The sequence below is a fragment of the Cannabis sativa genome, chromosome 7 (assembly GCF_029168945.1).
Source record: "Cannabis sativa cultivar Pink pepper isolate KNU-18-1 chromosome 7, ASM2916894v1, whole genome shotgun sequence".
Classification (NCBI taxonomy): Eukaryota; Viridiplantae; Streptophyta; class Magnoliopsida; order Rosales; family Cannabaceae; genus Cannabis; species Cannabis sativa.
The window spans coordinates 54,358,277-54,429,528 of NC_083607.1; the positions used below are offsets into that span (position 1 = coordinate 54,358,277).

General features: G+C 32.8%; 8 protein-coding genes, 1 long non-coding RNA gene, 1 other non-coding gene and 1 pseudogene across 11 annotated transcripts; 6 read left to right on the top strand and 5 right to left on the bottom strand.

Annotated features, from left to right (window-relative positions):
* The first annotated feature begins 10,907 nt into the window (after positions 1–10,907).
* Positions 10,908–10,981, top strand: TRNAT-AGU (transfer RNA threonine (anticodon AGU)). Its single transcript has one exon. It is a non-coding gene; the product is annotated as a tRNA-Thr (tRNA).
* Positions 10,982–11,579: 598 nt separating this feature from the next.
* On the top strand, positions 11,580–12,703 carry LOC115697952 (putative germin-like protein 2-1). Its single transcript, XM_030625132.2, has 2 exons — positions 11,580–11,800; positions 11,982–12,703. The coding sequence occupies exons 1-2, from the start codon at positions 11,683–11,685 to the stop codon at positions 12,515–12,517; spliced, it is 654 nt and encodes a 217-aa protein (XP_030480992.1). The 5' UTR covers positions 11,580–11,682; the 3' UTR covers positions 12,518–12,703.
* Positions 12,704–16,140: 3,437 nt separating this feature from the next.
* LOC115698036 (putative germin-like protein 2-1) lies at positions 16,141–17,608 on the top strand. The gene is made up of 2 exons (XM_030625220.2): positions 16,141–16,731; positions 16,840–17,608. Exons 1-2 carry the CDS (start codon positions 16,614–16,616, stop codon positions 17,373–17,375), a joined length of 654 nt encoding a protein of 217 aa, XP_030481080.1. The 5' UTR covers positions 16,141–16,613; the 3' UTR covers positions 17,376–17,608.
* A 7,717-nt stretch (positions 17,609–25,325) lies between these two features.
* Positions 25,326–27,328, top strand: LOC115697527 (probable receptor-like protein kinase At1g11050). Its single transcript, XM_030624571.2, has one exon. The coding sequence runs from the start codon at positions 25,326–25,328 to the stop codon at positions 27,165–27,167; it is 1,842 nt and encodes a 613-aa protein (XP_030480431.1). The 3' UTR covers positions 27,168–27,328.
* On the bottom strand, positions 27,143–31,782 carry LOC115697528 (uncharacterized). 2 transcript variants are annotated; one of them, XM_030624573.2, is made up of 5 exons: positions 31,522–31,782; positions 30,047–30,218; positions 28,799–28,850; positions 27,860–27,926; positions 27,143–27,504 (listed from the first exon to the last, which is right to left on the bottom strand). In XM_030624573.2, exons 2-5 carry the CDS (start codon positions 30,200–30,202, stop codon positions 27,414–27,416), a joined length of 366 nt encoding a protein of 121 aa, XP_030480433.1. In that variant the 5' UTR covers positions 30,203–30,218; positions 31,522–31,782; the 3' UTR covers positions 27,143–27,413. The 2 variants fall into 2 exon arrangements, with proteins under 2 accessions (XP_030480433.1, XP_030480432.1); XM_030624572.2 differs by having other exon boundaries at positions 30,047–30,223; positions 31,522–31,705.
* A 2,764-nt stretch (positions 31,783–34,546) lies between these two features.
* On the top strand, positions 34,547–35,453 carry LOC133039886 (uncharacterized). The gene is made up of 2 exons (XR_009688830.1): positions 34,547–35,117; positions 35,248–35,453. It is a non-coding gene; the product is annotated as an uncharacterized LOC133039886 (long non-coding RNA).
* An 81-nt stretch (positions 35,454–35,534) lies between these two features.
* On the top strand, positions 35,535–50,602 carry LOC115696703 (phosphoinositide phosphatase SAC3-like; annotated as a pseudogene).
* A 936-nt stretch (positions 50,603–51,538) lies between these two features.
* On the bottom strand, positions 51,539–53,339 carry LOC115697019 (cannabidiolic acid synthase-like 1). Its single transcript, XM_030623918.2, has one exon. The coding sequence runs from the start codon at positions 53,309–53,311 to the stop codon at positions 51,695–51,697; it is 1,617 nt and encodes a 538-aa protein (XP_030479778.1). The 5' UTR covers positions 53,312–53,339; the 3' UTR covers positions 51,539–51,694.
* Positions 53,340–59,563: 6,224 nt separating this feature from the next.
* On the bottom strand, positions 59,564–60,852 carry LOC133029234 (uncharacterized). Its single transcript, XM_061101714.1, has 3 exons — positions 60,625–60,852; positions 60,371–60,545; positions 59,564–60,271 (listed from the first exon to the last, which is right to left on the bottom strand). The coding sequence occupies exons 1-3, from the start codon at positions 60,723–60,725 to the stop codon at positions 60,173–60,175; spliced, it is 375 nt and encodes a 124-aa protein (XP_060957697.1). The 5' UTR covers positions 60,726–60,852; the 3' UTR covers positions 59,564–60,172.
* Positions 60,853–62,397: 1,545 nt separating this feature from the next.
* LOC133039887 (uncharacterized) lies at positions 62,398–64,148 on the bottom strand. Its single transcript, XM_061118960.1, has 2 exons — positions 63,148–64,148; positions 62,398–63,061 (listed from the first exon to the last, which is right to left on the bottom strand). The coding sequence occupies exons 1-2, from the start codon at positions 63,427–63,429 to the stop codon at positions 62,834–62,836; spliced, it is 510 nt and encodes a 169-aa protein (XP_060974943.1). The 5' UTR covers positions 63,430–64,148; the 3' UTR covers positions 62,398–62,833.
* A 4,328-nt stretch (positions 64,149–68,476) lies between these two features.
* On the bottom strand, positions 68,477–69,646 carry LOC115697838 (putative germin-like protein 2-1). The gene is made up of 2 exons (XM_030624980.2): positions 69,405–69,646; positions 68,477–69,190 (listed from the first exon to the last, which is right to left on the bottom strand). Exons 1-2 carry the CDS (start codon positions 69,520–69,522, stop codon positions 68,655–68,657), a joined length of 654 nt encoding a protein of 217 aa, XP_030480840.1. The 5' UTR covers positions 69,523–69,646; the 3' UTR covers positions 68,477–68,654.
* Between the last annotated feature and the right edge of the window lie 1,606 nt (positions 69,647–71,252).

Genomic DNA, 71,252 nt, shown 5'->3' on the forward strand with positions numbered 1-71,252 from the left:
GCCGTTTTTATAGAAACAGCCTGTCATTTTTTAGGCAGTTTCTCTGTTTAGTTGATTTTCTCGTGTGTCCTCGATATTTAGGGCTTTGACATGCTAATTATTGATAGGAAAACTTTTAGTTTCGAGTTTAGATCCCCAAAAAGGTTTAGAAAGTTGTTTACATATTTTACGTGATTGTGACATAGGGCCTCTGTTCAATGTGTAATTTTCCATTCAAGTCGACCGACACGCTTGTATTTGAAAATGAGGTAAGACTAGCATAAAATGTATATGTATATGTATATGTGTATGTATTTTATATGCATGTTGTTATATGATTCATATGCTACCAACACTCGTACGGTAGCAGTACTGAGTGCATGTGGTACAACACATGATGTTTAAGAGTATAATTCGGTGTTACCAACACTAGTACAGTTGGGTACGTAGTGCATGTGGTAGAACACTTAGCAGTAATCGAGCTAAAGTTCAAACCCTACCAACATTAGTATAGTAGCAGTACGTAGTGTATATGGTACAAAGGTCGTACCTTTATTGAGAATGTTCTTAATCATCTGTTAAGCCTTGTGGATAGGCGTATGGGCACCTAAATAAAAGTTTGTAGTATATTGTATGTTATATGATTTTCTTACCGAGGTTGTCGACTCATAGTTATTGCTTGCATGTGTAGATAAAGGAAAAGCTAAGGTTGAGCAGCAATGAGTCCAAAGCTCTGGGATGATTGTACATGTCTAGACAGAACGACCTGGAGAGTTCAGTCTTGGGACAACTTAGGCTTCTTTTTGTAGTCATTGCGCGACATGTTTATAAAGTTCATTTTGGTTGTATAAATAAGTTAAAAAACGGGTTCCCGCCTCTTAAAAGTATATATATATAACTACGATTATAAAAGTATAATGTTTTCAAAAGTTTATATTTATAAGAATTTTTCGATAAAAACCCCTTGATTAGCAAATGTGTGCACTGTAATTGAAAAGTCACTGTAGCGTGCCTAATCATTAGGGCGTTACAATTTTGGTGTCAAAGTTGCCAAGTTGTCTACCGAAGATCATCAAGACATGTACAATCATTGTCAGAGATAAGCTAGACTCACTGTGCAGTAAGCCTTTACTTATTTAGTAAGTTATGTGATTAGAAAAGCAATCTAGGAAGCATGATAACCATATGTTATTTATTAGAATGGATTGCCTTAAAATCTATAAGTGCGGTACTTAAAAACATATATAATCATTGTCTGACCTACCTGACTTATGGGTTCACAGGCTAACTCCTATAATATGGATGCCCAGCAAAACATGAGAAGTCATGGTAACATGGTCGAGATCGGGGGCAATCGGGGTGGTCAAAATCCTCTGAATCCTTGTGGACGCGGCAGAGGCCATTGAAGATTTCAAGGACGTGGACATGAAAATCCACCACAAGCTCCTCAAGATTGGGAGCAAAGGTTTGTAGAGATGCAAGCTCAAATCCACCAACAAGACGAAGAAATTTAGAGGCTAAGACAGCAGGGTCCCTCAGCAGTGCCTCCACTCCAAATGCCTGCCACATTGGTTCCAATTATGCCAGCAGATAACCTATTGTTGGCAATCGTATGGAACCTTTGTATGAGAGGTTTCCCTTACAGGCGCCTCCAGTTTTTTTCGGAGGTCTGGACATAAAGAAAGTCGAACAGTGGCTAACAATAATTGAGAGGATCTTGAACTTTATGCGTGTCACTGGGAATGATCGGGTAACCTGCGCTACGTTTCAATTCTAGGAAGATGATCTTGTGTGGTGGGAGTCAGTATCCTTCACCTGAGATGTCACCATAATGACCTTGGAAGAGTTTCAGGATCTCTTCAATGCCAAATATTATAATAAGGTAGTCCACATTGCTAATCGAAAAGAGTTTATTAAACTAGTTCAGGGAGATACCATGTTATTAACAGAATATACAATGAAGTTTGATCTACTTGCTAAGTTGGCTTTGGGAATTGTGTCCGCAGACTTCACTAAGAAAAAAATACTTGATGAGTCTAAAATGCCAAGATTAGGCACGATCTAGTGATTCCAACCAATGACACAACTAGTTATGCTGAGATGGTTCAAAAGGCTCTCCAAGATAAGAGCATAGTGGAATTCCTTTAAGAGCCCCGAGAGACTCCAAATATTGGTGGAACCACCACCTTTCCTACTTCAGGTTATAGTAGGGATGGTGCTGTACCAACATTGATCAAAAGAGGAAGAATGTTCCAACCCATGGTGGTTTAGGACATAGCAAGAGGTTCCGTGGGAACTAAGGTAGAGGTGGGGGTCAAGTTTATTCCTATCCTGAGTGCCCACATTGCAAGAAACATCATCCTGGAGAATGTACACGAAAGGCATGCTTTCAGTGTGCCATGGATGGGCATTTCAAGAAAGACCGCCCTTAGATGAAAAAGGAAGAGTAGAAATAATAGGCAAAATCCATACCTGCTCAGGTGTTTGCCATTACACAAGCATATGCTGCAGCCCGTCCTTCAGTGGTAACATGTCAAATTCTTGTCAACGACTCCTACTATACTGTACTGTTTGACTCTGGGGCTACACATTCATATGGGGCATCAAGAGTAATTAATAAATTGGGTAGGCATTGTGATTTTATAAAATTATGGTTTGGAACCCTACTACCTAGCGGAGAGTTAGTTATCTCAAAAAGGTAGATTAGATCTGTGCCAATTAGAATTGAAAATAGGGAGTTGAATGTTGATTTAGTGGAATTTGAATTGACAGAGTTTGATATTATACTTGGAATGGATTTTTTTGTCCAAGTATTTGACCAGTATTGATTGTAAACATAAAAAGGTAGCTTTTTAGCCAGAGGGTGAAGAGCCATTTGCTTATGTTGGGACAGTTCAGGGTTCTCACATCCCAATCATTTTAGTTCTAAAAGCTAAAGATTCATTACACAGTGGATGTGTAGGATTTTTAGCGTTGCAATTGACTCTAGTAGACCTAAAATAGTTGGGCCTGAGAATGTCAGGGTAGTAAGATAATTTCTTGATGTTTTTACTGAGGAGTTACCGGGATTGTCGTTACAGCAAGAGATAGATTTTATCATTGACTTGGCACCTGGGGCAGAGCCTGTTTTAAAGGCACCATATAGGATGGCTCCAACTGAACATAAGGTGCTAAAGATATAACTTCAAAGGATGCTAGATCTAGGGTTTACCCAACCTAAAGTATCGCCATGGGGAGCTCCGGTGTTGTTCGTAAAGAAGAAAGATGGATCTTTACGAATGTGTATTGATTATCGGGAATTGAATAAGCTTACAATCAAAAACAAGTATCCATTGCCTAGAATTGATGACTTCTTCGATCAGCTTGAGAATAAAACAGTGTTCTCTAAGATCGACCTGTGTTTGGGTTATCATTAGCTGAGAACTCAGGAGGAAGACTTCCCAAAGATTGCACTTCGGACCAGGTACGACCACTATGAATTTTGGTGATGTCATTCGAATTGACAAATGCTCTAGCGGCCTTTATGGATCTAATGAATCGAGTGTTCAAGGATTTCCCTGATAAATGTGTTATAGTGATTATCAATGACATCCTTGTATACTGTTAGATGGAAGCAGAGCATGAGCAACATCTCTATATGGTTTTACAATGACTCAAAGATCATAAATTGTATGTAAAGTTTAAAAAGTGTGAATTCTGGTAATGAGAAGTATCTTTCCTAGGGCATATTATCGGGAAAGATAGAATTATGGTCGATTTGGGAAAGATTGAGTTAATAAAGAATTGGTAGAGGTCAAGAACAGTTACTGAGGTTTGAAGTTTTCTCAGGTTGGCAGGGTATAATTGATGTTTCGTAGAAGGTTTCTCTTATATTTTAATGCCATTGACGAAATTGACTAAAAAGAACCAACGGTTTACATGGTCCAAAAAGTGTGAAATGAGCTTCCAAGAGCTGAAGCAACAATTGATCACATCACCAGTGTTAGCTTTACAATCAGACCAAGAGAAGTTTGTTGTTTATTGCGATACATCTAGACAGGGTTTGGGATGTGTTCTGATGCAAGCTGATAGAGTCATAGCTTATGCTTTAAAGGATTATGAAAAGCATTATCTGACACATGATTTAGAACTTTTTGCTGTTGTGTTTGCCTTAAAGATATGGCAACATTATTTGTACGAGGAGAGGTGTGAGATTTATACAGACCACAAGAGACTCAAGTATTTCTTTACCTAAAAATATTTAAATACGAGACAAAGACGGTAGTTAGATTTAGTCAAGGATTATGACTATGAGATTCTATATCATCCTGGAAAAGCCAATGTAGTGGCGGACGCTTTGAGCAGAGAAGGTCCTAGGCAAGTTTTTAGTATCGTAATGATATCACCTCAGTTGGCTTCAGATATGGTTAAAGGTGGAATTGAGTTTTTGTTGGGAAACTACATAACCTGACACTTTGATCTGACTTGTTAGAAAGGACCATAAAAGTGAAATTGGAAGACTCTGATCTAATTAAGATTCGAGAGGAAGTATTTGTTGGATTATATTTTACTAGGACCTAGATTTACTAACAAGTATGTTTTTAACATCCTAAATATGAATTTCTAAAACGATGAAATTTATACACATATAAAGTATTAGAGACCTTACATTAGTTGCAGCAGAATTTAATGACTCATTCCGCTCAGATATCTAACCCTTGTTCCTTTCTGTTGCAAAGTATAATCAAGATCTGAGCCCGATTCTCCTCCAGATATTTGGATTCTTCACAGTCTTATACACTATGATTGAGGACTAACTTGCTATGGGTGGGCATGCACTCAATCACTAAAGCTCGAAATTGTTTGTGAAGAAGACTATAGGATTTCGAAATAGAAGAAGAAGAAGAAGAAGAAGTCTCAAACTCTCTAGTTGTCTGACAAGATAAAAATTAGATTTAGAGTCATTAGTTGGATAATAAGACCATTCTTTTCTTTTTATACTAATTCACTTAGGTGGCGTTTGGTTGGGAGGAATGAAAATATAGGAATAGGAATGAAAATTGGAATAGGAATAGGAATGGAATGGAATAAAATTTAAAATGCATAAAAAAATTGATAAAAAATCATTTATCTTTTTTCCTTGTTACTTTGGAATTGTTTTTCCTTCCTTTTTAAAATAGAATAGGCATTCTACCAAAATGGTGGAAAGAGTATTCCATTAGAATGTCATTCTAATACTTTAAAAGGCAACCAAACAAAGGAATGGAATGAAAATTGTTTCCTTTCCATTCCATTAATTACTTCCAACCAAATATCACGGTTAGGATTGAATTATATGGAATAAAAAATGATAAAATAATAGCAAAAAAGGGACTAAGTGGTCGGCCATGAAGTGAGCCCAACACTAGTTATATTTTTACCATTTTTCTTAACAAATGTCAAATTTAGTGATAATATTTAAAATTAGGTACAAATATATCCCTAAAATATGTATTACAAAAATAGAATAGATCAATAATTTAAATTTGAGCCTATATTGGGTGTTTATAAACTAATTGGACGTTTTAAATTAATATTTTATTATGAAATTTAAATTATATATCATAGATATTTTTAATTAATATTTATCAATTTAATTACTATATTTAAAGTCGTTGTTATTACTATTTCTTATTTATATTTTATATATAGTCTCTACTACATTTAAGTTATTGTCATAATCGTATCTCATTAAAAGTAGTCACTACATTTAAAATTGTTATCAACTCATAATGTATTGTAATAGTGTCATTATTTATAATAACTAGGTAACATAGCCGCTCTTTATGCGGCTATTTTAATTTTCTTAGTATTATAATAAAAAAAGTAATTAGTTATTTAACAAATGTCATATTTTCTAATTTCAATCCTATAAATGCTAAAACTATTTATTTAACAATTATAATTAATTATCAAATTAAATTATCACTTATATTATTTATTAATTAGACTCCACAAAATCTTTTAATTATTAAATAAACTCTAAAATCCTATTTCTTAACAATTAAGCTATAACTTAGTGAAAATTCATAAATAAGACATAGTCTAATTTAGAATTATGATTGATTAATTAAAATTAATTAACTGAGTCTTACAAGTAGCTTTTCTCAACTAGTATGGGGACCATAGGCTTATATAACCAAGCTTCCAATAAGTAGATCTAGAATTTACAAATAAATTCTCTAACTTATTAATTCCTCCTTGCACCACTATAGATTTGGAATTGTACTCTCAATTATATAGGACGCTCTATATGTTTCACGATAAAGATACGCTGTAAATTATCCATTTGTTACAATCCTAATAATCAATGATCCTCTATAGATGATTTACATTGAGTAGGGATAAATTTACTGTTACACCCTTCAATTTATTCTATCCTTAAAACACTTAGCTACCAATAAATGATATTTCAGTGAACTAGTATAATCACTGAAATGAGCGCTCAATTATTTATCTCTATTAAGCCAAGCTCAAAGGAAATCATCGTTTCACTTCTATGTCCAGATAGAAGCTATAGATTCCGTATCTATGATTAGCACTCTCACTCAATTGAACTATCATGTCCTTAATCTATATGTCACGAGAAGAACCATTGGTTGACTTTAATGAACAGATTGAAGAACACAAATAATATAACTGAAGTAGAAACTATCTCATGATTAAGATCATTTGATCTAAGATCAACTAGGTGATATTGAAGTAAATAGATATTACGGTAAATTTATTATATCTTATCCAAGTTCAATATCGGTCCCTTCTGATGTATACTCTATACATCCAACGCAAGCTTACTTTAACCAATGCCCTGGAAAGGACATAGCACTTATCCAAGGTGCAAGTAAACTACATTATAGATTATCCTATCAGTTAAACCCTGTGTTCTAATAAATCATAGGAATATATTTACTCACACAATCTTGATTACTTTTCACTATGTTGACAACACAATAAACAAGAATATCAATGTGATAAGGATTTGGATGAATTTATAAACCAAATAAACAAATAAATGATCACATGAACCAAATAACACATTGAAATAGAATTTTATTTAGGGCACAAAGCCTAATAGTATTAACAGGTCAACTTAAGGACTTCTCAATCTCGAATAATAGAATGTTACTTTACAAGGCTCAGGTTTGTGTTCTGAGCAGTGATGAGATCAGAAAGGAAATACTTGTTGAGGCTCATACTACACCTTATTCATTGCATATGGGACTCACCAAAATGTATCAGGACTTAAAACCCTATTTTTGGTGGTGTGGAATGAAGAAAGATGTATTTTAATACGTATCAAAGTGCCTAACTTATCAATAGATCAAAGCAAATCATCAGAAATCGGCAGGGTTATTACAACCATTAACACTTCCTGAGTGGAGTGAGAAGATATTACTATGAAACTTTTGGTTGGTTTACCTAGAACCATGGGAATGTATTAGTATGGGTCACAATGGATCGTTTGAGAAAGCCATCACACTTTTTGCCAATGAAAAGAACTTATACCGTGGATCAGTATGCGAAGCTATATGCAAAAGAGATAGTGCATTTTCATGGGGCTCCGAAATCCATCGTTTCAAACAGAGATCAAAAATTTACATCAAAATTTGGGTGAGTCATGGGAAAGCTATGGGTACGAACCCCTTAGACTGATGGAAAGTTTCAGAGGACAATACAGATATTAAAAGATTTACTGTGAGCCTGTATTATGGACTTTGAGGGTTCATGGAGCAAATACTTGCCTTTGATAGAGTTTTCCTACACCAATAGCTATCAGACTACAATAGGGATATCTCCCTATGAAACGTTGTACAGTAGGAAATATTGTTCCCCAATTCACTGGGATGAGACTGGGGAAAGAAAGTAGTTGGGTCTTGAGTTAGTTCAGTGGACCAATGAAGTAATAGGGAAAATTAAGGCTTGGATGCTTGCTTTACAAAAAAGGCAAAAAAGTTATTTAGATCCTTAGTAGAGAGATATTGAATTTTAGGTAGGAGACCATATTTTCCTACAAATTTCACCAATGATAGGTTTAAGGCGCTTTGGAAAGAAGGGAAAGTTGAACCCTAGGTTCATAGGGCTATTCGAGATACTTGAGAAGGTCGGGCAGGTAGCGTATCGGCTAACCTTACCACCAGCGTTATCAGCGGTACATAATGTATTTCATATTTCAATGCTGAGGCAATATGTGTCAAACCCGAGTCATGTCTTTAGTTACACAGCCCTAGAACTACAATCAGATCTATCATTTGAGTAGCAGCCAATTCAAATCCTCGATAGGAAAGAAAAGTTTCTTTGGAACAAGACCATAGCATTGGTCAAAGTACTCTAGAGGAATAGCGAGGTGGAGGAAGCCACCTAGGAATTAGAGTCCAGCAGGAGGACTCAATATCTAGAGTTATTCAGGTTAGATTTCGATGACAAAATCCTTTTAACGGGAGATAACTGTAATGACTGCATGATTAGATTATGGATATTAGTAAAGGTAATTAGCATTAATTATTGATATTTTATAATTATACATGACTTTTATATTTATTGTGGGTTCCATTTTCATAAATGGGCATTAGAGTTGTAATTTCTCAATTCTGGAAATTTTATTAAACTCTAAGCATATTATATGTATCATATGCAAAATTTATAGTTTTTATAATTTTTGCTCAGTGACGTTGGAAAATGCGACGGATGGTCGTTTAGTCACATGGGTTAGCTTAGAAACTTTTTATTTAGCAGGGTATTCATAAGTTGATATTTCGTAAATCGAAGTTAGGTGGGGATATAGTTTTTGACCATTTTACCATTTAAGCTTTTAAGTGAGGGCATTTTGGATATTTTAATTAGGGGTTTAGGTGGCTCATTTATTAGTTGACAGCTGGCCACTAAGTGTTACTTCAGCCTAATCTAGTTATTGATTAATTATATTAATCAATTAGAAGAAAAAAGAAAGAAAACTAAAATTTTTCTTCTCTTCCCTCACCTTCGAAAAGAACCAACAGCAGCTTGGAATTTTTTTTGAGTGATATTGAGGAGTTCTAAATAAAATCAAGTAGAGTAATCCAAGGTAAGAGCCCTAGAACTTACTTCCTTAAGTTTTTGTTGATTTTCTTTTTAGTTTTGAGCATGCAATTGTAAAATTTGTTGTTTTTAGAATTAGGGTTTGTTCTTGATTGCTTTTTGTTGTTTAGTCAAGTTGTTTTAAGCTGGATTCTTATGGTTTTGAATGATTAATCTTGTGTTGAGCAAGTTTGAGTTCAAGAACTCAAACTTAGTCCATTAATGGTGGATTGTGTATTTTTTTTTTTTTTTTTTTTTTGTAATACTTCGTTTTACCACTTGGAAATTCATTATGTTGTTATTAGGTATTTTGGAGCTTAAATTCATGTTTGGGTTGGTTTTAGGCCAAATTGGAGGTTCTTCATTTTTCTGCAGTGAAAAACGGCAGACCATTTCTACAAAAATGGACTACCATTTTTATTGGGAAAGACTCGAAAAAATGGCTTGCCATTTTCACAAAACAGTCTACTGTTTTCCAGGCAGTTTCTCCATTTAGTTGATTTTCTCATGCTTCCTCGATATTTAGGATTTTTCCATGCTAATTATCGATAGGAAAATTTTTACTTTTGTGTTTAGATCCCCGAAAAGGTTTAGAAAGTTGTTTACCCATTTTACGTGATTGTGACATGGGGCCTCCGTTCAGTGCGTGATTTTCCATTCAGGTTGTACTTTATATGCTACCAACACTAGTACGGTATATGTATATGTGTATGTATTTTATATGCATTCTATTATATGATTCATATGCTACCAACACTAGTACGGTAGAGGTATTATGTGCATGTGCTACAGCTTATGATGTTTAATAGTATAATCCAATGTTACCAACATTAGTATAGTTGGGTACGTAGTACATGTGGTACAACACTTAGTGGTACTTGGAGTACAGTTCAACCCTACCAACACTATTACAGTAGCAGTACATAGTGCATGTGGTACAGAGGTCATACCTTTATTGAGAACGTTCTTAATCATCTATTAAGCCTTGTGGATAGGTGTATGGGTGCCTAAATACAAGTCAGTAGTATATTATATGTTATATGTTCTTCTTACGTAGTCTGTCGATTCATAGTTATTACTTGCATGTGTAGGTAAAAGAAAGGCTAAGGATGAGCAGCAATGAGTCCAGAGCTCAGGGATGATTGTACATGTTTGGACGAAACGACCTGGAGAGTTTGATCTCGGGACGACTTGGGCTTCTTTTTGTATTCAATGTGCAACATGTTTATAAAGTTCATTTTGGTTGTATAAATATGTTAAAAAATGGGATCCTGATTCTTTTATAAAAGTTTATATATAATTATAAATATAAAAGTATAATGTTTTCGAATGTTTAAATTTATCATGATTTTCGATACAACATTTTGATTAGCAAAGGTTTAGACCGTAGCGTGCCTAATCATTAGGACGTTACAGAGATAGTGTAAGATAATGAATAAATCCTATAAGTTGACAGTATGAAGAAGGATTGTCTAGCAATCTCCTTGTTGATCATCTAACTGTGTGTGAGGATCCATTGGTGCTTTGGCTAGTTTGTTGCCAGTGTAACTCGTATGTTTGAGAAATGTAGGGTATATTTTCATTGTGAAAGAAATAGACTGTCTTTGGCATGTCCTATTTCAAAGAACGATCCATTCATCATGGCTAGCCCAATAATAGAGATTTTTTACATTTTTAATCTGGTTAATGCTAAATGATTTATTGTTTTAATCGACACCAAAAAGAAAGTTCTTAGAAAATGTGTTAAACTCATCGTGTTAACATAACAAACAGTGAATGTAGTTATTATATAAATATATAAGTAGATAAATATATATAAATTTGAGACAGAAATAAAAGCATAAAGAGCTTATAAAGCTTTCATAGCTCAGTTGGTTAGAGCACCCGTTTAGTAAGCGGGAGGTCTTGAGTTCAACTCTCAATGAAAGCATATTTTTATAATATATGTTCTGAACAAATAAAATAAAATGATTTCTCAAGCAACTTTTTGGTATTTTGGACAAATAATATAAGAAATAATTATGTATACAACTAACGTCCATTATAATTGTTATTAATACAGAAGAATTTAGAATGAGCTGTTGGCCGTCTTACCACAAACAACTTGAACATCCGTCTTTTGTGTTGTCCATGATTGACATACATTAAAAATATATATACGTTCATCAAATGTATTAGCCAAACAAATAATGTACAACATCATTAAGCTCATCTTAATTAACATGCCAGGTGGACAATAGTAAGTCCATAATAGTATATTCAAAACAATATTGTATAACAAAATTTAAGTATAATTAATGTGCAGTAATATCCAGTTTTATTTGGCATTATATTGTACCTAAGGAATATATTCACTTAATTATGCATAGGCGCCGGCCAAAAACAAAGAAAATATTGAATATATAATATATCAACTCAATGTCTTAATTAATTTGACTTAGACTAGACTACTTCAATTGATATCTTAATCTCCATATTATGTCTCTCATGTTCTTTCTATAAAAACCACCTCGTTTTGCTTCTCAAATACCAACTCAAAATTAAACAATTTACATACATAGCTAGTTCTCTCGTCTATACTCTCTATTAAGTACTTCTTATAAATTACAAAGATTAATTAGGGCACAACAAATGGGCTCTCGAGTGTTGCTATTATTGGTGGCATTGTTTGCCATTGTTTCTTCTATTGCCTTGGCATCTGATCCTAGTTCTCTTCAGGATTTTTGTGTTGCAGCCTCCAACTCTCCAGGTAAATATTTAATAATTTCAAGATTTTCAGTTCTAAACTTATTTTTGTATAGCACATTTACTGTATTTATTTTCGAGTTTAGTAGGTATAAAACATATTGTCTTTTGTAATAATGACAAAAAGTAATTAATACAATGTAGTTTTAACTTGTTCTTTTTTTCTTATATTATCAACATGACAGTTCTAGTGAATGGAATTGTATGTAAAGATCCAAAGATGGTGGGGGCCCAAGACTTCTTCTTTAGCGGGCTACAAAAACCTGGAAACACATCAAACGCACTGGGTTCTAGAGTGACTCCAGTCGGTGTAACTCAAATTCCTGGGCTCAACACACTGGGAATTTCCCTAGCTAGAATTGACTATGCCCCATGGGGAATCAACCCACCACACACACATCCAAGGGCTAGTGAGATTTTGACTGTTATAGAAGGAAGTCTAGAAGTGGGCTTTGTCACATCTAACCCAGACAATCGTCTCGTTACAAAAATTCTTCACAAGGGTGATGTGTTCGTGTTCCCAGTCGGGCTCATTCATTACCAAAAAAATGTTGCTCATGGGAATACAATAGCCATTGCTGCCTTGAGTAGCCAAAATGCAGGGGTTATTACCATTGCTAATGCTGTATTTGGATCTAAGCCTGACATCCCCATTGATATTCTTGCCAGGGCTTTTCAATTGGACAAGACTGTGGTTGCGAATCTTCAGTCTAAGTTTTAAATAGAACATATCTCTTTTAGATTTTATGCTGAGTGTTAAAATCAGTACTTAGAAAAGTGATTGTGTGTATCTGTTTGAGGGTTAAGATGTTTGTGATGTATGTTTTCTTTATTTAGTTTAACATATCCAATATGGTTGTGTATGTCCTGGTTAATTAATTGAATTGTTAGTTTTATTTCGTTTGAAAGATATGGTAGAAAAAAAGTCCAAATTATTCATGCATACAAAAAAAATTTAGATTATTTAGGGAAACGTATTAAAGACTATTACGGAAGGAAGAAAATATTATTGATGGAATGAAAGATCCCAAGAGTGTTGTTTATATAGTGTACAACTCATTGAGACAAATAAAGAATTAAGCTAACAAAATTCGGTTAGCTCCAACTAATCGAACAATCATAACAAACTAACCATATAACTAACTATGAATAACTACTAAAACACATTAAATCTATTACCCCCTCAAGATGGATTGTATGTATCATGTACAAACATCTTGGCTAAGTGAGTAACTAAAGTGGTTGAAGCTAAAGGTTTAGTAAAAATGTCTAGGAGTTGGAAAGTGTTGTTGACGGGTATGAGCCGAATGGTGGAGTTCTTGATATCTTTTCTCGAATGAAATGATAATCTATTTTGATGTGTTTTGTCCTTTCATGATAAGTTGGATTGTTAGCAATATGAATAGTCGAATTATTGTCGCACTATATGAAAGCTAGAGTTGGTTGTTAAATTGAGAAATCATTGAGCAAATATCTAAGCCAGGTGAGCTCACTAGTTGTGGCAGCCCATGCGCAATACTCTGCTTCAGTAAAACTTTTCAAGATGGTTGTTTGTTTCTTTATTTTTCAGGATATGAAGCTATCTCCAAGGAAGATACAAAATCTAGTAACTGATCTCCAAGTGATTAGACAAGATTCCCAATCTGAGTCTAAAAAACCTCTTAAGTGTATAGAAGTGGAAGCAGAATAAAGAAGCCCTGGCTTGGGGATTCTTTTAGATAACATAGCAAATGATGCAAGGTTTGCTTGTGTGTAATGTGTGGCATGGACATAAATTTGCTAAGGGTGTTAACAACAAAGGTGATATCTGGTCGAGATAACGTGAGATAAATAAGTCATCCAATAAGTTGACATTATGTAAAAGGATTGTCTAGCAATTCTCCTTGTTGTTCATCTAACTTGGTGCAAGGATCCATTGGTGCTTTGGCTGGTTTGTTGCCAGTGTAACTCGTATGTTTGAGAAGTTGCAGGGTACATTTTCATTGTGAAAGAAATAGATTTTCCTTGGTCCAATAATCATGATATCATTCACATATACTAGCAAAGTAATGAATGTGTCTTTGGAACATCTAGTGAATAGCGTGTTGTTTGCTTGTGAATAATAAAATCACTCATTAAGCAATGCGTCTGAGTATTTTTTGTACCATTGGCGTGAGGATTGTCAAAGGCCATAAATTAATTTATGGAGTTTGCAAACTAAATTGGTTTATGCACAAGAATAAGAAGACTTTCTCATGGAGATCTCGTTTGAAGAAGGCATTGTTTATATGCAAGTTGCAAAATATGCCAATGTTTTCTAGTAGAAATTTAGCAAGATGTAATTTGAGTTGTACTATATCTTGTTATCTTCCATTGATATATAAAATCTCTAGCTAACAAAGTATCCAGTCCCATATAATTTAAGAAAATAGCTTTTAGAGAATATCGCTTACAAATCGTAGGGTGCCACCTATAGAGCGTACTGGACACCACTGGTGCCCAATAGCAATGCTTTATATGAGAATTGCTAAAAGGCATCACTGGTGCCTAGCATCCTTCATGGTGTTATACCGCTATTGGTGTAATTAAGTATCAAGTCCCATATAATTTAAAAATAAAAAATAGCTTTTAGAGAATATCTCTAACAAAACGTAGGGTGCCACCTATAAACAGTACAGGGCACTAGTGGTGCTTAATAGCAATGATCTATATGAGAATTGCTAAAAGGCACTACTGGTGCCTAGCACCCTCCTTGGTGTCATACCGCTATTGGTGTAATTAAGTATCAGGTCCCATATCACTTAAGAAAATAGCTTTTAGAGAATATCACTAATCAATCGTAAGGTGCCACCTATAAAGGGTATTGGGCACCACTGGTTCCCAATAGCAATGCTCTTATATATAGAGAGAGAGCATTGCTATTGAGCACTAGTAGTGTCTAGCACCTTCTAGACGTATAGCCTTACGATCGGTTAGCAATACTCTCAAGTTCTTATATCAAAATATATGAGACCCGATACTTAATTTACACCAATAGTGATATTGACACGTAGGAGTGTGCTAGACACTATTAGTGTCTTTTAACATTTCTTATATATTTATATAAATTTTATAGTGGGAATTTTTGAAATTACCCTACCTATGAGAATTATATTTTAGTTATATTATTGGTTGGAAATACCAACTATAATTAGTGTCGACTGCACTACAATATTTTCATCTATTGCTATTGGGAACAAGTGGTGCCCAGTACTCTCTATATGTAGCACTTTACGATTGATTAGCGATATTCTCTAAAGTTATTTTCTTAAGTTATAAGAAACCGGATACTTAATTACACTAATAGCGGTAGTATGCTAATTAAGGAGTGTTAGGCACCAATAGTACCTTTTAACAATTCTAATATATATATATATTTATAATTATATATATGCTTTAAATGTATTAGCCAAACAAAAAATTGTATGGCATTATTAAGCTCAACTTAATTAAGTTGTCAGCTCAACGATATTATTTCATAATAGTATATTTCAAAACAAAAGGGGGATATGTAGGGATATTTTGATATATTAGTGGACATGAGAACTATACCTTAGGGGGCTAACTAAAGGAGTCTCTATTTTGATTAGATATTAACATTTGTTTAAAATGTCTTTCAATAATTAGATAGAGGTTATGAAAATATGGAATCTCGTACCATGTTATTTGTGTACAAAAATATATATTCTGGTCTAATATTTTGTGTTACAGGTGGACTTTCGGCATTCCAAGCAGAAGTGTTAGCTTTGTAGATGGGATTGAATTGGGTTGCATGTTAATGCTATTTTTTCTAATTTTTTAATGCTGGTTAAGGTTTTGCATAATTTCAATGTATTTAATAATAAGTTAGGAGTCATTTTTTGTAAGACATTGACGTTTGTTTAAATTTTATAAAGCATCTCTTTCTTATGTTAGTCGTAATTTAAATAAGCGGCTTATTGAATGGCTAATATACTTTTTGGTTAGACGATAAGCTTTTTCAATTAGAAGAAACTCCTTCTTCCATTTGTAACTGGCTTCAAAGACATGTTTAATGCAAATATTGTATTTTTCACAAAATAAAAATAAATAAAAGTAATAGCAAAATTTTCATAAAATTATAAGTACACCATATTTTAATAATTTTTATTTTATATACAATATATCTCTTTAAATTTTATATTAGTTTTTTTAATTTTTTTCATCCATCTCATATTCTTAAAAATATACATATAAAATAAAAAATATATTTTTAAATTATTAAAACAAAAATGTTAAAACAAAAAAAATTTAAAAAACTATTTATATGATTTAAAATTATCTAAGACAAATAATTTGAAAAAGAAAATTTCAAATAATATTAGAAGTGATTTTTAAACATTAATTTATGATTTCTTTTTAAATAATAGGATGTCCTTATATGGTGTACATATAAAATTCCCCAAATTAATATTGTAAAATAATATTTAAGTTATTATTATTAATGTGTAGTTAATAGTTATCTTGTTTGATTTGGCATTATATTGTACCTAAGGAATATATTCACTTAATTATGCATAGCCGGCGAGGAACTAAGAAAACATCTCAACTTTTGTGTTTAACATACACAGTTTAATGTCTTAATTAATTTGACTTAGACTAGACTACTTCAATAGATATATCTTAATCTCCATATTATGTCTCTCATGTTCTTTCTATAAAACCCAGCTCGTTTTGCTTCTCAAATCCCAACTCAAAAACTTAAACAATTTAGATCTACATAGTTCGTTCTCTACTCTCTATTAAGTACTTATAAGGTAAAAAGACTAATTAGTGCATTAATGGGCTGTCGAGTGTTGCTATTATTGGTGGCATTATTTGCCATCGTTTCTTCCATTGCCTTGGCATCTGACCCTAGTTCTCTTCAGGATTTCTGTGTTGCAACCTCCAACTCTCCAGGTATACATATATAATTTCAACAGTTTAAGTTCTCTACTTATTTTGTAGCACATTAGTATGTTTTACTAAAATTTTCCTTATATTATCTTGTATTGTAAACATTGGCAGTTCTAGTGAATGGGTTTGTATGTAAGGATCCAAAGATGGTGGGAGTCCAAGACTTCTTCTTTAGTGGGCTGGAAAAACCCGGAAACACATCAAACGCACTTGGCTCTAGAGTAACTCCAGTTGGTGTAACCCAAATTCAAGGGCTCAACACACTGGGAATATCCCTAGCTAGAATTGACTATGCTCCACGGGGAATCAACCCACCACACACACATCCAAGGGGTAGTGAGATTTTGACTGTTATTGAAGGAAGCTTAGAAGTGGGCTTTGTCACATCCAACCCTGACAACCGTCTTATTACAAAAATTCTTCACAAGGGTGATGTGTTTGTGTTTCCAGTTGGGCTCATTCATTACCAGAGAAATGTTGCTTATGGCAATACAATAGCCATTGCTGCTTTGAGTAGCCAAAATGCAGGGGTTATTACCATTGCCAATGCTGTGTTTGGATCCAAGCCTGACATCCCAGTTGATATTCTCGCCAAAGCTTTTCAATTAGACAAGACTGTGGTTGGGAATCTTCAATCTAAGTTTTAAATAGAACATGTACGTCACTTTTAGATTATATTTTAAGAGTGTTTGAAATCAGTACTTAGAAAAATGATTGTCTGCATCAGTTTGAGGTTTAAGAGCTTTGAGATGTGTGTGTGTGTTTTTTTTTTTTTACTTAGTTTGGCATTACCAATATGGTTGTGTTTCCTTGCTAATTCATTAAATTATTTGGTTTATTTCATTTGAAAGATATGGTGAACTTTAAGTTGTTTCTCTATTAAATTGATTTTTACTAGTAAGTTACACTAATCATAAGGTTACAACCAGGTCTGCCTAGGTGGGCTAAGGCCATAGGGCTCCCACTTATCAAGGGCCTATTTTTTTTAAAAAAAAAAGCTAATTTACGGTATAAATAGGTAAATTTAATTTTTAGCTACAAATAAATATTTAAATTTAATTTTTAACGATAATATTTAAGTTATATTTTTAGAATTTCAATAGGTACTTGATCGTTAAGTGTTAATTATCCACGAGTGATTTTCTTAATAGTATATTTAAATTAATTTTTAAATAAAAAATAAAAAATTAATATCCTCGCTCAATACAGAATTGTAATGTGACAATTTACTCACACTTTAAAAAGTACTTATAAAAAGTTATAAAATTATGACTTAGTAGTATTGTTTTTAAAAATTAAACTTGAATATAATTTATTTACAACTGAGATTGAATTTAAATATTTATACTCATTTAAAAATCAAAACTGCCATCATTTTTATTTAACGTTCATGAAAAATATATACATAAATCTTTTCTAATTTGGATGATGGAGTTCCGTACCACAAATTTGTTGTTTGTTTTTTTTTCATAACAACAAATTTCTTGTTTGTTGGTTTGAATCTTTCCTTACATCCTTTTAAGCTGTTTCTTTTTTGGTAAATATCTATTTAGTACTTTATATTTTATAAAATACAAATTTATTACCTTATATTCTTAATAATGATCACTTGATACCATTTATTTACAAATATTATAATTTGGGTACCCTCTCTTCAAATTTAGCGAACTTATATTTTTAGTATGACTAGGTCATCTCTTATTTTAATATTTCTAGTTATTTGATTTTGATTTTATAGACCCATTTACTACCAATTACATGTTGATCAGCAGACAGAGATACAATAATTCAAGTATGGTTCTTCTCCAAAGCCTCTATTTCAGTATCCATCGCATTGTCCCATTCAAGAATTCCTTGGGCTTAACTGAAAAATTCTAGTTCAAAATGGCTTGATATAGCTAGAACAGTAGCTCTGAAGACAGGAGACAACCGGTGGTACCCAAGAACCTAAGATAAAGGATGAGCAGTAACAAAAGAGGCCTGAGAAGAAATAGCAGTGTCATTAGTGGCCAAATAACAATTATATTCATTTAGGTATGAGGGCTTTGTCACTTGTCTCCATGATCTAATATGTGGAGAGACATCATGAGACTCATGTGGAGTAAACACATCAGAAGAACTAGACATGACAGGTTCATTAAGATATTGTGAAGTACCTGCACGCATTCTGAGAATTATGGGATCTTGTTGTGTGAGGAAAATCAGGAAAAAAAAAAGATTCATGTGTAGGAGGAAGCCCACCAAAATGAACAAAAGGAAAGATATGTTCATAAAAATAGACATCTCTAGAATTAAAAGTCATGTTGGTGTTCAAATCAAGCTTTTTCATGCTTTCATGACAGCAAGATATCCAAAAAAAAATATATAGGGAATAGACCTAGGAGCAAACTTAGATATAGATTGGCTTAAAGTTGAAGCATATGCAAGGCATCCAAAAGCTATTAGGTGCTCATAGGTTGGTGGTTTAGAGTAAAGAACATCAAATGGTGACTTGTTCTTTAGGTTTGGTGAAGGTGTTCTATTAATAAGATATAGGTTGCAGTAGTAATACAATCTCCTCAATTAACCAGTGGAACATAGGATTGTAATAGCAAAGCTCTAGCAACATTAAATAAATGTTTGTATTTTCTCTCAACAACAGAGTTCTGTTGAGGTCTTTGAACACAAGAATGGTAATGTATAATCCCAAGGTCACTGAATAATTCTATGAATTACAATTCCTTCGCATTATCTGACCTAACAGCTTTGATATAGTTTTGTTGAACTGGTTTTGAACAAGTTTTATGAACTGAGGAATAGAAATTTGAGCATCAAATTTTTATTTAATTAGATTGATCTAACAATCATCAACAATTGTGATAAAATACTTGTATCCCTCAGTTGTCATGGTGTTGTATGCTCCCCAAATGTGAACATGGATTAGATCAAAATAGTTTTCAACAATATTGTGATTAGATATGAATGGAAATTTTCTTTGCTTAGCATAGTGGCAAATAGAACAATGAAATAGAGAATTAGAATTGGCATGAAACTTGAAAGCTTTATTCAAGGGATGAGTCTTTACACAAGAAGGATGGCCTAATCTATAGTGTCATACAGTTTTATTTGTCACTTTGGAATAAAAAAATAGAAGAAAAAATAGAAACAAATTGTTTATTACTGATCTGATTACAATTCAGGTAGTATAAGTTGCCAAATTTTCTACCCATCCCAATCACCTTGGTCTTCAAAGTGTCCTGGATGACAATTTCCATGCAGAAACAAGAAAGTGTAATTAGTTGTAGCAGTTAAAGAATTGACAAATAACAAATTGCACTTGAAAGAGGGAATATAAAGGACATTTTCAAGAACAAGGTCAGGAGTCAAAGTAATTGTTCCACGACAAGATATTTCAGTGTGCAAACCATTAGACAAAAGAACGGTTTTTAGGTTAGGATTAGTGTAGGTATTTTTGAACAAAGAAATGACAAGGCACACATGATGTATAGCTCTTGTATCTATGATCCAACTATTATTATGAACAAAAGAAATTCTTACCAAAAAAAAATGGGAAACCACAGGTTGTTCATCAGAAGTATTGAGAGCACTATTATTATTTGCCTCAGTGGTTTTCTGAGCAAGTAGGCATTGCGCACTAGACAAGCTAGCAACAAGATCTCTCTCAATTGGCATCTCCTCTGGTTTTCCTTCATCTATCCCTGAAAAGTTCACACCAGCAGACTTTCCTGGAGGTCGCTTAGCATCTCGTTTAGGAAACCTTCCATGAAGCTTGTGACCAGGGGATATCCATTGAGCTTATAACATCTGCCAATTGTGTGTCCATTCATGCCACAGTGAGTACAATTGTACTTTGATCGAAAGGGTTGAACAACTCCAACAAACTGTCCAGCATTACTCGACGATGACTTGTCCAAATCAAATGAATTATTATATCCACTAGTCAATCCTCTTTGCCTCTCTTCTTGAACAATAGTAGCATAGGCCTTGTTCACACTTGGAAGAGGATCATGTATTAAGATCTGAGATCTTGCAAAGCTGTAAGAGTCATTCAATCCAGCCAAAAATTCCAGCAGTCTATCTTCCTTCTAATATTCTTGAATAATTTTCATTGCACCACATGTACAAACAGGTTATGTTCTATACTCTCTAATCTAATCCCATAGAGCCTACAATCGAGTGTAATAGGTCGTTACAATGTTCGATCCTTGAGTAAGACTCTGCATAGTCTTTTTAGCCTGAAAGATTCAAGGAGCATTCTTCTCATTGAATCGCTCGTGTAACTCTATCGAAATTTCAGTAGCATTACCATGATACATTATGCTATCTGCGATTTTATCAGAGATAGCATGTAGAATCCAAGAAATGATTGTGATATTGCATCTACACCAACTATCATAGTCTTCATGATCTTCATCGGGCTAAGGAAGCTTTCCACTAACAAATTTGACCTTATTTCTAGCAATCAGAGCAATCAACATTGCTCTTCTCCAGGTACTGTAATTCTCACTACTTTTGAGAATTTTTAGAACAAGAACAACACTTGAATTATTGCCATAGGAAAGGAAGTACGAATTCGAGAGATCATTAGCATTAGATGATCGAGAATTTTCACCAAGAACAGAGAACATGTTCGAATCATTAGAAGTATTTTCATATTCTTAATTTCCTCGAATATGAACTCCTCCTCGAGCTCGAGTTCCACCACCTCGTGCCATTAATCAACAAACAAACAAGGAAGAGGAGCTTATAGAGTAGGCTCTAATACCATATTAGCTCGAGAGAGCTAAAACAAAGTACGAGAAAAGGAGAGATAGAGAGAGAATGAGCAAAACAAAATTGTATTGAATCAAATCATTACAGTTACAATGTAATGACCGCTTTAGTAATTTAGATTAGTAAAGGAAATTAGCACTAATTTTTATTATTTTTTGTGAATTTATTTAATTATGGATCCCAATATTTAGAAATAAATATTAAATTTATAATTTCTCAATTCCGGAGATTTTATTAAACTCTAGGGGTATTATTTAGCTTATATGTGAAATATGTTATTTTTGTAATTTTTGCTTGGCGACAACGAAAAATGCGATGGATGGCTAGATTGATCACATGGGTAAGTTTAGAACCTTATTTCTTAGTGGGAAATACTTTAGAGAAAATAAATTATCGGGATTGAGCGGTATGGATTTTGACCATTTTACCCCTAGCTTTAGAAAAACCTTAGTATTGGGTTAAAGGGCATTTTAGTCTTTTGGTTAAGGGGAGAGTGAGGTGGCTGCCTAATTATTTGACACTTGGCAATTTAACTTTCAGCATAAGGATTAATTAAAATCCTTTTTCTCATTTGAAGAAAATCAAGAAAAGAGGAAAATTGGAAATTAGAGTTTTTCTTGAACTCTCTTTCTCTTTCTTTCGGCTGGGGAAAAGCAAGGGCAAGGATTAGTTTTTCCCTTCCATTTTTCTGGGATTTAGCTAGAATTTAAGGAGGATTCAACAAAAGGTAAAGCCCTAGAACTCTTGAAAATGTGATTTTAAGCTTTTTCTTTGGTTTGAGCTTGTGTTTTTGAGTAATAAGGGCTGTTAGGTTTAGTTAGGCTTAGGGTTCAAATTTTAGGGTTTATTTGAGCTGGTTTTAGTCCCTTGTAGCAGGTTTTGATGAATGGTTTAAGTTTTATGCAACTTTGAACATTGAGTTCAAAGCTTTGAGCTTTAATGGCAATTTGATTTTAAATGGTTTGTTCTGTGAAATACTGGCTGGGTTTTATTGTTTATACATTGAATAGGAGCTCTGGAAGGTTTCATTGCATTTGGAGGAGAATTGAGCAAGAAATGAACGGTTTTGGGAAACCTGGTGCAAACCGGCTAGCCGGTTTGCAGTGCCACAAAAACTGGCTAGTCGGTTTTGGCAGGGTTCCCCGGGCCTTTCATTTTCTCAATGTTTGCCATTTCGATGCGTTGGGTGTTTCCCCATTTCCAGAGTTAGAATAACCAATTAAGAGCATAGCAGAACCTAGGGTTTTGGTTTTGGGTTTCCCGGGATTAGGGTTTTAATCATGTGACTTACCCGGTTTCAAAATGTGATTAGGGCATCCATCTAGCACAAGATTTCCGTTCAGGTCGGCCAGCACACTTGAATTCAGAAAACAGGTAAGAACTGGATATAATATGTGATGTGGTAAGGTGTATGATGTTTGGAAGTACATCATGGTGTTACCAGCACTTACGGGAAGGTACAAGGTGTCTGTGGTACAACACTTAATAGTACTCAAGGTGCGGTCCATACCCTACCTACACTAGTACGATGGTATACTGAGTGCATGTGGTACATGGTACAGGGTCGTATCCTAGTTAGAACGTTTATACTCATCTGTTAAGCTCTGTAAATAGGTGTATGGGCGCCTATTTACAGGTCGAAAATTATATGATATGTTATATGCATTTCTTACTAAGTCTGTCGACTCACAGTTCTGCTTCCATGTGTAGGTAAAGGAAAGGCGAAGGCTGAACAGGAGTGAACCTGAGCTCAGATGGGATTGTACATGTCAAGCAGCGCGACCTGGAGTGTTCGGTCTCGGGACAACTGGTAGTTGTATTTTGATAGTCGCTCTGCGACCTGTAATTTGTGTATTTTGGAATATTAACTTTAAAAAGTTTGAAAACAGGATCCCGGCACTTGTAAATATTTTATTATATTACAAAGTTTAATATTTAATGCAAAAGTTTTAATTTGACACGTTTTTCGAAAAAAAATTCTTTGATTAGCAAAGATTACACTATAATTGAAAAAGTACTGCAGCGTGCCTTAGTATTAGGGCGTTACATACAATAAGGATGATTAGCTACTTATAGTAGCTATGATTACAAGGAAAACAAACACAATAACTCAATAGCTAACTGTGACAACACTAACCTCTTAACTAATTTTCTAACTAACTAATCAATACTACTAAATAATCTTAATAAAAATCTCACAATTTATATTGTTTACATTAATAACAAGGGGCGGATCCACAGCCAAAAGAAGGGTGGCCATGGCCTCCCAAATATTTCAAAATCCCATTCTACATATATATAATAAATATTTATAAAATAAAGTACATTTATAAATAAAAAATTTATAATAAATAAACATATACAATATATATAGTTTAAATTAAGTGTTTAATTTACTAAAAATAATATATAATAAATTTTAATAAAAATAAAATAAAAATTGATTATTTTTTTGAAGTGAATTGACTTTTTAAATTAAATTTATATGAGTAGAAGATAAATATAATAAGACAATTGCTTATTACTTATTTTTTTTTTTTCTTTTCTTCTTCAACTACTTCTTTCATTTCTTTTACCAATAAGACAGTACACCTATTATAGTTGTATTTTACACATTTAACTCAAAATCACTCACTAATTGATCATTTTCATCACTAAAATAGAAGTTGAGATTTAAGAGCTCCTCTAATTAAGTGTTAGATTATGTTAAAATTATTTTATTCATATAAATTTTTGTTTTATAAAATATATACTAAAGTTAAATTTAATGTGTGCCTTAATTAGAAGTGTAGTAATATTTTCAATTTGGATAATATAGAGTAAAATTTGAATAATATAGTGCTTTTCGTTTTATTTTAACATTTTATTATAGATAATTTACGACATAAGAAACCGTTTTTTTAGTATGTACTATAAAAAATTTATTTGATACTAAATTAAACTTTGTCCCCCCTACCATTCAAGTCCTGGCTCTGCCCTGTTAATAACTAATTTATGACATAAGTGTACATATTGTCAACAAATAATTAATAGTTATATTTTAAAATAAATTAAAAAAAAAAAAGGTTAGGATGAAAAGAAAAACTATGTACTAATTTGGTGTAAATTAAAAATTCATCACTATTAATAGTATAAAATTTAGTGCATACTTATTTAGTGTATAATTTGGTGTATTCTTAAAGTGAAATACTATGAAGATTTCATAATAATTTGGTAGAATAGTGTACTATTGGAGATACTTGTGAAGATTCTATAACAATTTGATAGAATAGTATACTATTGGAAATGTTCTAATAGTGTAAAATTTGGTGTACCATTAGTGTGAAATTTTCAAAGTAAAATAATGTAAAAACTTCAGACCAATTTAGCAAAATAATATAACTTTAGAGATGCTACAACAAATTTTCTCCTTTTATATTTAAGATACACAGATTGGTCTTCCCCGTCTACCATAGTTGACACTAAAGAGCCTACAAGACACATTAAAAAAGCAACACAAAAATGTATATAAAATAAAACCCTTGAAAATGAAATCCCCAAACATCATCAAAAGTTAGCCTACCTAATTGATTAGTATAAACAAAGATGTTAATATATATAATATAAGCAGCTATAATCTATATTGGCATCTGTTTGACTTTGACCACAAACAAAAAACGTGCCCTTTTTTACTTTTAAGTATCAGTCAACGTTGATGACTGGTGGTTTTTGAACCAAACTCCTCAAATTGAATCATTATCTAATATCTACTCTCTTAATCAAAACCAGATATGAATACAATTCTAAAACAACACAAAGAGTAATCTTTGGCGATATCAACAGCAATGGACAAGTCCCTCCTATTGCTTTCTTTACTATTCTTTCAGCTATTTCTCTCAGCTTCTTCTTCTTCCTCCTCTAAATGCCCCATGGATCTCAGCTACGTCAATACATTTCCATGGGACACTTCTTTATGCCGAGGAACCGTTCACAAAGATTGCTGTCAGACTCTTTTGAGTCTTTTCGGTATGGGAATGGCACAACACCTTAGAGACACTTCCAACTTTCAACTTTCAGATGCAAACACTTCATCTTCTTGCTTATCAGATTTTGAGTCTCGCCTCTCTGATTTATCAGTTAGTCCATCTTTAGTTAATCAGTGCTTTAAGAACTCGACCCAGTTCGTGGTCAACCCTTTGGGCTGCGCTGGAATCACCACAGCTAAAGATTGGATCGAGAAGGCCGGTGAAACGACGCCGTTGGACCAATCTTGCAAAAGGGACCTAACGGGTTTAACTAGATGTAGTTCCTGTGTTGATGCCGGAATGAAGGTGAATTCAAAGCTTACAGCTTTGGACCCAAATGGAACCAAGTGTTTTTACTTGACTGTGTTATATGCAGCTGGAATTGTCAGTGAGTTGGGTCCTAAGGATCCCAGTACAGCTACTTGTATTCTGGGCTTGCCCTTATCAAGCTCAGCTACTAGAAATTCATCTGACCAAATAAGCAAGAAAAGCTTATCGAAAATCATTGGAGGGTGTTTGGGAGTTATCATTGGTGTCTTACTTGCTGGTGTGTTAATCATCTTGTACAGAAGATGGGATGGGAAGAGAAAGAAAAATGCCCATCATGAAGAATTTGTCAGCAGTTTCAGGGAAACTGTTTTGCCTAACTCGGGAGCTAAATGGTTTCGATTATCTGAACTTGAAAAGGCCACAAATGGGTTTTCTCAACGGAACATGATCGGCCAAGGTTCGTACGGTATTGTATACAAAGGAACAATATCAGATACCACTCCAGTTGCTGTAAAGCAAATTTTGGATTTGGAATCGAAAGGAGACGAAGAGTTTTGTAACGAAGTAGAGATCATTAGCAAAATACGACACAGAAATCTTCTTTCACTTCGAGGTTGTTGTGTCACAAGCGATGATGTAAACGGTAGAAGAAGGTACTTGGTTTACGACTTCATGCCTAATGGTAGTCTAAGTGACCATTTATCGAGCACGTGGGGATCAACAAACAAAGAGAGCAAACTAACTTGGCCTCAGCGGAAGAGTATAATCCTCGACGTGGCTAAAGGGCTTGCTTATTTACATTACGGAATCAAACCAGCAATTTATCACAGAGACATAAAGGCCACAAACATTCTTTTAGACTCAAATATGAAAGCAAAAGTTGCAGATTTCGGGTTAGCGAGGCAGAACAAAGAAGGCCAATCTCACCTCACCACAAGGGTTGCTGGCACACATGGCTACTTAGCCCCAGAATACGCTCTCTACGGTCAATTGACAGAGAAAAGCGACGTTTACAGCTTTGGAATAGTGATTCTTGAAGTTATGAGCGGAAAGAAAGCTATAGACACATCAAACCCATCAGTGATTTTGATTACAGACTGGGCTTGGTCGATTTTAAAATCAGGGAATGTGGAGGAAGTTTTCGAGGAATCGATAAGGACGAATGGCCCTAAAGGGATTATGGAGAGGTTTGTTCGTGTTGGAATTCTCTGTTCTCATGTTATGGTGGCCCTTAGACCCACCATTAACGAAGCTCTGAGGATGTTGGAAGGTGATATTGATATTCCTAAACTACCAGAAAGGCCATTGCCACTCAGTCACGAGTCTTATAGATCTTCTTTTGGGTTTACTTCAATAACGTCAACTGCTTCGAGCACCAGATCGGCTATATAAAAAAGTTCGGATCTAGTTGACATAGCTCTTTAAAATTTCTGATATGTTACTAACTATTTTTTTGTAACTGTTCAAAGAGATAGAGAAATCGATTACATATATATAGGTCAATTCTTTAGTCTGCTTTCTATAAATCAATAAAACTAGTAATCATCTTCTAATCTTGTTACATTTTTGGCGACCATCTGATTCAATCTCCAAATAGTAACTTTTCAAGTGAACTTAGTCTAGATAGAAAATGCACATTCAGTGCCTTTTTGCTTTGGATTCAACTTTGGAAAGAGCCATCCCAGAAAGCTTGTTAATTTCGTACAGTAATCCAACTGAAAACAAGAAGCTGCATTGAAGAAAAAAAAAACAAAGGTTACATAATTAAAAAGTGGTAAACAGTTAAAAATGGATTGTTTTACAATAGCTGTCATGAGTCGCGAGTGGAAAGTTTGGGTGCTATATGGAAGTAGGGATAAGAAAGAAGTATCAAATGTGGGAGCAAATTGTGGTAAGGTTTGAGCTGTTGAGAGGGTTCCAGGTCCCTTGAAGAACCTGAGTTATCATTTCAATTTCAGCAATAGAATCGTAACTTTGGCTTATTCTTTTCCTGTTTCGGTTGTTTCTCTAGTTTTGGTTCCTATCACAAACAGTTGGGAACATATGCACATATTAAAGTATGAATACCAAGCTATAAACATTACCATGTTGTTATACAAACTCGATGGACAGTGCCAGCAGCAATAAGAGCAACGAGTTCAGCTATAATTACTACAGAAGGAAAGAAAAATAAGCATTTGCATGAGTTCCACATTATACAATATAAAGTCATAAAGAATTTATCCACAGAAAAACTAATTAAGAAAATGTTTTTTGTCCTTAAAATCTAAAAACTGTTTTCTGAACACAAATATATTGGTGCTTGGAGTTATTTTGAGAAAATAATTTTAAAAATGAAGTTACAAAAAACAAAAATTGAGAACAACAAAAGGTGATGTATTGAAGTTTTATTCCTTTTTTCTTTCAAATTACATTATATAATTATTTCTTATAAACTTTTAAATATTTTTCTTTGTTAATTTTTTATTGAAACATTTTTTTTTCAAACAAACAATCTGAAAACTGATTTTAGAATCTCATTTTTGAAAACACATCTTGAAAACAAAAAACAAAAAATAACGTCAAAACAAAAAATATACATAAAATTTCTAAGTTATTAATATACATATCGGATTAAAGTTTTATGTATATTCATATACATATCAGTTACAGGAAGCAAGATAGGATGGACAATCTTCACAAGCATATTTTCATGTATTTAGTCAAAGAAATGCCAAGTATCAAAGATTATCATGAGCATTAAAAAATATATTACTAATATTTTAATAATTAACTGTACTGCTCCTGTTATTTCTATTAAATTTAAATGTAATTTTGAAATGGACTGCAAGAAGAATCCATGAAGACTGAAGACAGCCTACTACTCCCATAAAAAAAATTACATTCAACAGACTAGCAACAGTAATTCACGAATGTTAAAACGGATATCCATTCGATGTTTAAAAATATCACACCTGGTCTATTGTTTGATAAGAGTATATTATTAATACTAAAAGAAAACAGAAAAAGAAACTTATACTCACCAGCACCCCAGCCGGTCTTTGCACCACAAGTTTCCTGAAAATTACCAATGAACTGCAAAAGCAACAACCATGTAAATGTTAAATACCCTATCGGTCCATAATACTATTGCAACAGTCAATTACAATTTCCAGTCACCTCGTGGTAATACGGAAAAATAATAATCAATCACCATAATTTTAAAAATCAGTTGAGGCGTACACCTCGAGCCGCATCCTCAAGGCGAGGCAGTGAAAAAACTTAGCTAAGGCTATGCCTCAGCTGCTGTCATTGAGGCGAACGCCTCACACTGATGAGGTGAACTTGTGGAACACGCCTTTGAGGCGATGCGTACTGAGGCACATGAGGCACACGCCTCAAGAATCGGCTTTTTTCTTTTTTTTTGTGTGTATTAGGGCTATTTTTTGGTGAGTTGACTTGGGCTATTTTTTAAAGCTTTTCTAATAGCTATTTTCATACTTTTAATGACTCTAATGGGCTTCAATTGGGTCTTTTTTAACATATTTTGATTAGAAAAGATAGAAAAATATAGCCGTACAAACCCCAACCCTCTCCTATGGAATTTCTCATCTCTCTCCTTCTAAGCTAAGTCCCTCCCCTCCCTCCTCAGTCCTCATCAACCTTCCACATATATGTCTTCTTTATATGTTTAGAACTTTCACAATTTTTCAATTGAATTTTAAACCTTTTATGAATTTAGAGCATGATTTTAAGACTTAGCTAATAATTTTTATGAATTTTATGACTGTTATGGTATTATGTGTTGTTTGTTATGAATTTTATAAGTTTTATGATTTTATGAAGTTTTTCTTCTTATCGTTGAGGTGTATGCCTCGATACGCCTCTTGGGACTAAGGAAAACCGTTTTTCAAAACCTTGCCAACCACAGAGGTCTTGAAAAGAGATTAAGGAGACTTTTATGTCCAGTTTCACATGTGATTTCACACTCTCCCCTACCCAATAGTTTCTTTCATCATGGGAAATAGCAACCATGTTTAAATTTAAGAATGTTGCTTAAATGAAATAGCACGAAAAAGGGGCAAAAAAAAAAAAACTCAAAGCAATATGACACCAAATTTTGTCCGGCCTTAGCCCTGAACATAGATCTTAGACAGCTACAAATCATCAAAAGAAAAATTGGAAGCAATTTGGTTTATTTATGATTTGTGATCATTGAATATTACTTCAAGTATAAGAGCAACAACATGACCACTGATAATACAATTAAAAAAGAACAATGTAGAACATACCGTCAGCAAAGAAAGGAACAGCAGAGAGCTAGTAAACCCCCCAAGGATGGTATATAACTCTGTTGATGCTAATTTTCCTCTATACATTTCTTGAAGCGAGAGAATGACAATAAACAGAAGAAAAGAATAGAGCATTGAATTCCCAGGTGTAGCCATGGACTTCTTCAAAAATCTTGTCTAAAACAATAAAAGATTCATTAGAAATGGTGCCAAGAACTACCATGTACAAATATAAATTATTGGGATGGAGCTTTTAATAACATGAGCTATTAAAAAGAAAAATATTAGGCTAATCTTTTCGTTCTCCAATCAATAGAAATCTTCAATCTCCAATCAAAAGACAGCAAAATATTCAGCTATCCAAAGCAAAAAAAATAAGTACTATTTTGGACCATGTGTTTTGCAAAAGTTACAGATTGGACCCTCTGTTTTGTTAAATGAAAAAATAGACCTTATATTTTCCAAAATAATTAAAATAAGACTGAGTTTAATTTTCGACAACTTTTTCTTTTAATATAACCAATTTGAAGATAATTCCTAACACGAACAGATACAGAAAATATAAATAATTTTTTCTTAACACATTTAGATCGGATTATTATTAAATTTTATTTTGACAAAAAATTAATTCAGGATCTTATTTATACTATTTTGACAAAACAAATAGTCTAATTGGTAATTTTTGCAAAAGGATCTAAAATAGTATTTACCCAAGCAAAAATTATGTACAAATAAATGACTATTCTTTTAAGTTAAGTTGATTTTGGGGAGAACTTAGAAACCCATAAATAAATGAAAAGAACATAATCTCAATACAATTTTACTCACATGTGACATACATTTCAAACTTGAAGTAAAAACAGCAACCACAAGAAAATCCACACAAAAATATCATACAATAGTTCCACAAATCTTAAAGTCCAAGAGTCCAATAATAATAAGAAGAAGAAATAGAAAAATCATTAGAAAAGCTCCATAAGAATTTCATACGAAGTTTAAAAGACAAACTTGAATAGAGCTTCAAATTGATTACAAACCAAAATGGAAGTACCAAAAATATATTTATTTTCATTAATTATTATCATCGTCATTGAAAATCTCTCCACTAGGTCTATAATTTCACCAGTATCGTAAATTAATTTCACTCAACAATTATGTACATTTTGCAATAAGAACCGCTGCAAAATTCTAAGATTAAGAGTCTATCATATGATCATCAAAACACAACCACAAATGATAACAATCTATGACCAAAACTAACGAGATCCAGAGCAGAACTCATGATTTCAAAAACTATAATCAAAGATTTCAGATTTAATAGCAATACTGTGAGATATCAACAACTAACAGAGAAAGGCGAGAAAAAATCAAAGCAAACATACCGTTACCCCCACGAAATCGAAAATGGAAATGTAAGAAATCTGAGAGTAAGAGATACTTAGAATAATACCAAAAAAATAGCTCATCTTAATTACCGTGGTCCGTTGGTGTGGTCGAGGATCGGGTGAGGGAAAGTCAGCCGATGAGAAGCGCCGTCGACTTAGAGAGAGAAGGTGAAGGTGAGATAGGAGATACGAGAGATCGGAGGTAATTCCACTGATGTATGAGCTCCTCTCACTCAGTAAAAAGCGGCCCCTTTCACCAAATGGAAGCTGAAGGAGAATTTATTTTATTTTATTTTATTTTTGGTAGAACCAACAAAGTACTTATGTTTTTTTATTTTTTATTCACGAAATAAAAATAAAATTTTTAACTAACTATTTTTGTTTTTTAATTTCAAAAAGAAAAAATAAAAGAGTATTCTGTAAATTTCATTTTTCATTTTTGTTTCTTATTCTTATTTAAATCTAGTCTATAATCTACGGTTTGGGGTTCGGGCTCCGAGTTTAAGTCTGGACTCCTGTGTTTAGGGTCTAGGGTTTGAGGTCTGGTCTTCGATCGAGGTTTAGGGTTGGGGTTGGAGTCCGAGGTCAGGTTTAGGTTTGGGGGTTTGGGGTACGAGTCTGGGTTTGGGGGTTTGGGGTTTGGATACGGGTCTAAGTCCGGGCCGGGTCGGAGTTTGTGGTCGGGTGTTGTGATAAATCCAACACGCAAGTATACGTATCGTTTTAACAAGTAATACTCAAGTTAGTGAGATCGTTCTCACGAGGACTGTAGCTAAGTACCAATCGATTGAATTCTTGTTTCTATTTGGTAGATAAATAATTTTGATAGAGTTTAAAATAAAGAAGAAAAAAAACAAGAAAATTAAAGAAAACAATAATGGTGTTTAATCAAGGATGAGAAATTAGGGAAACGAATCCTGCTGTTTCAATTACCCAATCGTTAATGCTAATTATTATTCCTCTTTCTTTATGTGAATGACAGATTATAAAATTAACCTAACTCTTTTCAGATCTTTTAGGCCCTAAATTATATGTTATCTATTGCATCTCTGAGATAGACTAATATACAATCCGCATTAATTAATAATCTCAATGTCACATAGGCTATGCAAATACTTTCGTTTCACATCAAAACCTAGTTTATTCAATTTTAGCATTCTCAATACTCACTTTTCAAATTTTGTATTGAGATCTTAAAGCATGCCTAATGTGATCAATTTCAAACATGGAATTAAGCACAAACATGAATAAATACACAATCAAGAAAGAAGGAATAGAAATTAACATTAACTCATAAAATCAATCAACATTCATCATCTCCCCAAATAGGAGTTTAGTTCATAAAATCAATAATAACATCTATAATCAAATCTAAAACAGAAATTAACATAGAAATCAAGAGTTTAAGAAAAAACTAGTGGGTGATTGTGCTCTGGATCGCCACAATTGCTTCCTCTGCCTCCTTTCACTTTTTGGGTCCAATTTCTGCCTCCCTTCATTCTAAAACACGAGCCCCTTAAATAGAAATTAGGATTACTACCTCTGAATGGTGAAAGTCAAAAACTGCCCAAAATTCTCGTATTTTGCCCATAGTCGCGACTACAAAAAGTCTAGTCGCGACCATAGGCAAAATACAAAAATCAAGCTCTCTGCCTGCTCCATAGTCGCGACCATAGTCTCGCGACCATAGAAAATGGTGGTCGCGACTACTGAAGCAAATTTGATACCTTCAACATCTTTCAGTAAAATATGCATAACTTTCACATACGAACTCCAAATGAGTTGATTCAAGATGCGTTGAAAAGAACAAAAAGAAATCTAAAGCTTCTATATTTTGACTTTTTCCAAAATCTGATCAGAAGATAGTCAAATTTAGGCTTGAAGTTTCAGCTTTATTTTCTTGCAAAATTTTCTCTATTCTATAGATTGTTGTTTTCCGAAATTTGATCAATTGATATATTCCAAGCGTGAAACCTGAAAACAAAGAAAACAAGTGTAATTCTATTCCAAAAAGAATAACAAAGAAGGAAAACAACTATAAAAAGTGACCCAAAACGTAGGCTAAAAATAGCTTAACATCGGGCCCGAGGTCGGGGTGGAGTTCGGAGTCTAGGTTTGGGTTCAGGGTTCGAGTTCGAGTCCGGGCCCCAGGGGTAGGGTTGGGGCTAGAGTTTCGGTCCAGGTTAGGAGTCTGGGCCCAAGGTTCGTGTCCGAGTTGTGGGCCAACTCCAGGTCTGGGTCTAGGTCCTTGTAGATTTGGGTCTAGAGTCATAATCCTGGTCGGGCTGGGGGCCGAGGCTGGGTCTGGGGTCCTACTCTGCTACCAAGGCTCAGGGTCGGCTCCAAGATTGAGGTTGAGGTCCAAAATATTGATGAAAGAAAATACAAAAAAAAAATATATATAATATTTTTTAAAATATATATATAATATTTTTATATGAACATATTTTTTATATAGTATAAAAAGGGATATTTTTTTATTTAAGTAGTTAAACTAAGCATAGAAATTCAAATTTCTCTTTTGTTATTCGTTATTAGATCAAAATTTGATGATTTAATATTTTTAAAATTAATATTTGTAGTTAAATTTGTTTAGTAACCATTCATGGGTAATACCCATTAAGAAGTGTTTCATATATATATATATGGAACACTTCTTAATGAGTATTACACATGAATGGTTACTATACAAATTTAACTATAAATATTAATTTTAAAAATTTCAAACTATCGAATTTTGATCTAATAACGAATAATGAAATCACAAATTTAAATTTATATGCTTAATTTAACTACTTAATTAAGAAAAATATCAAAAAAATATCTCCTTTTACATTATATCAAAAATATGTTCATACAAAAATATTTAACTCAAACTCAACTTTTTCTTTTCTTATTTTTCTCGTTAAAAAACTTTTTTTTTAATTTTTTTTTACCGATAGAACAATCTCAGCCCATATGATATAAAAATGAGAGATTTTTTTTAATTGGATAGAAAAATTAAGCATAAAAATTCAAATTTTTTTAATTTTATCCATTCATGGGTAATAGCCATTAAGAGTGCACCCATATATCTTTATATATTAAAAGTACCTATCTAACGGCATTTCTTGGTTTAACAGAATATACTTTACAAATAAGAGAATATTCTGTTAAATTTAACGTAGATTTGATCCTCCCGTTAACTTTCAAAAATATATAAATAAAACTAAACCCTCAAAACCGTAACTCATTTACACCGTGCCACACTTCACTCATTTAAAAAACCAATCGACTCTTCCATTTTACTCTCCCAATCCCAATCTGATCGACTATAAGGTGAGCTTTGTGATGAAGAAGTCTCGGAGGTCAATCGATTTTTTTCGCTGGGTTGGAGTCGACGATTGAAAATTGCGATTTCAGTCGCTACTTTCCAATCGAAAATTGCGATTTCAGTCGCTTCAGTCGCTGAGTGCAGAGGTTTCAAATTTGTGATTTACCAAAGACTTCTACAACTTCTTCTTCTGCTTCTTTCTTCTACTACTCTTTCAAGTGCAGAGTCAGTTCAACTCATTCGCTTGCAAAATGTGTTTCGCTGATCTACGATTGGAGATGAATCCACCCCAGCACCCCGCCGCCACTACTAGCCCCAAGGCCCGTAGATCTGACTCCAGATTTCTTCTTTGGTATATTCGACATGAGAATTGGTTAGTATCTCCACTCTTCTGTTTCTCTCCACCTAGATTCATCCTCCTTTTCAACTTCATCTATCGTTCGTTCTGTTAGTATCGTCTTTTTCATCGTTTCCATTAACGATCTTGAATTTGTTCGGAGAAGAAAAAGAAGAAGAATGAGCGAGAAGCGGGCCGTACTGAGGAGAGATTGCTGGGAGACAGTGAAATTTCATTTTGGGGATTTCTGAATTTCTAATGTTGCTTGTGGATCATTGTAAGGATTATCAGTTAAAGAACGTAATTTTTGGTGGTTGCCTTGATGTCACTTCTTTTGATCTGATTATCGCTTAGAGGACCAATTCAATCTGCTTTTTCTTTTTCTTTTTTCTCTGTTTTCACCTTTTTTTACTTTGTATATTTGTATATTCGAAGCTCTATATGTACATTCCTATGGCGGTGCGGTTCTTATATGTGTCGACATCTTTGGTCTGCTTTGATCTGCTTATTTTTGTTCCCTAAATGTTTTGGGATCTTTCAGGATTTTGATAAGGTTTGGCCAATCTTCGATTCGGCTCAATCACAGGATTTTCGTAAGGTGTGATTTTATGCTGTATCTTGATTTTAGTGTCGTTGAGAATGAATTGGATGTTGGGATTGTGGTTGTGGGCTGAATTCTCTTTTTTAGTTGAATTCACGACAGAATTTGTTGATTAGGTTGTTCAAGGGATTATTAGTGAGCCTGAATCGCAAGGTGCACTTCTGAGGAGCAATTCCAGGGTTTCATCCCTCGCTACGTGTTGTGGACCGAGGTTAGTGAGTTCTGACTTTGTCACTTATGTTTTCATGATTTAGTTTTTTGACAAAGAACTGCATTTGATGGGAGAAATAACTTTGGAAAATAACTTGAAAATAAAATACATATTCTTATAAGGTTGAATATCTTAGTTTTGGGGCATAGTTAATAATTTGCTTATAAGCTCAGTGATCCAGGGATTTTATAGAGACTATTCTAGCTGTCTGATGTGATCTAGGGATTTTATTTTGGTAAAAATTGTTTTTAATTAACAGAGCTGTGTACTTATAACTTTTTCCTTATCTGTAGGTATCTCAAACAAGATGTGAATGAAAAAAGGGCAGAGTAGCTAATGATGTCGAGACTGAGCAGATTGTATTGAGGATCTTCCTGATGGATTTCCTGTGCAAATAAGTTTTGTCGTTCAGAATCGCGGCTCAATCCCTCTTTTTCGGTCACAAGAAACTTCATGTTTGAATATCAAACCAGATATTATATGTAAGTACTAATTTTATAAGTTTAACCATTGTACATTTTTGTGGACTTTATGAATGGAGATGTCTCTTTTCAGTGTCAAAGAAGGACCAGAACTATGAGGCTACTAGACTTCATTTTGAGAATCTTATCAAGAGATATGGGAACCCCATAATTATTTTGAATCTGATTAAGGTAATCATTGTATTATTACTAATATTATTAGTTTTTTTTTTTTCCTATTGTCTTGCTTTTATGATAAAAGTTGAATACATAAGTTATATTGATAATCTTTATTAACATGTAGATTTAATGTTGCTTTTATTTTTTTCGTTTAATTTTAATTGGTACAGACACAAGAAAAGAGGCCTCGAGAGTCTATACTTCGAACAGAGTTTGCAAATGCAATTGACTTTATCAATAAGGATCTATCTGAAGAAAGCCGTCTTAGATTCCTTCACTGGGATTTTCATAAACATTCTAGGAGGTACGTCTGACGAAGAGTTTTAAGGTGTTTTCCCGTAGAGGATATGATGTTTAACTCTTTGAGATTTCACATTAACAAGATTTGCCTTTTCTTTTCGAGCAAAGCTACAGATGCCTTGCTACTTCTTGGCAAGGTAGCTGCTTATGCATTGACACTAACAGGTTTCTTCTACTGCCAAGTATCGCCATCCTTGGAAACTGACTTCTCTACTGAGAGCTCTTCCTCTGAGTAAGTTTGTTTAGCTCATTATTATGGTTAATTTCTTTTCTTTTTCTTGATATTTGATTAATGGGGGTCTTATCACATTTAAAATTTCCGTTTGTTGTGTTAGAATATTTGTATTCATTAAAGTTTGATTCATTTCTCAATAAACTGTATTTGTAGGGCAAACTCTGTTTTGTATGTTGCAGAAATAATAGTTTGAAAAAATAGGATCATCGTTTATTTATTTTCTAAACCTTTATCATCAAGTGTTGTAGTTACATTTATTGCATATTATGTCAAGTAATAACTTAACATTTTATATCAAAACGTATTGCATGTGCAGTTGTTAGCATACAGCTTCAGCATTTTTATAACTTTAAAATCATACTATTAACAGCCATTTAGTGCATGTTTTAGTTTGCTCTCACTCACTCATTTGCGTCAGTAAACAACTTGTTTGTAGTTGTAGTACTTTCCAACATTGTTTGGGATAGCCTTTAGTTCTGTGATTCTTGGTTTCTACTGCCAATGATCATGTGCTTAGTTGGCTTTCTTTATCTTTCTCCCTCTTTCTCCTCCCCTTGAGTGAAGCATATAGGTTGTTATTGTTATTGCTTTATTCTTAACTTTTTCGAAGTGTTTTGGAATAGGAAATCCTGTTGTTCTTATTGTCTTTAGGGTAAAAAATGGGTCATTTATGTTACAGGCTTTAGAATGTCATAAGATGTCTTTAGGGTAAAAATTGGGTCATTTATGGATCGTACAAACGTTGCACAGTATGCATATGGATTGGCTGCACTGGGACACCAGCTTCATGCTTTGGGAGTGATAGACAATCCAAAGATAGACCTTAATGATCCTTTGGCTGAGGACTTGATGAGTTTTTATGAGAGAAGGGGGACACATTGGCACACCAATATGGTGGCTCAGCAACTCACAACAAGGTAATTCTAAACTTCATGTCTCCTATTCACGCATTAGCAATTTTTTAACATGAATCACTATCTGGAATGTTTTCATTTATTTTGCTTTTACTTGTATGTTTTGTTTTCTGTAGTATCTGATATGGTACCTTATTAGCCCTTGTGCTCAATTTGCTTACATTTTTCTGAACTGTGATGTCAAACAAATATTTTCTCAGAGAAGGGGGCAATGGAAAGCGGCAACTCAGTCTCAGGAATTCTTCAGAACTCTTCAACGTTATTACAGTAATGCATACATGGATGCAGAGAAGCAAGATGCTATTAATGTGTAAGTTTACCACGTTAAGTATCATTCTTGTAACTAACACCTTGGAAGCATTAATTAAACCCTATACCCTTTTCACACTACCCAATAAGGTAGGTATGTAGTTAATTAACATATATAGAAAAGCGAAGAAAAACCTTTTTTGCGTGTGTGTTAATTAACTAAATACTAGATATTATTAAGAAATAATTAATCTTAATAATTAATTTCCTAGGTATTGAAATTTAGGTTTATCAGGGTTTTTTTTAATCTAAAATCTAGCTTCATCGGTTAAAACTTTTTCAAAATGATCAGACCCTTATTATAGCATGTAGCAATTAAGAAACATTCTTATAGATTAATTAGTGTGTTGCATGCCGTTTGTTATTCTATCATTTAAAATTGATTAATTTTCATGTAATTAGTACTTAGAGGAAAGAAGCAATAGTTTACTCTCTAATTCAGCTAATTAGTTGTATTGATCATCTGTTTTAGTAGTAAGAGTATGGAGATTAGGTGGTCAATTTTTTTCTTCTGAGTTTCAGAATTGTTAGGAAAACTCATACTCTTTCTCTCTTATAAATTATTAGTAAATAAATATAAAATTCATTCATTAATTTTGTTACATATTATTTGCTTTAAAATCTGCAAAACTTATGATTTGTTCCTCCAAATTTTCTATAAGTAAATATTAACTATTATTTAGTTATGACTTATATATACCCAAATTTATTTGAATAACCAATTATAATAGCACAAATATTACTTTAATAAAACAAATCATTCGTATGATCATACCTTCACGTACAATCTAAATAAGAAAAAATAAAAAAACTTAAACTTTACCTAAAACTAATATTTACGTGCCTCGGCACGTAACTCCTACCTAGTATATATATATATATGTGTGTTTAAAAATTTGTTGAGGGTGAAAATTTTGGTAATCAATTTTAAAATTAAAAAGTGAAAAAAAATTTACAAAACATGTTTTAAAATATTTCTACTTTTTTAATTAAAAAAATAAAAAAAAAGACAGATTAAAATATAAGTCTTTCTAAAAAAATACAATATATATGTTTTTAAAATAATATTAAATTAATTTTACAATAAATTAAAACTGCTAAAAAAGACACCAAAGGTAACCAACAATACCAAACCACAAATATCGTATTTTTATTGTTGTAATTCAATATTGAATCCTACATTAATCAATAGTAATCAATGGGAAGACATCACCTTGTAATAGTGTTAAACACGTATCATTTAGCAATGATATATTTATCATTAATTTTAATAAATATAATTTTACAAACTATATTTTTAAAATTAATCAAGTAAGAAAATATAACTTTTTTGCATACTCCACTATGGCTTTTTGGTGTTCTAATTTTATTTATTGAGTTTGTGTTTGATAAGTTGTAGAAAGGAAATGAGTTAAAATTGATGATTGAGCTCTTTAACCATTGCTCCATTTTAAGCCTCATGCCCTTGTCCACACTCCCGTATTAACTAGGGCTGAACGTCGGACAGGTTTTAAGTTAGCGAGTTTTAGACTTAAGAAAATAACATTCGTACCTCTCATAAAATGGATACAAGTTTGCGAGTTTCAGGTTCACAGGTGGCTAGGTCATAAATAGTTGAGTCCATCAGATTGGTTGGTTGACTTGTATTTTATTTATTTATTTTTTTTAAAAAAAATAACCTCCATTTTCTCCTTTTTCTCATCGCAATCCCAAATCTTAATCATATATTTACAATAATAAACTTTTTTTTTAAAAAAAGTAAAAAATAAAATAACATGCATGTACAAAGAGGGTTTCCTCATTGCAATCCCAAATCTCAATCACATATTTACAAAAATAATCCTTTTCCTAAACCCATTTGAATCATATATATTCTTCTTCTTTTTTAGGTACCTGTAGAGAGACATATGAGATATGAGATTCAATATTTTTTTCACTACACTATTGCTTGCCCAAAAATTAATCCTGGTGACATGGATATCAATATTTGACATAGGCAAGAAAAAAAAACATTCCCGAAGATAAGTGCCCCGAGTAATAGTTGTCACCTCTAGGAAGGGTTCATAGCCCTGGGCCTAGGTTCACTTCGGGAACTACAGAATGGGTGTTTAGATCTCTCAAGTTATTTCTTAGAAAATGGACTGCGAGCGAGCTTCCAAAAGGACTCAGACTTGGGAGCGCGAACCTATGGGTCCTTAGCCTGATGTGGAACGGTCACCTGTTAGAGAAACAAACTACGAGCGAGCAAAATGACTAAAACTTAGGATTGTGGACCTATAGGCACACCACACGCCGCTAATAGGACCAACCACAATCATGCTTGAAGAAATTCGAGCAATGCAAGAAATTGATCACCTCCGTGGGATTCTCTTCACCAGTCTAATGACTCTAGGCCACTTCATGACCCTACAAAGGGAAAGGGCCGGGCTTGCTGTCAACCTTGGGGGAGGGACACGAAAGCTCTACCATGAAGGTGGGGAGTATGAGATTCGAAGGGTGAAGACCAACAAACTACTCCACACTCAAAAATATTCTATGATGCACGTGGTGGTTGGTGTAGGTACTTCGTCTGAGGTCCTAATGGCCAACAGTATGAATACATCTCGTGGGTGCATGGAGATGTGTTGAACTTGAACAATCAGTTCAATTCCCTCTACAATGTCACTTTGAGGAAGACTATTTTGAAGGAAATAATCAGTATATTACTACGAGCAGTCGCTCATGAAGCAAACAATCAAGAGACAACTTTGTCGCTATACAAGATAAATCCCCACAGTTGTCAACAAGGCCACACGACTAGGAAACAACCATAAGGTCCAAGTCAATCAGCTTCTTTGATCAAGTCGAAAGACTAAAGAACCTGTGAAGTAAAATCTGCCAGGAACGACCAACTGATACATGCATCACCACCTGTGATGTAATAACCGCATGATTAGGATTAGTAGAGAAACTAGCATTAATTATCTTTACTTTATAATTATATGTAAATATTTATGTGGTAGGTCTCCTTTTCAAAAATGGGTATTAGAGTTATAATTTCTCAATTCCAGAGATTTTATTAGGCTCTAAGTGTATTATGTATACTAGATGTGAAATTTTCAATTTTTATAATTTTGCTCGGTAATGATGAAAAATACGATGGATGGTCATTAGATTCATATGGGTGAGTTTGGAACCTTCTATTTAGTGGGGCTAGCATAGGTGATATCTTGGAATATCGGGTTTAGGCGGGGTTATAGTTTTGGACTATTTTACCCGTAGACCTATAGAGTATTTAAGTTGGAAGTGAGGGGTAATCTTGGAATTTTTTCCCTTAGTTATTATTAATATTCTGATTATTATTATGTTTTAAGATATAGATTTATTTTATTAGTAAAATCATTTTTGAAGGATAAACAAAAGAAAAAAAAATCAACCTCTTTCTCTCTCTCTCTCTCTCCGTAGTCGGCCAAGGAGAACCAGACCAAACTAGAGATTTCCTCTTCTTTTCTCTATGATTTTGATGGATTTTAGTGGAATTCAAGTGGTGTAAACTCAAGGTAAAGCCCTAATATTATTCTTTTAAGTTTTTCTAAATTTTTAGTTGAGTTTGATTATGCAATTAGGGCTTTTGGTTTTGTCCGAACCCTAAGGCTTATTGGAGTCTTTTCTGGGTTAATTTAAGGTTCATCAGAACTGGTTTGAAGTTGTTTTGAAGCTTGATTCTTGAGTTGAGAAAGTTTGAGTTCAAGAACTCAAACTTGGCTTAACAATGGCGGGTAGCCATTTGAGTGGCCAATTGCCCCATTTAATTCTCTAAGGCTTTTATGGATGATCTAGTCTTTGTCATGAACTATAATAACAATTCTATTTGAAGACTAGACCCTCCACTAGAACCTTATTGTTGCAGCTGTTGTTTGTTTTGTTGGGGTTGGCTTCTCTGCTGGTGAAACCCCTGCTGCTGATTAGAGGACTGCACTTGAAAATTTTGTGGATGACCCCCTCCTTGATTATACCCATAATTATTATTTTGAGAATAGTTCCCAATGGATTTTGCTTGATCCATTGGCAAACTGTTCACATCCACTGGGCATGTGTTATAAGTATGAGGGCCCCCGCATAGCTCATAAGTGACTTGAGCCTGTTTTGCCTGCACAATCATTAACTTCATTAGGGCCTCCGCTTGGGCTGCCAACTTGGTGATAGCGTCTACCTCATGCATGCCTGCAACTTTCTTAGACTGGCTTCTTTTAATTGGCCATCGTGTTGGAATATGTTTTACCAGGATATAGATTTACTAACTAGTATGTTTCATTAACATCCTAATATGAATTTCTAAAACAATGAAATAAACACATATAAAGTTTAGAAAACCTTACATTGGGTGCAGCGGAATAATATGTCTCCTTCCACTCAGATCTCTAACCCTTGTATCTTGTCTGTCGCAGAGTATCACCAAGATCTGAGCCCGAATGTCCTTCTCTTCAATTTGGATTCTTCACAATCTTCCATACTATGATTGAGATACCACTTGATGTGTGTGGGCACTCACTCTATCACTCAAGGTTTCGAAAAATTGAAGAAGAAAAGAGGGAGAGAGAGGTTCGGCTATAGACAATAGGATATGAGGCTTAATTTTTCTAAAGGAAAAAATTTATCTGATTTCCATTCACATCACTCTCTCTTAAGTGTGAGCCATCACTGTCTATTTATAGGTAACCACTAGGTTTAGGTTAGGAAATACTAGGCATTAAAATAATAAAAATATTAATTGAAAAAAAAAAAAAAAAACTCATAAGTAGCCGGCCATAGAGTAATGGGCCCCACTTGGTATTTTTCCAATTTTTGACAATTTTCATATCTATTTTCTCAAAAATGCTAATTTTCCAATTCTAACCATTTAAATGCCAAAACTAATTATTTAATAACTAAAAAAAATTATTAAATAATATTGCCATTTAATATATTTATTAATTAGACATAATAAAGTCTTCCAATTAATAAATAAAACCTAGAATCTTTTTTCTTCATAATTTAGCACTTGCTTAATGAAAATTCATAAACTAGACATAGTCTAATTTTAGAATTATAATTAATTAATTAAAATCAATCATTTGAGTCTTACAAGCAGTATGGTCTCAACTAGAATGGGAACCATGGGCCTATATTACCAAGCTTCCAATAAGCTAAACTAGAATTTACCAAGTAAATTCCCTAACTTATTAATTCCTTGTTGCATCCATTCATAGAACTTGGAATTGCACTCTCAGTCATATAGAACGTTCTATATGTTCCACCATATAGATACGCTATCACATTTAACCATCGTTATAATCTCAATAATCAAAAATCCTCTATAGATGATTTACACCGAGTAGGAATAAATTTACCGTTTCACTCCTCAATGTATTTTATCCTTAAAACACTAAAATTTATGTAAATGATATTTTAGTGAAACATAATCACTGAAATAAGAGCTCTTCCATTTACATCTATTAAGCCAAGCTCGAAGGAAATCATCGTTTCACTCCTAAGTACCTATAGAAGCTATAGATTCCATATCTATGTTTAGCGCTCCCACTCAATCATACTACCATGTTCCCAAAATGTACGTATCACCCTGACCAGAAAGTAGGTTTAACTAACAAATCAAAGAACATGAATAGCACTCCTGAGATTGAACCTAAGCATATCAGGATTAAGATCTTTTGATCTAAGATCAACTAGTGATATTGACTTAGAAAGATACAACGGTAAGATTATAATATCTTAACCAAGATCAATATCGGTCCAGTCCAATGTATACTCCATACATTCGAAGCTAGTATACTTTGCCAATGTTCTGGAAAGAACATAACACTTATGCAAAGTGTAAGTACACTTCATCGCTGATTATCACATCAGTGTAAATCCAATGCACTGATGAAACAGGGACTTTGTCTTTCGAAGCATATAATCACAATCACATTCCACTGTGTTGACATCACTGTAATTGTAAATGACTATATGTTCTGGTATTAACAGATTTTGTACATATATTAAACCACAAACATGAAAACAACATGTAAACATAAATGACTTCTAATTTTTTATTGATAACAAATCATATTAGATTGTAATGGGTTTTATTTAGGGCATAAAATCCCAACAAACTCCCACTTGCACTAATCATAAAACAAGTTGTGCATTTCAATCAATCTATTGTCTTGATCTTAAGATCAAGTGTAGTATATTTAACTCAATCCAAATTTCTGGAACCATGTTCATAAAACATTATGCAACATCCTTTACTATATGCATTACTCATCAAGGGATACTAAAATCCATACAGCTTATTAAGTACATCTGAATAAACAGAAGACATATCTCTCATTCTTTTAAAGAATGAAATAGAGATAATACAGTGTAGAATTTTCTTCAGTTGAATAACTTTTTGGTAATTTTTGAATTTACAAAGTTATATATCTTCACTGATGGAGCTTGAATTATTATAGATGGGTTTTTACACTCTTCTAGAATAACTCCTCCACCCCCAGAGTAACCACCATCTCAGATTCTTTATGAGTTGGTGCAGATATTAAGACTTGTAATATATACATTTCTATTATCTAACATATAGGTCACTTTCATAAATCTTTCTTGATTGTCCCTTAATGTTCCTTGTTTGATTACATCTCAAATGGCTCCCACTCAACAGTAGGAGTCTGGTTAAATTCATACATAAAAGTACATTTAACCTCTTACTATTATTTTGAGGGATATCTAGTTGTGACATATTGTTTTAGTCTGAAACTGTAAGTTCCTTTTAGACTAAGTCATCAACATAGCAATCTAGTATTATAAATTGAGTGTAAAATACTTGCTAGAGATTAAGTAATCAATAGAGATACCATAAAATTTTATGAGGATTAGGAATTTTTGCCCAAGTCATTCGAATAGACTATGCAAGAATTCTATTATCTTATTCTCATAATTCTGATAAGTTATTTCTATCCATATGAATGGTTTGATTTACTTTCTCAGTAGTGTTCTAAAGTTCCTATCACAAGTGTCAACCAAATAAAGATGGGTTAATAATTTTAAAATTCTCCCACTCAAATATGGTAGTGTGATACAACGTCAAATAACTTTATTGGTATCAATTTCTATTACAACAGTAAAATATTAAATGGAACATAAATCAAGATCAAGAATATATTCTGATAATTTGCTAATTCATTATATTTCATCCATGTTTAAAATATGTGTCACAAAGAGTACTGTGGTGTATTGAGTATAGTCCAGAGTTCAAAATGAACTACATATTTTAATAGTATAGTCCACCCCTAAGTATATAGAGATTATGATCCACCCCTAAGGGATATAGAGATCATGGTTTATCCCTAAGTATTATAGGGATCATGTGGAGTTATGAATATAATCTAGAGTTCAATAGATATAAAAGATCGTTGAACTGCATATTATTCTTAACTTTTTCCACCCCTATCAGATCAAAAGATCTTTCTATTAAACAAATTCTTAATAATTGTTTTAGAATTAACAATTACTCATAAACATAGAAATGAAATTCTAACTGTTTATGTAGCATTAATTCTTTGCAGAGTTGAAGATACTATAGAATTTGTATCAATAATAAAAACACATACACATACAATCATTAAACATATAAATATAATTGGTACTGACATACACAAGATAAAGTAAATGAAGCTCAATTCATAAATGCAATTCATTTTTCAAAATAGAAAACTTTATTAAAAAAAATTCTCCAAAATAAAAGGAATTGTCTGCAACAATATGAAAAATAGGGAATAAAATCCCAAACTAATAATTGAAATCCAAATTGTTCTTAAACTAAAACAATTAATTCAAAAATAATAAAAGAAGATTTCGAGCTTCATCTTCATCTTGGACTAGCTCCACCCATTTGTCCAACCATCTGATTCAACTCTCTAAGATAGCATCCGAGTTCAAGCAGCTGGACCTACTCATTACTCCCACTCAACAGCAGGTGTCTGGTCTAAGATATTCAAAAGCATATCTTAGACCTCTTACTGATGATCCTAAGAAATTCTTTCATTTGCCTCTATCTTTTCTGGAATAGTTGAAACTTTTCCTTAGATAAATAAAATCTATGTCTAAAAGTCGAGAAGCTTCTATAGATTGCCATTAGAAAAAAAAAATGCTCAAGCATCTTACTAAAGTAAGTTGCTTGCACTAGAGTAAGAAAATTACCAGGCATGCCACAAGCCATAGGTTTAGATATCTCAAACCTATACTACTTGGAACAGGAAGTTTTGTTAAGTCCATTGAATAGACTTATTTTCAAAATTTCCTTTCTTGTCCTTGTAATAGAAAACTTTTGGTTGTTCCATATAAATGGTTTCAACAATACTTCTTCTTCAGCCCTCGCTGAACTCCTTTCTTGCCTTTTGTTTCTTCTATTTTTTCTACAGGTTTTCTCGATTTCACGATCAATGGGCAATATGAAACTTTGTCCCAAACGTCGCATGCACTCCCAGTGGCTGAAATAGAGTAAGAAAAATTTAAAAGAAGCAGATTAGCAATAAGCAGAAAGAATTAACTAAAGTAGAATTTGATCTAATTTTTATAATATCAATATTTAATCAATTCCCCGGCAACGACGCTAAAAACTTGTCAAACAAATTATGAGCAGTTACGCAAGTATACATAATCTATTGTAATTTTAAACTCACGCAGGTGAGGTCGAACCACAAGGAATTGTTATTAAGTACCACTAAATTAGATTTGTATTTCTATTTGGTAAAATCGAATAGAAGATTGAAGAATTAAATATCTGAAAAAGTTAAAAGCACGAAAACAGCAATAAAAAGTGTAATTAATTATGTCTGAATGTTTAGGAATAAGAATTTTGTTCGTGCAGTTTCCCTACTTGTTAATGTTAATGTTTATTATCTCCCTTTTGGTGATGACAGATTATGAAATCAACCCTAACTCTTCTCAGATCATTAAGGTCCTAAATCATATGTCATTTTCTTGCATCTCTGAAGTAAATTAACATATAACTTGCATTAAATTCAGAATCTAAAATTACACAAGCTATGTAAATACTCTCGTTTTACATCAAAACTTATGTTTGTCCTATTAGAGCATTCTTAATATTCACTTCTCAGATTTCATACTAGGATCATAATTCACATTTAAGATGACCAGTCTAAAATATGTCACTCAAACTAATAAGAACAAATCACACAATAAGGGAGGAAAACTAATGATCACATTAACTAAATTAAAGAAACATCATTGCAATTATCATATCCCTAAGTTGGGAGTTTAGTTCATATTCATATCCATAATAACACTAAAACAAAATTTAACATAAAAAAAAATAAAAGAAGAAGAAACATACTGATGGTGGAATGAATCTGGACTGCCACTCTACTCTTCTTGCAGTCCTTGACTGCTTTTAGGTCTAAAATTCTCTATCCTTGATTCCTTACTCGCAGCCTATTTAAATAGATTCAGTCTTAGACTTTAAAGAATCGAGAAAAGACAAATTTGACCTCGAATTGTACGGAACCTTACCGCGGCGAGATCATCAAGGCTAATTTCGATGGTCCCTGCCAGGGTCTCGCCGCGACCATAAATAAATCCGCCACAGCAAGGACTACTTTGGCCGCGACCATGGATAAGCTCGTTGCGGCGACTGGGCCAACTAGGTCACCTCCATTCTGCCTAATTTTGGCAGCGACCACAAATAAATCCGCCACGACCAAGAATGAACCAAATGCTATGTTTTCAATTATCTTGACTCGCATTGGTCTTTTTTCACACTTTTGAAGACATGGACTTTCAAAGTTATAGAAAACCTGAATACACAAAAAATAAGCGTAATTTCGCCCTAAAAATATCACAAATGACTAAAAATAACTTTCATTAACACCCGAAAGCTAGGCTAAAAATAGCATAACATTACCCAAAAGAGTAACTTTGTTACCTTTTGGGTAACCCCAATTGGTAGATACCAATTTTATTTTTTATTTTTTTTTTGTCAAAAAAATTAAAAATAAATAAGATACCCAATTTTGGTTAAATGCATTAGTTTGTTCCAATTAAGATTTTAAAGTAATTGGAAAATTAACAACTTTCCAATTTTAAAATTTTTAGAAAACTCTGATTTTTATTATGGAAAATTATAATTAATTAAAATTGAAAATGGAAATAACTTTACTATTTTATTATAAATATGGAAAAGAATGATAAAAATTTCCTTTTTTATCAAATTATTTATTATTGGATAAATAATAATTATTTTTATTTTTTAATTTTTTTTAGAATATTTGAACTAAAGATTATAGGTTCAATTAAAAATTAAATTTATTTTTTTTCTTAAATGATTGATTTTCATTAGTTTTCATATTTTATATATTTGTTAGTTGAGATTTAAATTAGTCATTTATGATTAAGTTGATGATAGATTGTACAATTGAATATTTTCATTAATCAATAAAGAGAATTTAAATTATTCATTTTTGACTAACTTAATAATAAATACTATTTATTAATATTTTTTAAAAGTGCATATACATACATTTATCATATTTACTACCTTAGAAACATGATTGGATCTATCAAAAAGTGTGTTGAGACTATATATATATATATGCTTTCAATTGGGCTTAGATGCGACCATATGTATGTTATGTATTTTTATATTTACTTTGGATTAAGTTAGTTAGAATTATTTTGTTAGTTAAGATCTTTCTGCTGTAGCTTTTATAATTTAGTTACAAGTTGGTTATTTTCCAACTAACACTTTCTTGATGAACCGAGCTATATAAGCTCATTTCTCTCAATGTAAAATTCAGTTGAGTAATAACAAGATTTTGCTATGTTCTTCCTCTCTCTTTCTTTCTTTTCTTATATAGTATCAGAAGAAATCTTGTCCACAACTTTCATGGTAAGACCTTCGACTCGTTCTCAGGATGGTGGTGCTCCTCCATTGACAATCGACAACCAAGCAGCAGAGGTTAATTCTGATCCTGTTCCTGCTCCAAATTTCTCAGCTATTCCTCCTCGCAATCCACCACTTCGGCCTCAATCTCAGAATACAGATCCAACTCCCTAGGACCAATCCACCATCGTTGATGACAACACGACTCAGGCACTCAATTCTCGATCCGTTGTTGATGATCATTCCAGTCCCTTCTTCCTCAGCACCGGCGATCACCCCGGCCTCGTGCTTGTGTCCATTGTCCTTAACGACACCAATTATCAACCATGGAAACGAGGCATCACTATGGCTTTGACTGGAACAAGATTGCATTTATCAATAGATCTCTTCCTCGTCCCGAACTTGGTAGTCCCTATCTCAACTCTTGGTTAAGATGCAACAACATGATCATGTCTTGGTTGATTAATTCTGTTTCCTCTGAGATTGCACAAAGTATAATGTACTTTGATTTGGCTACTGAAATGTGGAACGATCTTGCTGAGTGTTTCAATGAAGGCAATGGCCCTCGGATATTTCAATTGCAGACCAAGCTCACTCGTCTTCAACAGGGTGATCACTCTGTTTCTGCATATTTTACAAAAATAAAATTCCTATGAGATGAGTTGAAGGAATTGCAACTAATAACCACTTGCACTTGTGGTGCAATGAAAATTTTCTTGGATTACTACAACCAGAATCAAGTGCTTCAATTCTTGATTGGTTTAAACGAATCCTTTGCTTCGGTTTGAGCTCAAATTTTTCTCAATGAACCAAGACCCAATATGTCCCGTGTGTTTGCCATGATCGTTCAAGAAGAACGTCAAAGATCACTTGGCTCTGCTGATGCAATTCCACTGGCTGCTGCTTCAAGTTCTACCAACCCTCCAAGAGCGAAGAAACCTTGGCCATCTTGTTCCAATTGTGGCAAACTAGGCCACTTGGTTGATAAATGCTATTTCATACACGACTTTCCCCTGTTATGGAGACAAAAAGAAACAAGACAAGGGCAAAGCTAAGGCAAATCTTGCCTCCACCAACAACCCCAATTGTGACACTGATGGAATCACTGTGAGTGCTGACCTTTCTTCTCAATGTCTGCACCTGATCTCCGTCCTCAGTCAGCAACTTAGCCATAACAACCATGTTGATCTTTTTCTCTCTTTTCTCATATGTATGGATAGTAGTTGTTAAATAAAACTTAGGGAAATTTACATGGTATATTTACTTTTGCCATTTTTTTTTTCTGAAATACTGTCAGGTGGTATTTTTTTTTTTTTTTACTTTTTTACTGTGTATTTTATTAGTTTCATACTGCAGTATACTGTATTTATTTTTTAGTTTTTTTTGTTTGTTTTAGTGTTGTTTTACGGTTGTTTTCCATAATTTATTTTTTTAACGTCGAATTTACTATTCTTACTCCATCTTGCTGAAATTAATGATTATTTTCTGGGTGTTCTCGTGGTGCTGTGGTGGTTATATCTGTGGGTGTGGAAGATGGAGGCTACAAAATAACTTCTTCCTTCTCTATGGTTATTTTGTGGTTAATTTTTTATTTTGGTTCTCCTAAAAATATATTTGACGAGCTCACTAGAAAAAAAGTTTTGAGGTGTGGGGTTCTTTTATATTTTTTTAAGTGGTTATATCTGCTTATTGGTTTACATTTATTTTTGTGTTGTTTTAGTAGTTTTTTTGTTCTGATTTTTTAAGATTAGGCTTGCAAATATAACTGCTATTGCATTGGGTATTGGGGTTGTGTAGAACATTTTTTATTTTTTTTAATCATGTTTTCCTCTCTTTTGTTTGATTTGTTTTAGTGTTATTTTACAGTTGTTTTGCCATGATTATTTACTTGACGTCAATTTTTCACTTTTTTTTTTCTCAATCTCACCAGAATTTATGGTTGTTTTCCAATTGTTCTTCGTGTTCCTGTGGTGGTTCTATCCGTGAGTGTAGAAGATGGAAGCCTCATTTTTTTTGGTGTTTACAGTATAAAAGAAAAAAAAAATGGCCAAGACAGTATAAAAATAATTTTTGCAGTGTGACCGTATTTTTGTAAAAATTAGACCAAAAATCAGTATTTTTATAAGTTTCCCAAAAACTTATTAGTAAATAGATTTTATTTAGGCGTAATAGAACAAGTGAGGTTGTTAATTAAGATAAATCTAGTGCACAAATACAATTAAGATTTTATTTATATGTGAAAAAGTTAAAATATAATTTCTATTTTTATCAAAAGATAATAAAATTACAATAAAATTGAGTTTCATTTCAAGCATAAAATCCCAACACATGTTTTACATAAAATTCCTTACAATAACTACATACATATATGAATGAAATAGTCCACGTGAACATGATTTTATACACGATAAATATATAATTATACATAAACAAAGATGAAAAAAAATAGTTTGGTGATTCGTGAAGATCAATGGTTATCCATTATTCTTATGGACTTGGCAGTGGTAGTGGAAGAGGTGGAATGCTCTGTTCATTCCTGAAGAAATTTTGGGGATCAACTTTAGTCTTCACATGAACTAACCTCTTGAAATTGTCTTTCCCGAAATACTTTCTACCCCAAATACTTGCTTGTGTGTAACTCGTGGGTCCCTTGTCGTTATTTTTACCCAAGTCAAGATCTCGATAGTTTACATATGCACTTCTTGGGCTTTTGGACACATAAGGAGTCATGTACTTGTAAACACTTCTAGGCCAATTGATACTCCCATCATCATCATCATCATCTCCTGGTTTCTGAACCCATTGAGCATAGTAGAGAATTTTGTAGAGGTTTCCGGCTCTATGGGAGAATGGAATCTCTGATTCAGAAATCTCATTCATTTTCCCACCATAAGGAAACAACTGAAAGAATCCCACTCCAACATCTTCTTCATATAACTTTTCAAGCATTGTTTTCAATACATTTTCTGGTATAGTTTTCTTCACGTAGTCAAGTTTACCTTTGAATGAAAACAACCATTGTTGAGTTCTATTAAGCAAGTTTTCCATCTCAGCTCCAATAGGGAATCCAGCAAAATAAGAAACAGACTCAATCCAGCTCATTTCATTGCAATCTTCTCTTTTCAAACCAAACTCAGGAAAACTCTTTTCCATTAATGAAAGAAGATTATCCACTCCACCAAGAAACAATGACAAGAATTGAGCTTGGAGTATAACCTTATTATTTTGGGTAGAATTCACAGTCGAGAACCTAATTAAGATAACCAAATCATCATCCAACTTATCAGCAATGTATTGCCACTTGTTCACAAGCTTCATGGTCTCATTTTGGCCCAAATCCCTATTAACAATGAATGTTGTCACTGTTGATGGGACAGGAACCAATCTGATTTTCCAAGCGAGAACGATTCCAAAGCTTGCTGCTCCACCACCACGTATGGCCCAAAACAAATCCTCCCCCATTGATTCTCGATCAAGAATTTTCCCATCAACATTAACAATGTAAGCATCAATGATATTATCAGCTGCTAGGCCATATTTTCGCACCAAAGGTCCATAGCCACCTCCACTAAAGTGTCCACCAACGCCTACCGTAGGGCAAAATCCAGCAGGAAAGCCGAGATTTCGACTTTTCTCGGCAATCCTATAATAAACTTCACCAATGGTAGCTCCGGCTTCAACCCAAGCAGTTTTTTCATCCACGTTTACGTTGATAGAACTTAGGTTTCTCAAGTCTATTATGACAAATGGGACTTCAGAAACGTAAGAGAGGCCTTCGAAATCATGGCCACCGCTTCGTGTTCGGATCTCTAACCCATGTATCTTTGAGCAGTAGACAGAGGCTTGGACATGGGAGGCGTTTGAAGGTGTAACGATAACGAGTGGTTTTGGAGTTGAAGGGAAGGAAAATCTTAGGTTTTGTATGTTGGAGCTCATTACAGAGATAAACGACGAGTCGTTTCGAGTGTATGTGAGTTCAGCCAAAGTGGTTGTGTTTGAGATATTGTGGGACAAACATTGAAGGAAGTCCTCATGTGGTTGAGAAGCATTAGTAACTATAATGCAAAAAGATAACAATGAAAAGAAAGCTAAGTAGTACTTCATTTTTCTTCGTAAAGTTTTTGCCTTTTTGGTATGTACAATATCATATAAGTCTCCCATATTTATATAAAGTTATTATATGCTTGCATTGACAGAGTAGTATTATATGAATATATTTAATATATATATCTATGAAATTTCAACGCGTATAAAGTTCAGATTATTACCAAATTATTTGATCTAGTTAAATGCTTACTCGGATGATGATACTACTAGTTCAACAATTATAAATTAATACTAACAAGTGTGTAATTTGTTTTTTAAAAAAGGATTTATCTGTATATCTTTTGAATTAATTCTCGTATTATCTTATTTTAATAATATAAGCTTTACGTAGGCACTTTATTCTTATGTAAAAAGGGTACCAAAATTGAAGCGGACAAAGCCGACAAGAAAATATTGACTTTTTTTTTTTTTTTGAAATCAAGAAAATATTGACTATATATACATATAAATGAACATATTATTGTGTATATATAATATATAGTAGTCAAATAAAAATTTGGTAATATAATTTATTCGTTAAACTCAATTATGGTGGATTGGTAGAAGCTTTATATATATTTATATATATATATTTCGAGAAATATATATTATATATTAAAATTAGACGGTTTGAACACATTAAGATCACGCTTCTATAATATATTAAAATTTGTTAAAAAAATAGCTGGATTTATTTTTTAGATATCTCTTCTGTTCACAAAGTGATATTAATTCAACAACTAATAACTATAAAACATTTATTTAGAAAGACACGTAATCGAAACATCAACGAAGCTGAAATTCTTTTAAATTGTTCAATTATGCAAATATATATGTTTACATATATTAATATACTTGTCCTATATATATATATATTATTATGTATATAAATATATTTAAATACATGTGATCAAACATTGTTATAAATACTAGAAATTTGGAACTGGGTCAGCCGTATTTTTATTATTTTTTAATTGAACAAGCTACGTACAAGTTACATGCTTTTTATAAATTATATTTTTTATTCTATTTTAAACGAAAATTCAATATCAATGAATTATTCTAGTTGAACTCTAAAAACGAAATGCTGACTTTTTCTTTTTTTTTTTCTTTTTCTGGTAGCGTGATTCTTATTAATTCGTCCAATTCCTAATGGTTATCCCGGTTTGATCAAAGTTAATTTGTATTTTATTTACTCTTTTTTTTAAATCTCTGTAATGTATTATTCATTTTTAATAGAAGGCACAATAATAATTACACCACTTACATTGTATTATTTGAAATATATGATACTATTAAATTAGTTATGTGGATTTATCTCACCATGACTCAGTATTTTTATTTAATTATTTCATATTCAACATTCTTTTTAGAATTCTCATAATATGGTAACTATTTTTTGTTCACTAATGACTCATTGAATCTAGGGTCGATTTTAAAGATAAACAAAGTAGGCCCACGCCTAGCACCCAACTCTATTGAGGCCGTGAAAAAATAAAAATCAAATTATTTATATATATTAGTTAATAATTTATATATCTATATATATAAAAGAAAAAAAAAAAACGGTGACATAACACTTTAAAATATCTTTAATTATGGTTAGTTGTTCTTAATTCTCTTATTTTTTTTAAAACTTTTTTTTTTTTTTTTTTTTTTTTTGAAAATAAACTTTTATTAGTTTCATAAATGTTAATTCACATAATATATATCGGAAGATGATTTTGTCCCGTGATTGTACTTTCATGGAATGTATTCCGTGATGTACGACAGCCGTTAGATGAGGGAGTTATTTGATCTGGGGGCTGAGATTGATCTAGGGGTAATTAGGGTTAAAAAATAGTAACGTACCCTGACACTAATGTACCCCTGAGACCCATCTAATACCACGGAATACATTCCGTGAAAGTACATCACGGGAAAAAATCGTATCCCAATATATATATATATCTATTTATTTTTTTTCTTAATTCTTTCATTTTTAATATTTTATTAAGTTTATTAACATTTTTTTTTTAAAAAAATATTTTTTGTTAGTGATTTTTTCATTAGATACCATTAGAAGAGTTTCAAAAACTCTATAAATATAGTCAAAGTCAAATATTATAATTTAGGAACCCTATAATTTATTAAGAGAATTTCATAATATGTTTTTTTTTAGTTGAGAGTTTTTAAACTTATTCAATCATTAATAAAGGTTAACAATGATCATGGGGCCTTAACTACAACATTAGGCACATTTTCAATGGAAACATTCCAAAAGCCACTTTTATTATGGGGATATGAATACTACATAATTTATATTTTTATATTAAAATTGTTCATATGTCTTGTCAAGTATTTTTTTTTTATTTTCTTAATCACATTTAGATTTTCAAATTGATCTACATTTTTATATGTGTATGTGTGATTTCTATTATTGAGTAACTAGAGAACTAAGTCGCGCTTCGCGCAGTGTTGTTCAATATTTGTAATCTTTTTATATTGTTATTTTTTTAGTCTTAATTAAGTGGTATAATATAAAATATGACATTGCGATGTTAGAATTATAAAAAGAAAAAAAAAAGTAACATGATAGAATGATAGAATTTTAGAAATAAAATTTTGTATTTTACAAAAATATGTAGAAAGATGTACTTATTTTTGACAAATAAAGAAAATTATTGAAATAACATAGAGATTGTATGTGTATTAAAATTAAATAGGAGAAAAGAGAGAACCAAATTATTTAAAACCCGGTACTCTTTAACCCTCCTACCACCCACTGAAAAACTATATTACACTAAGACTTTAACCATGAGAATAAAAGGCAAATTAAGAGTGGGAGAAAAAATAACTACAAAAAAAAAGTGAATTTCAAGAGGTGCTAAATATTATTTTGTGTTCAAAAAATTATAAGATATATCATAAAAAAAAAGTCCACCATTTTCAATCTTGGTGATAAGAAAAACATTTTGTTATCATAAAATTAAAAAAAAAAACTAAAATTAATCGTAATCCATGAAAAATTCTTGGGCTCATTTACGACAACCAATTTGTGAGAGTGAGAATATACTAAAGATAAAATGAACAGTGCTCAGCTCAATTGGAGGTTGAGAGGAATGATTGCATTTATATACACACAATGATTACAACGACAATATGCCATGTGGCAGAGTATATACAAAAAGCAGAGAGGCAAAAAGGCAAAAGGGAGAATAACAGAATGGACAAGATAAAATAGCATAACAGATAATGGAAAGTTCTATGCCTAAACCAAGATTAGCACAATGACCTCTGTATTGCACTAAAAGGGTGAGTTAGAGTTTGTCACTCAAAGTTTGTCGATAAAAGGGTTGAAGTTAGAGTGTGTCAGCCCCTTTGTGAAGCAATCCATAATTTGTTCTTGTGAGGGAATGTACCGAACTTCAATTTTCTTTTGTAGCACTCGATCTCGAACAAAATAAACATCAAGTTCAACGTGTTTTGTACGGGCATGAAAAAAGGATTTGATGCCAGAACCTTCTATGACCAACATATGATGTCTTCCCGATCACTCGAATGGACGTCGTGTCTTCATTACAAGTAGGGCAAGCTTTATAGCCTTGACCACTCCACCCAGGCAAGCTACTACGAGCAGGAAAATCATTTACTGTCCACAAAAGCGCAGCACGCATGGTGAACATCGAGTTGGTCGAACTATCTCTCGTTGGTACCCCATTATTCCACAACTCCTTTAATTCATCCACCAAAGGTCTTAAAAATATATCCATGTCTTTACCAGGAGATTTTGCACCAGGAATTAGGGTAGATAGCAAAAAATAATTATCTTTCATACATAACCAAGGTGGTAGATTATAGTTAGCCAACACCACTAGCCACATGCTGTATGCAAGACTCATGTTGTCAAATGGATTAAATCCATCAGCAGCTAACCCAAGACGAACATTTTTTGGGTCCCTTGCAAATTCGGGATGTTTTGCATCAAAGTCTTTCCAAGCTAAACCATCGACCGGGTGTCGCAACACCCCATCATCTTTTGATTTTCCAGTATGATGCCATATCATGCTCTTCGCTGTAATCCTCGAACTATATAATCTTTTAAGTCGAGTTGTCAACGGAAAGTATCGCATGACTTTGCAAGGAACTTTTTTTGCTTTGCCGTTCTCGGAAGTAACCCAACGACTAGTTCCGCAAACTGGACAAGCCTCCTTGGATGCATTCTCCTTATAAAATAGGCAACAATTATACAAACAGACATGGATAGAGTCATAACCCAAGCCTAATTTCTTCAATCTCTTTTTTGCCTCGTAGTAAGTTGCTGGAATATTATTTTCCTTCGGAAATGCAAACTTTAAAAGCTTCAACAATTCTTCAAAGATGTTATTAGGAATTTTTCCTCTAACTTTTAAATGCAATAGCTTTGCTAAAAAGTTGAGAGACGAAATCCAATCACAACCGGGATACAATTCAGCTTCAATTTCCTCAAATAAGTCATCAAAATGAGGGTTTGTGGTTGGTTGTTCATCTTCTCCTTGTACATCCTCTGTTGTTGGGGGAAAGAAGTCTTCTAGAATAGGAATCATTTCATCCTCTGATTCAACATCGGCAACTGCTACATCATCGACAACATCCTCAGGCTCGCCATGATAAATCCACTTCTCATATCCTTGCATGAAACCTCGATCAAATACGTGTGCTCTAACCCTATCTATTTTTTCAAACCTACTATTTATACATCTCACACAAGGACATCGAATTCTTCCATCACAATCCTTATGTTCTGATGCCATTGCTAAAAAGGCTTGTAAACCATCCCAAAATTCATGGCAACCACGATTTATGATTTTGGTCCAAGACTTATCGATTGTCGCCATCTACAATTTAGGCGACAAATAAAGTATTAAAAATTTGAATGTTTTGTTAAGTGTTATGAAATATAACAAAGCTATGGTATATATTTATAAGTATACCAAAGCATTGAGATATTCTTTTCAACATTAATAAAATTTTATGAATATTTTATGAATTAGACACATTTAAATAAAAATTTTATTTATTAGATTATAATTAAAACTTAAATTTAAAAAATGAACAAATTACTCTTTAATAAAATTTTAATTTTTATGTTATTTATTAATTTATATAAAAAATCTCTTAAGCTTAGTTTCTAGATTTAAATATTTATTTTTTTAAACAACTTATTAAAAGTTAATAAACTTATCTATTTTCCGTATCTACAATATAAACCACAAATGTAATATTAAAAGTTTAATAATTTATAGTATTATGAAAGTTTTTTAAATTACACACATGTTATTTCAACTTTTAAGTAAAAGAATAATATTAAAAATTTAATTGTAATAAACTTTAAAAATAATTTATTCATTTAATTGCCAATTATATTTAAATTAAAAAATAAATAAATTCTTCATTATGAATTAAAAGTTTATAAAATTAAAAGTTTATCTTTATAAAATAAATTTATATAAAAAATAAATAAATTGTAATAAATTTAATATATTATTTAAAAATTTATATAATTTATTACAATTTAAACTAATTTTTTATTTAATTTATAAAATTAAAAGTTTATCTTTATAAAATAAATTTATATTAAATTATAATTTTTTAATTCTATATTTATTCTCAATTTTTTATAATAATAAAATTATAAAAACATAAAATTCCATTAACATGTTTTTTCTTAAAAACTTACATAAAAATTTAATAATTTAATTACAATTTTTATTAAAATTAAAAAAATTATTTTTATTTAACTTTTTAATTTTTAATATTCAAATTTTTATGTTATATTATACTTTTATAATTATTTTCATTTTTTTTATTTTTCTTTATTTAAAAAATAACAAATTACAAAACTTAACACCTAAAATTATACCAAATAATTTTTTAACTATCCTCATTTTATTATGATAATACTACATATTTAACATACCCAATAAAATTAATTAAATCAAATAAAAATTATAATATAACAACAAAAATAAATACTTTCAATTCCACAAAATAAATTAAAAAAGTAAAAAAAATTATAACAATAAAATATGTATATAAACTTTACAAAATATATTTATTTAGTATATACACTCACCAAAATTATATATATTAAATCTACACATATAAACAAAAACAACATATATTATATATATAATATACAAAAAATACATTATATTTTAAAAATATAACCAATTAATATATATATATATACTGTACAGTAAACATATATACCCAAATAACACAATAAATATACAAATCAAATATATATATATACCCAAATAAAACAATAAAATATATAAATATATATATATACACTACTACAAAAACACCCTTTAGAGGCGGTTTTTAAGCCCTTTAGGCGTCGGTTTTCGCGAAATTCGCTACCGACGCCTATCAGGGCGACGCTAAAGGGTTTATATGAACCGACGCCATATATACCCCTATGGCGTCGGTTATTAGCTAGGAACCGACGCCATAGGGGTATATATGGCGTCGGTTCCTAGCCAATAACCGACGCCATAGGGGTTGTAGGAACCGACGCCAAAAGTGAGCAGATTTCAGTTTTTTTCATTTTTTTTTTAATTTAATTATATAATTTTAATTTTATATTTATTAATTTATATATTATTATATTTAATTTAAATTACATATTTATTTAAATTTTAAATTACATATTTATTTAATTTAATTATATATTAATTACATTTTAAATTAAATAGTAATTAAATTTGGGTAAAAATATAATTTGATTTCATAAAAATAATTAAATATTACACAAACATGTAAAATTAGTTAAAAATATTAATAAGTTAATAAATCTAATTACAAGTTAATCTATAAAAATTACATAATGAAGAAAAATTCTTCGACCTTTGAACCTCAATCGTCACCGTGAATCACCGCCATCAATTGTTCGATCCACTTTCGCTGTAGTGGTAACAATTCTGTTTTTGGATCGTATTGCTTCTTACCCCCAAACTGTTAAAAAAATTAAAAATTTATATTAGTTTATGTATATGTATATTATATATTTGTTATTATAAAATTTATATACTATGATCAATAATTAAAACTTACAGCTTTTTGATCTTCTATGTAACGGTTGGGGTTGGCACGTGCGACGATGTCAGTGATATATTTCAAAACATAAAAACCGCATTCTTGGCTTTTAGGTTGTCTTGGACAGTTTGCTTGTGAAATTCCTTGCCACGGGCCAAGATACTGATGTGCGTCCCCTATATACATGAATGCCCTGTTTGGGAAAATTATATTAGCATTTCAATTCGTTAGTTAATTTAAATTCGTTACATAAGAAGTCATTAAATAATTACCTTCCGATCATTTGTTCTATTTCTTCGGGAATTGGGCGGCCTTTTACAGGGTTTAAATGGATAATTTTCCTTGGCGCAACCACCACTAGCGTCCAATGCATCCTAGAAAATTATATTGGAATATAAGTAAGATAGTATAAAAATAATTTGAAGACATAATATAGAAATGAACAATTAGCACTAAAGAATTTAATAAAGTTTACCCGATATTCCAAGGAATAAAGAACATTTGGTGGTTGCTTTGTTCATTAATGATAACCAATTAGCCAATCGTCTTGCCGCATCGTCAAAAGATCGACTACGTTCTTCATCGCTGATCCCATGCACTGTGAGAAGCTCTGGGTCGTAAAACTTGAAAATTTTTCTCAGACCGTTGATGCTCTCCCATATGTGCCTGCCAAAAAAAGTGTTAGTGCCTTATAATAATTTAACTATAATTTGATATAAGGTTAATTAGATTAAAGAAGAGTATACATCATTCCAAACAGCATTCCCTGGTTGCCGATGTAGTTACACGTAGCAACCTGCTGCAAATCCTCTCCAGATAAAATGATCTGGGTACGCGGTGCAATGAATCCTCGGGGGACAGAAATTGTGATTATATCACGTTTATCTTTGAGCCTTAGGAATTCATGAATCATCCATTTTAGCGAATTAGGGATCAACGCCATCTTCTCTTCCGTGAACAACTCATCTTCCCGTGCACCACGGCTTTGTGGAGAAAGCATCGGAGCTTTCCCCTTTGACGCATCACGTCTTGAGGGCGGTTGAGCGAGTGGACCCTAAACAAAACAGAACATAATATATATATATATATATCAAATTTTATCTAAATTCTACCGAAATTTTGGCAGCATAACGGTTGTAATTGAATGACCCCAAAAATTTTGAACATGGCTGTATAACGACAAATAACACATATATAACAGTAGTTTGTTCATCCATCCCACCGCAGCACATATATTCGCAGAACCTACTTCACTACGGATGAATATTGAAGATATTCAAACTCCACTAATCATTAATAATTAATTTCAGTTGAGAAGTTACCTCGGTTGTTAAAATTAAGTGTTTAGGCCAAGGAAGGAACATACGGTACACGTCCCTAACATATCCGAACTCTTCAAGTGGGACTGGGATTTCAGCGTCCTCTTGCAGGATTTCCGAAACCATGATCCGAGCATGTGAATCATCGTAATCCTGGCAGTGAACTTTGATCTTACCCACATGCTCGTACAAATACCCTCGGGCCACAATATTGTCGATGTTGTCAGAGCAGAGATGTACTTGCTGATTAAGGGCCGCATGGTCATCAAAATTGTATAGGATACCTTGGTCGTTGAGGGAAATGAACTCCTCAGCATAAATTTGTGGTTGTACCTCATCCTGAGGAGCGTATGGTTGTGGAACATACGCCTCACCAGCCACCTCTCCTTCTTCCTCTTGTTCGGCAGCGTTCCTCTCGTCGCTTAAGGGATTGGACTTCGGCTTTTAATTGTTCAATCTCCTTCGCTTGCCGAGCCACAACATCGGACACTTCCCTTTTCTTCCCCGCCGAACAGTTGAGATGCCCTGGTCAGGAACCTACAAATCATAAAATGCAAATTAGCAACGATTTCATTTGTGTAACTAAATAAATAACATTTGAAGTAATAGCATACCCGAGCCCACGACACGTCCAGGATGCTGCGGTGTCCCGAGCGCCCGCGTGAGGATATCGTTTTGGCCCAGGACCTGAATTTGTCCCTGACTAAGCTTCTCCTCTAATTGAGCCTAATGCACGCATATATTCAAGCAATTAGTATATGAATTATATACACTAACTCATGAGTAGAACTCAATTAAGGATTAATATATACTTACTATCTTCTCGGCAATTTCCTTGTCGTAATCAGTGACAAGTTTTCTACTCTTGGTGCGAGATTTAATCCAAACACGGTGGCGGGGAGGATCTGCAACTTCGAGGTCCTTTTTCTACATAACGTTATAACAATGAAATGAGTACCAATTAAATTGTATAGCACATTAAATTTTTAGTATTACTTACCACAGCTTCCCGTACGTTCACCATTCCACTCCGACCACTTCGATGTCTGGATTGAATTTTTGAGGAACGTTCACGTTGCACCTTACTCAATTCCTACAATGCCAAAAAAATACATTAGATACATGTACTTGTATTTAAGAGTTTATCTTAGTGTTAATATAATTAGCGTACCAGAAATTTAGGAGTTAGTCGACTTTCAACAAATTTGGACCAATCAGCAGCGTCGATCTCCGGGTGCTTTTCAGGGACTTGTGCCAGTCGTCCCAGATCATTCTCTTTCAACGCGGGCATTATGATGTCTTTTGTCATCCTATTCTTGAAGTCTTTCATTAACTTCCCAGCTAGGATGAGACAATCATGTTTGAAGGTGTCCGGCACAATGAACCCCGTCTATTTTGAAGGAAAACAAACACGGTTAGAGTCAACATTTGGAGTAATAGAAAAACAAATCAAAATTCTAACAAATAATAGCTTACCTGAATGTCTTTCCAAACTTTATTTTTCAGAGTCTGGTTGACTTCTTTCCAATTTTTATAAGCCAACCCTATTGTCTGCCGACATCTGACTCCCAGAGTGGATACGAGCTTCGCGTAGCTTTTTCCACAGTATTGACCTTTATCATTAACTTCGAGGGCCACTCTTTTGCCTTGATCCATTAGTTTGGATATTTCATTCATTTGCGTCGGCCCTCGTGTAGGTATTGTGGTTGGACACTCATTTTCTGCTCCCGAATCAGATCCTGATTCCGAGTTCGCCATGTCTACACCATTAACAAACAAACTTCAAAGTTAGCTATATATATAACAAGTAGTGTATATGAAATATTAAAAGCATAAACAATATGTTAATGATTTAGGAGCATTCACAACCACAATATAAAGTAAGCTATATATCAAGTCATTTCCGAGTTGGAGTATGTTAATGGAAGTAAGTCTCGTTCGATTTCTTTGGGTTTCTATTTTAGGTTAACAGAACAATGAATCAATGATTTAAGCATAAGAAATGTGTTTTTTGCTTTAATTTACTTTTATTATTTTTATCTGTTATTGCATTTGTATTCTTCTTCCATAATTAAGTAACTTTTTTTTTTATTACTATTATTATGTGTAATGATGAATGACTTTTAGCTTAAGGATTGTGATTTTAGTAAAGTGTTAAACATGTTGTGGACCATGTAGCTAATCATTACAATGGTCATCAATTATACCCAAAAAGAAGATGATTGAAATGATATTGGGATTTATTTTTATTTTTTTTATTAGTTATGGCAAAGATGAATTTTTGGGCATGTTTGATTCCAATTTTGAAAGAAATTTTAAAATTAAGGTCACCATTTTCACTAGATTAGTAAGCTAACATAACAAATGGTTAGATTATTTTTTAGTGACCTAACATCTTATTACTATGTTATAGCTAATTAGTTCTTTGGGTGATGTAAATATTAATATTTTTTTAGTAAGATTTATCCTAATTCTACCGAAATTTCAAAGACAACTACCGTAATTGGACGTTCCCAAAAATTTTAAAAGTGCCTAAAATAACAAACAAAACAGATAACCAATACAAAATTTATCCACCCATCCGACCGCAAAGTACATGTATTCGCGTAACCTACTTCACTACGGATGAATATTTAAGATATTCAAACTCAACTAACATGCATTGATAATTAATTATATAATAAGAAAAAGTTAGTTAAAGTATATACCTATCAATGCAAGCTCAAATACACTACACACAAAATTATACCGAACCTACAATATAAACAAATACAACGAAATTGCAAAAATAATTATTTCATTACTTATAACTAGTTATTAAAAATAGTAACAAGTTACTTAGTTACTAAATTATACATACATATATATATAATCAATTATATCTCACACTATTATCTCAAAAAAAAATTATTTCCCACACTAATTTAATTTTAAAATTTTTATTTCTAAACTATACACACACTAATATACACACATTATATACACACATATTCAATAAAATATAAAATTACATATATATACTATATGTTGAGCTTTAAATTTTTACCTAATAACCGCAATCCGACGAGCAATTCCGTAAAAAATCCGGGCACTATACACATACAACACAACAATATTACCATTAAAATTAAAAAACCCAAAAAATAATTTACAAAAACTAAAATTAAAACAATGTACATTATAAAAATGAATAGAAACTATATTTATACCTTAAAAGAGGTTGAGATTCAATGTTTTCTCAACAAAAAATGGTGGCCGGAGTTATACCCACTATTTTTGTATAGGTTCGGATGACAGTGAAATAGGGAAAAAAATTAAAACTTTTTGGGTGTATAGGATTAAGTATCGAAAATAGAAGATTTTGCAACAAAAATGGGCTGAAATGGTTGAGAAATGGGGGAGAAAAGGGCTGGCGGAGGGGTGGTTGGCGAGGGTTTTCTCTTCTCTCTGGTGGTGGCTGTGCTCTCTGGTTTGGTTCGCGTGAGGTGAATGAGGAAGACGACATAGGGTTTGTATATATAACCCTATGCCGTCGGTTATTATAGAATAACCGACGGCATAGGGTACACGTGTCAGCAAACACGTGTACCCTATGCCGTCGGTTCCTATAAAGCAACCGACGGCATAGGGCTAAACCTAAAAAAAAAAAAAAATTATTTCCCAACCGCCTCTAAATGGTATAATGCAATTTTATACCTACGGTTTTTATCAAAAAACCGCCTCTAAATGTCAATTTCGAAAAAAACGGGTATTTTCACACCCTTTAGCTTCCCTTTTTATAAGTGGGAGTGAAAAAACAGCCTCTAAAGGCCAAGATTGTAGTAGTGATACAATAATATATATACATACACAGTGAATATATACACAAATAAAATAATAAATACCCAAATCAATTATATATATACACAGGAAATATATATCAAAATCAAATAATAAATACCCAAATAAAATATATATATATATACAAAAATTAAAGAATTAATACCCAAATAATGTATATATATACACATATTATTATATATACACCCAAATGCACAATATATATACAAATCTATCACAAAAACAAAAAAAAAATCCGATCTAAATATAAATATATACCCAGATTATAAATCAAAGATATACATACAACAATAAAAACTGTATATACAAATCTAAAACCTAAAATTATATAATATCAAATCTAAAATTTAAAAAAAAACTTACCAAAAATGGCCGGTGGTGGTGGTCGGTAATGCGTCAACGACGTCAGGATGGTGCTGGTGGTGCGTCGGGGGTGCGTCGGGGTGGTGGTGAGTCGGGGTGGGGGTGCTTCGGGGTGGTGGTGGGCAGCCAAGGGGGGGAAGGGTCGGGCTGATGGGGGAAAAGGGGTTAATGGATTTTTTGAATTTTGAAAAGAAAAAAGGAAAATGGAGAAATGGGGCTGATGGGGGTATTTATAAATGGTGTAGCGGCAGATTATTAGCGGCGGGGGTCCGCCGCTGATAGTAATAAAATAATTAAAAAAAATAAATAAATACTATTAGCGGCAGACCCCCGCCGCTAATAGTCCGCCGCTAATAGTTTGAATTGTATGAGCGGGAATTATCCCGCCTATTTATTAGCGGCGGGGTCCGCCGCTAATACTAATAGCGGCAGAGCAATTGCGGCGGGTCCGCCGCTACTAGTATTAGCGGCGGAGCAATTGCGGCAGACTATCCGCCGCTAATACTTTTTCAAAAAAAAAATAATTCGGCCACTATTAGCGGCGGATCCCACAGTCCGCCGCTAATACCCCTGTTATTAGCGGCGGAGAGTGCCCGCCGCTAATAGTTCCGCCGCTAAAGGGTATATTTGTTGTAGTGCTCCTTTGCCACAAGTCGAGCTTTAAAGCGTTGAAAAGTTCCATCAACATTGTATTTTTCCCTGAAGACCCACTTGTTATTTTTTTTGGGCAGAAGACAAAGTGAGGAAGACAAAGGGCTGAATAGGGTTATATGAACCCTATGGCGTCGGTTATTTCGTATTAACCGACGCCATAGGAAAATGCATCAACCAATGCGTGCCCCTATAGCATCGATTATTACAAAATAATCAACACCATATGTGGTGTTATTAAAAATTTAACACCCTATCACGTCAGTTATTTTGTAATAACCGACACTATAAGGTGTTTTTATTAAAATTTTATTTAACCACACTCTATAACGTCGATTGTTTATTACTAAGCTGAAAAAAGCACCTCTAAAGGCTTGTTTTGTAGTAGTGAGTATGGTTTTTATACAGTTAGGAGTGGTTATTGGCTTGCAATTCGTAATGCTGCGAAATCTATATCTTCGACTTCTACTGGTGTCTCCCTTTGGTAGAAAACTTTATGGAATTTAAATATGAAACTCCCAAGGTAAAAAGTTTTGCGTGTAGATTTTCATTCAATTCTACTAAGGTTTATCTTCAAAGACATGGACTTATCAACGACACCTTATGCCCAATTTGTACTAGTAATTTGGAGACTACTCATCAAGTTTTTTAGGAATGTAGCAAACTTGTCTCCATTCGAAAGCTACGTGCTTTTAAGGTTGGCAACCCACACATGATTGTTAGTGTTATTTATTGTTTCATTTGCAATTATGCTATGCAAAAACAAACTACTATACCGCTGGAGATAACTGGACCTTGGGTCACCGATTTCTTATGGTCTTACCAAAGAGAAGGCCGACAGAATAATGCTGATGGCTTTCCTCTTAAAGTTACACCAGTGGCCCGACCCATTGGACTCACTCACCTATTGGGATCTTCAAGATAAATATAGATGCTGCCATTGATTCTGGTTATCAGGGGACTCTTTAGTCGCTTGGAAAGTAGAAGGAAATTGCATTCCAGAATGGGCATAAGCCCTAGCAATTCGATAGGCTATGACTCAATGCATCTCGTTTGGCATTCTCCATATTCAAATTGAATCAGATTGTTAAGAGCTTGGTTCATAAGCTCAATATATAATTCTATAGTTTTAGCTTCTTCTTTTGATTTAATTCTTGATGACATTAGGAATATATGTACTAAGTTTATTTTTTTGAGTTTTAATTTTTGTGCCAGATATCTGTTAATTAATAATATAGTGTTCGATACTCTTGCCAATTTTTCTTTAAGGGCCCATTTAAAAATAATATACAATTTTATTGTCGTATCGTTTTTCTTAGAATCAATTTATAAGTAACTATTGTTTAATTAACAATATTTTAAATTTTGAAAACTTATTTATAATAATTTAAAATTGTACATTTTCACTAATTTTAATGAATAAGTTTTTGATAAAAAAAATTTATAAATATACGTGTGATAATTCTTTCATTTAAATTCTTATAAAATTTAAAATATATTAATAAAATCAAAATTAAAAAAACATAAAAAAAATCTCATCTACATGGGATTATTTATCCAACCCTGCTATAGGATAAATAATGAGATTAGCTTGATTAGTTATCCAGACTTCTGCCATGCCCAAACACTGAATTGGACAAATTAGCCTGTCTAATTCAATCCAGTAAAGCGTACTAAACGGGTCCTAAAAGCTAATACTAGTAAGATTTAGTGGTATCTGTCATGTATTCAAAACTTTATCTTAGGCTAATGTCAATTATTAATGAATCTCTTAGCTCTCGACCCCTCTTAAGTGTCCTCCTTTTTGGTGGTGCCGTCTTAGGCTATTTTCTCAAAATACATAAATAAATAAATAAAAAATAATCAAATCATGCCAACAAATTGAACATTTGGACTGTGATAGTGATAAAGATAAAACTTAATCATGTAATATGTACCGTAAAAAACACAATTCCTTAAAGTCTTTGCATTTTCCCAAATGTTTTCATTGGTATATGTATTTCCTTTTAACAAAAGTACACAAGAATGATTAGACCAAAAGCTGGTGTGGTGTAATAATGATTTAAAATTGGTATCACGTACACAAACTCCTCTCTTTCTACTTCTACTGCCTGCGTGTGTTTTTATTTCTAGAACTTCGTCTGAAGATAATTGATAACATTTTTATCAAGTTGGAAAGACTTAGCCAAAACATCTTCAGACATTTCAGGATTCGAGCCAAACACAGCGCTAGAGATTATAATCACTCCTGGATTTTGGCTGCTGAGGGCTGCAATGGCCACAGCATTTCCATCACCAACATTCTTCTGGTAATGGACAAGACCAACAGGAAAGACAAACACATCACCCTTATGAAGAACTTTGGTGATCCGACGGTTCTCGGGGCTTGACGTTATGAATCCAACTTCAAGACTGCCTTCAACAACGGTCAAGATCTCCGAGGCACGAGGGTGAGTGTGAAGAGGGTTGACTCCTTTCGGGGCATAGTCGACTCGAATAAGTGAAATCCCAAAAGTATTGAGACCAGCCAATTCTGATACTGTAACTGGCTTCACTGCTGACCCTATTTGGTTCGAAGTGTTGCTTGGTATGTGAAATCCGCTTAAGAAAAAATCATCGGCTGTAACCGTTTTTGGATCCTTGCAACTCAGACCATTCATTAACACTGTCCAAAAAATTTGTTCACAACTTAACAACATAGTTTTATTTGTCTCTTTTTACTATTCATTTTATTCACCTAGCTAATATTCCTTTGATGATTTGCATGTTATGATGAGTGTTTCTACAAATTTATGAACATTCATAATTCTTTACATAATTCACATATTTTAAATTTTATGGCTAGAAGAAAATAATATACGTAAAGGTATAACCGTTACCTGGTCTTGATGTATCTGCAACGCAGAAATCTTGAAGAGGACTAAGATCAAATGCTAAGGCTAGCATAGAGAAAGATAAAGCAACAAAGGCTGAGAAAACGATCTGACTTGTTACCATTGTCAATATATATTAGCAGAAGAACAACAAGAATATAGCTTGAGGAAAAGTTATTTTATTTTTTCTCTCTTTGATATATAATTAGTATGCACCATGTGAAGGAGGAAGGAGTTTGGAAACGTCTTTGTTTATATATATATATATTTATATATATATAGAATTAATTAAGATATACCAAGAATGAACAAAAGATATATAGTAATATTTGGTTGTATGTATAAAACGAAGTGCATGTGGTAGCCCCATGGGCCATATGGCCGCAGAATTGGCTGGCCTACGCCTTGACCCGCGTGCTTGAAGAAACGTGAGTGGCCACAGCTGCATGCATATGCTATGATCATATTTTTACATTTTGTCCAACACCAACATGTTTAAACATTAGGGAACACACTACTTATATCTCTTTACCATGCGGGCTCTTCCATATGTAATTTATTGATATTATATGTCTATTATTTCTTTTTATTTTTTTGCTGAAGCACAAGAATATATTGCACCTCAAAACTTTACAGCCCTATTAGCACCTTGTCACTATATAGGCATGTGTTCAAGATTCTATACAACTTAGTAAGCATATTATTTTTGCTCTTATACTTTTCCTGTGAGTTAATTAATTATCTTTGGGAGAGAATGGATGTAATTCTATTTTTAATCCCTACCTTCATAGTTCATACGACTGATTTGCAGAGGAAGGAGATGAAATCTTTGGTTCCAAAAAGTGTCATTTCGAATCCTCCACAGCAATGAATTTGTAATATTATTTAATAATATAACATGTAGATTAAAATATGACAATATATATTATTATGTGAATATAATTAGTAAATAAATTGTACAAATTGTAACGTACTTTGTAATGAGTTATAATATTAATTGCTTTGTAACTTCTTTTAGTTGATCACAATTTGGTGTAATAAAAGAGATATTACATAAAATTGATGATAGGATTTAAAAAATATGAAATATAGTTGTTACAAAATATATTAATACTCATTTATATTAGAGAAAGAAAAATTTACATAATAGACCAAAAAATTAAAAGAAAATTACAAAAGTACATTAACACAAAAAATTTATATTTTTACTAAAATTTATATTTTTACTGTTTAAACTTTTTTATTTATAGAAATACCTCTACAGTAAAAATAATGAACTACTTTTTTGATTGTTTTATAATTTATTTATTGTTTTCTGAGCAAAGTGTATTTCTGTAATTTTAAATATTTACAAGTGTATTTTTGTATTTAAAAATTTTAGGCCGCGAAATTGTAAATAAAACATAAAAAAAATATTTTTAAAAATTTTCCTAAGAGAAATGAGGTGGTGTGTGTGAATCATAAGTGTGATCACCAAAAATACTATATAAAGGAGTCTAATGTACACATTTGTGTGGACTAGTTTTCTATCAAAAAAGTACTTTGTTAGAAAATCATAAGGCTTGATATTTCTCAAAACTATTTTCTAGAGAGTCCCCTCAGGGCTTAGAGATAGGGAAAATAAGCTTTTGGAAAAAGTCTAATACCTTGTTCAAGTCATGGTGATTCCCACTAATCTACACTCAAGGTTGTGAGTGGGTGTATATACATTATTCTCTTGTTATATATATGTATTATATTACATATAGTTCATATATTTGTATTGTAACATATATTTAATCAATCTCTTATTTTAGTCCTTGTATTATTTTACAATAGAGTTGTAATGCCTCTAACAGGACTATCACAACAACT

What these genes read in the sequence shown, in the direction of transcription:
- LOC115697952 (XM_030625132.2), top strand. Translation starts at nt 11,683, where the DNA reads ATGGGCTCTCGAGTGTTGCTATTATTGGTGGCATTGTTTGCCATTGTT. An exon ending in TGCAGCCTCCAACTCTCCAG is followed by an intron (nt 11,801 to 11,981) that starts GTAAATATTTAA and finishes TCAACATGACAG; the next exon opens with TTCTAGTGAATGGAATTGTA.
- LOC115698036 (XM_030625220.2), top strand. Translation starts at nt 16,614, where the DNA reads ATGGGCTGTCGAGTGTTGCTATTATTGGTGGCATTATTTGCCATCGTT. An exon ending in TGCAACCTCCAACTCTCCAG is followed by an intron (nt 16,732 to 16,839) that starts GTATACATATAT and finishes AAACATTGGCAG; the next exon opens with TTCTAGTGAATGGGTTTGTA.
- LOC115697527 (XM_030624571.2), top strand. Translation starts at nt 25,326, where the DNA reads ATGGACAAGTCCCTCCTATTGCTTTCTTTACTATTCTTTCAGCTATTT.
- LOC115697528 (XM_030624573.2), bottom strand. Translation starts at nt 30,202, where the DNA reads ATGGCTACACCTGGGAATTCAATGCTCTATTCTTTTCTTCTGTTTATT. An exon ending in TGTTCCTTTCTTTGCTGACG is followed by an intron (nt 28,851 to 30,046) that starts GTATGTTCTACA and finishes TTGCTTTTGCAG; the next exon opens with TTCATTGGTAATTTTCAGGA. An exon ending in CGAGTTTGTATAACAACATG is followed by an intron (nt 27,505 to 27,859) that starts GTAATGTTTATA and finishes TCTTCAATGCAG; the next exon opens with CTTCTTGTTTTCAGTTGGAT.
- LOC115697019 (XM_030623918.2), bottom strand. Translation starts at nt 53,311, where the DNA reads ATGAAGTACTACTTAGCTTTCTTTTCATTGTTATCTTTTTGCATTATA.
- LOC133029234 (XM_061101714.1), bottom strand. Translation starts at nt 60,725, where the DNA reads ATGCATTGGACGCTAGTGGTGGTTGCGCCAAGGAAAATTATCCATTTA. An exon ending in ATAGAACAAATGATCGGAAG is followed by an intron (nt 60,546 to 60,624) that starts GTAATTATTTAA and finishes TTTCCCAAACAG; the next exon opens with GGCATTCATGTATATAGGGG. An exon ending in ACATAGAAGATCAAAAAGCT is followed by an intron (nt 60,272 to 60,370) that starts GTAAGTTTTAAT and finishes TTTTTTTAACAG; the next exon opens with TTTGGGGGTAAGAAGCAATA.
- LOC133039887 (XM_061118960.1), bottom strand. Translation starts at nt 63,429, where the DNA reads ATGGCGAACTCGGAATCAGGATCTGATTCGGGAGCAGAAAATGAGTGT. An exon ending in AAGTTTGGAAAGACATTCAG is followed by an intron (nt 63,062 to 63,147) that starts GTAAGCTATTAT and finishes CCTTCAAAATAG; the next exon opens with ACGGGGTTCATTGTGCCGGA.
- LOC115697838 (XM_030624980.2), bottom strand. Translation starts at nt 69,522, where the DNA reads ATGGTAACAAGTCAGATCGTTTTCTCAGCCTTTGTTGCTTTATCTTTC. An exon ending in TGCAGATACATCAAGACCAG is followed by an intron (nt 69,191 to 69,404) that starts GTAACGGTTATA and finishes TTTTTTGGACAG; the next exon opens with TGTTAATGAATGGTCTGAGT.